The 72,089-nt window shown below is 38.9% G+C and overlaps 2 protein-coding genes and 1 long non-coding RNA gene across 4 annotated transcripts; all 3 read left to right on the top strand.

Annotated features, from left to right (window-relative positions):
• Positions 1-1,141: 1,141 nt before the first annotated feature.
• On the top strand, positions 1,142-29,785 carry LOC124263317 (S-adenosylmethionine decarboxylase proenzyme-like). Its single transcript, XM_046697901.1, has 12 exons — positions 1,142-1,328; positions 6,472-6,558; positions 7,796-7,922; positions 9,411-9,485; positions 10,696-10,723; positions 21,130-21,172; positions 21,665-21,719; positions 22,285-22,365; positions 24,878-24,970; positions 25,788-25,862; positions 26,381-26,461; positions 28,990-29,785. The coding sequence occupies exons 1-12, from the start codon at positions 1,225-1,227 to the stop codon at positions 29,125-29,127; spliced, it is 987 nt and encodes a 328-aa protein (XP_046553857.1). The 5' UTR covers positions 1,142-1,224; the 3' UTR covers positions 29,128-29,785.
• Positions 29,786-53,412: 23,627 nt separating this feature from the next.
• On the top strand, positions 53,413-54,145 carry LOC124263331. The gene is made up of 3 exons (XR_006894820.1): positions 53,413-53,517; positions 53,678-53,765; positions 53,980-54,145. It is a non-coding gene; the product is annotated as an uncharacterized LOC124263331 (long non-coding RNA).
• Positions 54,146-58,551: 4,406 nt separating this feature from the next.
• Positions 58,552-69,317, top strand: LOC124263337 (proton-transporting V-type ATPase complex assembly regulator TMEM9-like). Of its 2 annotated transcripts, none has more exons than XM_046697914.1 (5): positions 58,552-58,735; positions 59,640-59,743; positions 60,314-60,407; positions 60,975-61,097; positions 68,579-69,317. In XM_046697914.1, the coding sequence occupies exons 1-5, from the start codon at positions 58,652-58,654 to the stop codon at positions 68,747-68,749; spliced, it is 576 nt and encodes a 191-aa protein (XP_046553870.1). In that variant the 5' UTR covers positions 58,552-58,651; the 3' UTR covers positions 68,750-69,317. The 2 variants fall into 2 exon arrangements, with proteins under 2 accessions (XP_046553870.1, XP_046553869.1); XM_046697913.1 differs by having other exon boundaries at positions 60,975-61,106.
• Positions 69,318-72,089: the final 2,772 nt, after the last annotated feature.

The raw sequence follows: 72,089 nt of genomic DNA, 5'->3' as shown, positions 1-72,089 counted from the left end.
TCTGTAGATTAACAATAAGGATACACACGTACACAAACAGAAGAAATAATGTCTGCTGACGTGTCTGTAGATTAACGTCATTCAATATCCTGTGCAACTGAATCTACAGTTACTATTTCATGGGTTATTTTCGTTAATTTCTACTATCTTAAATACCAATGGTGAGACAATTGAGAGAAACGGGGCACTTTAAAACAAGATTCCGAAAAAGATACAAATTTCAAATTCAAGTTCCTACACAACGATGACGCCGTGTGTCACTTATAGTAGGTGAAGGAAAATGTCGCGATGCAGAAGAATCTAAATTACATTCTACCACAGTAGCCTACATGTAGTTCCATATACCGTGTCTATATCATTAAACAAACCCTTAGTCACTATAAATATCCACATGGGTACAATGTGTGAAGCCAATTACTGGTGTGCCCCGTCGTGATATTGCTGGAATATTGCTAAAAGCGGCGTAAAACTTCATTCACTCACTGACTCTATAAGTATCATTTTGATAGAAAGAAGGAAGGCCATTTAATCTGAAAAGGGGCCCTTATGAGCTGGGAGTTTATGGAAAAGGAACAAAAGAGTTAAATCAAATTTTACGAAAACGTCATATCTGTATACGCACCACTATGTTCGGCGCACCACTCCCGGTAACGTCAAAAGTTATCTTTTCAAGCTGTTGTTGAGCAATTGATAAATGAAATATAAAATATGTTGCTTTGAGGCATTTTCATGACTTTAGGATTGGTCAAATGCTAGCTATCGCTGAGGATTTTTGTTTTATTATAATGGTATAGATGGTTTATTAATTCTATACAATGTGTTTGATGGATACTTTGTATATATCACAATTTATTTTCTTTCTTTTTAAAAAAAGAAATTTGCCATTAAATATAATTATTAGCGTAACAGTTTCACATAAAAAACATTAATTTGTCGAGACAAATCCGCACATATGCCGCGTATGAAAAATAGGTCGACATATAAAACAGCTTTAACAAGCATACGCAGTATCATGTACTTAAAAGGTTATTATAAATCTGTATTACATTGATTAACGATGGTTAACGAATGGATATTTTCTGTGGGTGGTTATATTCATTCGCGCAAGAATCTTATCGGTTTGGGACTATTTTGACCCAGTTTCGGCACTTTCCGGCGCACGCTACGGAAAATTACGAGCCGGCAGTTAATCACATCTCGAAGCAGACCACAGACCTAGTGGACATGGCCGGGGCCGGCGATCATTTCTTCGAAGGAACAGAGAAACTGTTAGAGGTGTGGTTTGCATCTTCCAGTGATGAAAAGTGCGATCTACGGACCGTTCCAAGGTGAAACTATGTTTTTATTACCTTGCCACATCGATCACGTGTATTGCCTCTCGGTCGAACACCGGCAGAAGAGGTGTACTCGGGCGACAGCAGATGCTAAGGCTTAGTATATTCTGTCACAAGTATCCACTATAAAAGTCAATGTTCAAATTCTGATTGGTGCTTAAAAACATGGTCGGGGGAAACAGACACGTAGCTTAGTATGTTCATATCGATGCTAACCTGCTCTTCACTTTTGTTGTCATTGTGCCAGTTTTCTCAAAATAACCCAATTCCATTGCGCCAGGAACAGGGGTTGTCATGACAACGTACATGTTATAACCTACCTGCAGTTCCTTAATCTCTTGAGGATAGGATCATGTTGGTGTGTTTGTGCATATATATCGTAGGTGTGAATAACAGCTTAATGCCCTGTTATCTAGTTTATTCATTTTCATCATGATTTGCATTATTTATTGAAGCAGTTTCTCAACGTTTTTCTAACCCGTAATGACAGAGAAATACTGCATACAAATGTTTTCTAAAATGTTTAATAATAAACTGGATCTCAGCACAGTGGTTCAAGTGTAAAGATTCCTGTAAGAGCACATCTGAATACTAGGCCTTGTATACCCCTAATTTAACAAGCGCAGGTAGCCCTGTTTGTGTTAATTATGTATTTAGTGTGAAAGTAAACCCCACTGTTTTACAGAGTGTATACCATCTTGATTGTTATGTTACTATCAAACTGTGCTATGATTTAGACACAGCTTAACATTGCATTAAGCCAGGCTCATTCACTTCTTATTGAGTTTGTTGATAAGCTATTTCCATACCATAATCCAGTTGTTTTTATGCGCTGTTGAAATTACATGCAAACCGTTTATTTATGTCACATCCCAACGTAACTAAACTCACTCACTCTTGCCAGCTCCTTCATATTGCCCAGGAGCTGCCATGTTGATATGACAGAATCATTGTTAAAAGCAGTTCTGTAACTGTAAGCAAATATTTATACCAGGAATTATCTAATATCCCAAACGAAGTGCCCTTGTGAGCGAATCGGGAAAAGATCATTATCATATTCAAATTTGGGATTTGGGGATTTTTTCCCTTAATTCAGAAGTATTCATAATTTTGATTTGCAACTTTTGATTCAATTCAGTGATGATAGAAGAACCTTTTAAGCCTCTTCTATTTTAGTTGTTTGTTATCAGTATGTACAGTTCACCTGTACAAGCCTTGTTACATCTGCAACAGGAGGAAATCTGAAACATATTAATTCCAGTTTGGGATTTTTTACTGAATTTGCTGCTGACTCTGAATATAATGGCCTCTGTCTGTGAACAGGGCTAGATATGGAAACCTATCTGGAGTGTACTGCACTGAATACTGTGTGCACAAGATGGAGCTGTGATACAGATGTGCTGGCATGTGTCAATTCTCCCATCACACAAGTCACAAAACTGGAACAAATATGATTTATGCTCACAACACAAAACAAATCTAGGTCAAACCAAAATCATTTTGGTTACCTGTTTCAGCCAATTCTAAGCAGGGTGGTAGGTGCTGTCTGTTTAAGTATTTTTGAAAGTTATCATTACATTGTAATTTGCAGTATGTCAGTAAAATTCTGATTTCAAATGAAGCTAATTACTGGGTTGTATTTAGTGATTATGGAAGCCCTATATATTTACTCTGAGAGCATAGGAAATGAACAAGACAAGAAATACAGTTCGCTCGACTCTGTGTATAGTGCTATAAAGTACAGTTTTTTCCCTGAACTCTATAGATTTAGATTTTTAATAATGACAAAGCCTTTTTAGCTGAAACATGCATCAATTGAGTTCATGCATCTGTTCCTACTGTTGATCTACCACAACAGATACGTAGTTGTTTGGAATACGCTTGGATGCTCATGACTTGTCACAGATTGCTGTATTGGTGGCGGCTTTGTAAAGGTTGTATTTGTTTATAGTCTGACATTTTGTGACCTTGACCTCAGAAACTGGCTTTTCAAAGGTCAAGGTAACACTCTATTCAATGAGTGTGAATTCCATTCCAAACAAATAATCCTGACACAAGAGTCACTCATGCTCATCCAGTATTCTCATATTCCTCTGATCAGTGTTAAAAGTTGTGGAAAGGAAATATTTTTTTTTATGGGATGGACAATATTTTCTTACACGAAAGACATGTATGACCCATTTTAATTCTTTGGATTTGCCTTTTGTATAAATCATTTAAATACACAATACCTGGTTGCCAAGAGGATATAGTTTGTAAAATTTATTGGTTCCAGATATTTAAAAAATGTGAAAGATTTTTTCAGTATGATAATTTTGTGATATTTTATTTGTTTGTTTATATTTTGTTTAACGCCACACTCAGCAATATTCAAGCTCTGTGGTGGTGGTCAGTTAATGATCGAGTCTGGACCAGATAATCCAGTGATTGCGTTGAAAGGAACTGTAGAAAAAAGTATCTGAAGTTACATCTCCTGTATTTGATGGTTGACCAGACAATTCGGTGATCAACAGCATGAGCATCGATCTACGCAATTGGGATGTGTTGACATGTGTCAACCAAGTTAGCCAGCCTGACCACCTGATACTGTTAGTCACCTCTTACAACAGGCATGGCTTACTGAAGAACAGTTCTAAGCCAGATCATCGCGGGTCTGATATTTATAGAAGTTTTTGATTTTGCAAATAAATATGCAATACCAAGCTGTTAAGGGAAGGATACTTTTCAGTTACACGAATGGCCTTTTCTTCTAAGACTTTCTTTGACCCACTGTGTGAATATCTTAGGGAAAGGACTTGTTTTTATGCCACCCGCCATATATGGCTGGGGGCATATAGGATTACTCTCCGTGTCCTTCCATCCGTACGAAACAGGGAATGTACTCTATCCACTTCTCCACAAAAAACGCTCTGTGGAATTCAATGAACTTATATATGGGCTTTCTTGGGACTCTAATGGTGTGCATCTTATATTCTGTTTTTGTATTTTATTGGTTTTTTTGTAAGTTTAGAGACATTTGAACTTAGGTACATTTTGCTGAATTTCTCTATGATGATAGTGTAATATAGGATGAAATCTATCCACTTCTCCACAAAAACTGCTCTACAGAATTGAATTAACTTCTACATGTCTTTCGTAGGGACTCTAAAGGTGTGCATTTTCGTAATTTTTTATGCAGTTTCTTAATTTTGTCACTTTTACAGATTTTTGAATTTTGTTCTATTCAGCCTGTTCGTTCCATCCAACAGGGGGTGTACGTTATCCACTTCTCCTCAAAAACTACTTTATGGAATTCATTTAGATTACACATGTGCTTTATAGGGACTCTAAAGGCGTGCATCTCATATTTTGATTTTGTATTTTATTTATTTTTCCAATTTTAATTTTCCGTTTGAACTTACATAAACTTTGTTGAATTTCTCTCTGAATATAGTGTTATAGGGGATGAAGTCTATCCACTTCTCCACAAAAGCTACTCTACAGAATTGATTGAGCTTCTACATGTGTTTCATTGGGACTCTAAAGGTGTGCATCTCATACCTTGTTCATCCAAGTTCTTAATTTTGTCACTTCTCCAGATGTTTGAACTTAGTTGAATTTGGTTCTATTCGTCCTGTTCGTCCCATACAACAGGGGGTGTACTTTATCCACTTCTCCTCAAAAACCACTGCACAAAACTTGTATAGCTTACATATGTCTTTTATAGAGACTCTAAAGGTTTGCATCTCATATTTTATTTTTGTATTTTATAGGTTTTTTTTATGTTTAGAGACATTTGAACTCTCTGATGATAGTGAAATATGGGATTAAGTCTATCCACTTCTCCACAAAAACTGCTCAACAGAATTGATTAAGCTTATACATGTGTTTCATTGGGACTCGAATGGTGTGCATCTCATAGTTGCATAGATGTTTATTGAACGTGTTCATGAATTTTGTTCAATTATTGATCTTTATATGATAATAGGTTGTGTTATCTTAACCTGCCATATTGAATATGTTCCAGATTATGTCAAAACTTACCACTTTAGCTTCTACAGCAATCTATTGCTTTCATCTGCCTCCACAGTGATATTGCTAGTTTATTTACCCTTGTACCATGAACCTTCATGATATAGGATTAATTGTACTGTGGTAAGTTCATTGTGACATACATTTACAAATAAGTATTTACCTTGGGCACTTTGGATATATTTATGTTATGATCAACCATGATATTTATTTAGTAGAAATTAATCACCAGAGCACGCTCAGTGTAGGGAACTCTTCCTACAGCAGCGGGGACATCCGTGTCCCTGGACACAATTTTTTCTTGTTGTGAAATAAATATTCTGCTAAATTCATGCTCCTTCAAAGAAAATGCTGGCAGTTCAGTGATGAATACACCATTGCATGTTTGTTTTTAAGGAATCAAAAGGAAGATGTGTATAATGCCAGCTGTTACCATGATCGTATTCAGTTTGTTGCTCATGCTACTTACCCGACATCTAGTGTTACTGCTTTTGTTACGGTCAGAATATCATGCCACATGGCTAGTTTACTGCAAGGAATAATCTTCCAGCATGACAGGTGCTTCGACGGGTTTCAGTACCATTTAGTTTTACGCTGACTGTCACAGAAGAAACATTGAACTATGGAACTATGATATTTACTTCAGCAGGAAAAATGTCAGAAGACATTCTCTGTAAAACGTGTGCTTTGTCAAGTTTAGACTCAGTCTAATCATAGTGGTCCTGGAAATTACCAATAATCATTAATAATGATTCCCATCGAAGATATTTCTGTTTTATCAATTTTCTTTAGCCAGCCCTAATGCTTTGGACTCCCAAGAATTATTACTGTGAGTTCCAGAGAAGAGGCAGGGTAGCCTAGTGGTCAAAGCATTTGTTTGTCACGCCAAAGACCCGGGTTTGATTTCCCATGTGGGTACAATGTGTGAAGCCCCAACATGATATTGCTGAAATATTGCTAAGACGGCATAAAACGATACTCACTCAGTCCTTAAAAGATGGCCCCAGTAAACCACTCTGATGTTTACTACTTGTGTTGACATAGACACAAGAGATTAGACATTTGGACTTGACCCTATGTGGCTTTTTGACATGTCCACTAAAGTTGTTTCATTCTGGTTTGTCAGGAAAGAATGGGAAGGTCTACTCAAGCTTGTCCGATGCGAGATCATCAGCTGCATCTCGGGCGAAGACATGGATGCATACGTGCTCAGGTAAGACTGATTCATCCTATTTATACAGCAGCCCATACTTGCACCATTGTTGTCACCTGTGAAAAATAGTACGGGAAGTTTAGTACTGTCAGAGGTTATGCATCTGGCTGCTCCTAGCTGCAAATAGCTGCAAAATCACTCTCACTCACTCAGCGGGGCGGTGGGGTAGCCTAGTGGTTAAAGCGTTGGCTCGTCACGCCGAAGACCCGGGTTCGAATCCCCACATGGGCACAATGTGTTAAGCCCATTTCTGGTGTCCCCCGCCGTGATATTGCTGGAATATTGCTAAAAGCGGCGTAAAACTAAACTCAGTCAGCACTCACTCAGCCACCCACTCACTAACCCACCGACCCACCTTCTTCCACATTACAAGGGTACCTGCAATTATGGTTCCATAAATTAATTTCCTTGCTATACATGTTTGTTTTCTTGAGTATACACATTTATTGATGTTATTTTATTCAGTGCACAGAGAACAAATTGGGTACAAGTATTCTCTGAAACTAATGAAATTACATGAAGTTACCCATGACAGACTATGAAATATTTTTCTGATGATGTAAAGTGACCCCAGTACACAGCTCTTTATATGTCTCTCTTTTAAAGTAACATTTACTTCCATATCATTCATTACTATATGACGAAGGGTGGCAGGACAGAATTGTGGTTAAAGCATTCACTCACAACGCTGAAGACCCGGGTTTGCTTCCCCACATGGGCACAATATGTGAAGCCCTTTCTGGTGTCTACCACCATAATATTGCTGGAATATTGCTCAAAGCAGCATAAATCTCGCTTGCTCACTCACTCACTCTGCTCTTGTGCGATGGTCTTAGTTTTGTTCATGTTGATTCATTTTAATGTTGCTGTTCTTATCAGCATTTTAGTTTAATCTAACATCAGATTTAACCACGGTTGATTGACCAAAAGGAGAATCTCTAAACATAGTGTGTTATCATGGTGATGTTATAAAACATAAGGAAAACATTTTCTGCTGTTTACAACAAAGGTAAACAGGTGTAGCATAATTAATTCAACATCGAAAATACATTTAAATTACAAGCAATCTGTCTCCCAGACCTAAGGAACAAATTTAAAAAGCAGTCCAACTCACTCTAGACTGATCAGGCATTTCTAGATTGCATCACCTTTTTGTTTGTTTATGCTTAATTTTCTAATAATTGCCAATAGTCAGAGAGATGGTTTAACATGACTCTTTGTTTCTTCCTTACCGCAGCGAGAGCAGCATGTTTGTGACCAAGGACAGGTTTATTCTAAAGACCTGTGGACGAACCACTTTGCTGTTAGCCATGAACCCACTCATCAAGATAGTGAAGGATAACTGCGGATTTGACAAAGTCATGGTAAGTTCAGAATTTCACTGATATATTGTTTGCTGGGTTCTCTTCGTGACCAGAGTTCCAGCATAGTGTTTTGTTTTGTTATTTATAGGTACAGGGTCGTCGTGGTATGTGTGATATTTGTTTGGCAGATGTCAAACTTGTTAAAAATATTTTAGCAGCTACTTGCAACATGGTTTGGGTTTTGTGGGAAGTGTTCTGGGAACATAGTAAATGTAACATAGTAACACAGTGCTGGACCCTGTTTCATACAGCTATAGTACCGCTACAACTGTTGTTAGTCTGTGTTACAATATAGGAGGTACGACAGTCGTAGCGCTACCATAGCTTTGTGAGACGGGGGCTTGGCATTATCTGCTGGGAATTAGGTGGCAGAAAGTGCCTCCACTCAATCTGAGAGAGACATGCATTGTGTGCCTTTAATGAAAAATCAGTTGAGTTCTTACAAATGACTATAGTCTGTTTGCAATGAAAACGTACCGATGAATTTCACTTTAAACAAAAACGTAAATCAAATAAAGTGAAATTAGAAGAACGAATCCTCATGATTTTACCTTGCCAATTGAACATTTAAATCTCAGAATTTTATTCAACTTAGGATAAAAGTTGTTTAACAAATGATCATAGTTTCAAATCGCTATTGTTGGTTGTATTAAAAGGGGGTATGCACATTAAATGAAACACCGAGAAGAAGTAGGGTTGGTCTAAGTTAACGCTCATCACGTACTGCACGTGCATTTGTATCACTGTTCCAATTACTGCGTTTACTCCCTTGTAATACAAACCAAAAATGGCGATTTGAATCTATGATCACCTGTAAAACAGCTTTTATCCTAAGTTGAATAAAATTCTGAAATTTATATGTTTAATTGGCAAGGTAAAATTATGAGGATTCGCAATCTTAATTTCACTTTATTTGATTTACTTTTTTGTTTAAAGAGAAATTCATTGCTACGTTTTCACTGCAAACAGACTTTAGTGAGGATTGGATGGTTACACTGCTACCATGGATACCTGAAAATGTGTCCTCATGGCATGGGTTGTTGTTCATTCTATCAACCAACTCAAGCCACTCATATATGCTGCTCAAAATAAGTTCTGAAACCTGGTTTTGTAAGATAGTAGTTTATTTGTCATGTCACAACAGATTAACTATAGTAAAATAATTGGGAGTTCTGTGACATTTTTTAACTTATAATTGATGGGACTGTTTGTTATTTGTTGAATGCAGTTGATGACACCTGATGTTAGTATTGTGACATATTTATTTCATAAATCATAATATAAACACTGCAACAAAGTGATATACATTTTTTATAAATAATTCATAAAAAGAAGTTAAACGATTTGTTAAACATTTTTCTTGTTTCTGAATTTGTATGTATGTTTTTGCCCACTTACTCTGTTGATGGATGAGCATAGAGATGAAACGCATGAAAATATAGGGGTTGCCTTGTGGTTTACCTTGATTTGGGAATAATTCTCTTGCAGGATATCTTCTATTCTCGGAAGAATTTCTCTCGTCCAGAACTTCAGCATGGAGTTCATCGAAGTTTTGAAGATGAGGTAACTGCAATTACGTAGAGGGTAATGTCCGAGTAACTCTCCATTCCTTAAAAATAATGGAGCCGAGGCACATTGTTTTTAAGGAATGGAGAGTTACGAGGATATTACCCTACTTAAATTACATTCAAAGTATTGGGAATATTTCTGTTATCAAAGTTATATGTCAAAATGACAAAATGAAGTCTTTAATTTGAAGCTGGTACACATCGCTCCATCCCTGAAAAGTAATGGAGCGAGCAGACAATGGAATGACGTCACAAATGTAATTTAATATTTAGATACTAGGCCTGGGACAATGCACCAACTGTTTTATGTGATAGGTATCATGACACATTACTCACTGTGCCACTATTATATGTTATGACAGTGGTTAAAATTCTTTTCTTCATCATTCTCTGATTACTTAAAAAGTTTAAAGAAAATTTGTACATGGATGCAATGAAATCTCACATATTCTGTAAATTGCCATAACTTTTGCTTCTGCACATTATGAATGTGTGTAAATTAATCAACACACTAATTAAGTTATGAATGCATTATTTAGATAATTAGATAGATATAGATAGATATAAATCACATATATTTATATACAGTAGGATTAGACTTTTCAAATGATGACTGACATGTATTAGCAAAGATGTTTTACAGAATCAGGGGGTGGAAATAACTTTAAAATTGCTAGTGTACTCCGGTACAGTGGCACATGTAAATTCACTTGCCCTGATAATTTTTCCACTCTACTGGCCATTTTCTTGTTGATTTTTTAAATAAACAACATAATTAACATTGGAAAGTCAACTGGACACTGGTACAGTGTGATATACAAATTTGCTTGCCCGACAGAAAAACCCATTGGACTCAGGCAATGGGTTATTTCCACCCCTGAGAATGATAATGTCCTTGATAAATGTAGACTTCATATATCCCCCATCTCTGGGAAATTGACCTGGTGATAATCTATTCTACTTTGTGGAGCCATAAGTACATTATATACTCCCACATCGGTACAGTGTATGAAGCCAATTTCTGGTGTCCTCCGTCGTGATATTGCTAAAAGCGGCGTAAAACTAAAACTAAGTCACATTATATACTCACTAGACTATCAATAGAGAAGAAGCTGAAAATGTATCAACTAAAACTGGTAAATAGAATGGTGAATCAGTCTGTTGTAAACTTCTGAATGTATTTCAAATATGTGTTTGTCTTTCAGGTAACGCACCTGGATACGCTATTTCCAAGTAAGTATTCTAGCACGACATTGTGTGATACTCTATTCTGATTGGGTGAGAGCTCATCAAAACAGTACTTAAATGGCAGTTTAAGACCGCTTATTAAAGAGACCGATTCACCGCGTATGAATACAATGAACTCGTTGACCCTTTTGTTTGTAAACAAACATGTCGGACATTGGCGATTTCTACCTCGGCAGCATGTTTGATGTTTTTGAAGTAAAAAGCGACTGGTTTGTAGAAGAAGTTTTTGGCCCTAATACCAGTGAAGAAACTATGAAGCTGGAAAATCCGTCAGCCGCGCCAAAAGTGGCAGTATTCAAACCAGGACTAGATCTAGCGGGCTTGACGTCGACAACACACATCGGCCCACAAGTCCTAACCTGACCGCTTCCGTCCTGGCTGTAATGCCCAGTCGTTCCACTTCCACTGTCCATGTATCTCACATAAAACGTAGCATGTCAGGTCTTTTCTAAATTGAGAATAGTAGGGTGGTTATCAACAATTATTTATTTATTTTTAGAGGCTAAACTTAGCGAGTTCACGGCTTGAATTGGGGCGAGTTGATTGTCATACAGTAGGGGAGATCAATAGTTTGCTTGAGAAAAATCAAATAATTGTACTTACTCACAGTATATACAGTATTTTTTTTATTTATGTATGTTACTTGTTACAAATACAAGCATACTGGTCCTTGAAATAAGGCATTTATGTTGTTGAAAATGTCTTATTTTGTTCATTACACAACCTGTCCCTCAACGGGACGATTCCAAGCGATTTCCAGCAAAAAGGCCCCATCACGACTTGTGTTCTTGCGCGCCAAACAGTTCGTTCTAAAATGCTTATCAGTCGTGCTAGAATGAAGATAAAACTACTCTGTTTTCAATTTTGTGGTCTTTTATCATTGACTTAAGACCGCTAAATCTTAATTTTTTTATTTGTAAACCTCACGCTAACACGTTGGGTTTTTAAATTACATTTAGCGGTCTTAAATCAACGATAAAAGACCGCAAAATTGAAAACAGAGTAGCTTTATCTTCTAATTCTCAGAGAAATCCTGTGGTGATTCCATGCCAAACAAGGCCGAAGTTTCCAATTGTACCCAGATTTAGTCTGGCTAATTGTGTGTTATTGTGACATAGGAGTGTCGGCTCCTAATTGGTTAAAAAACGTTAGAAGGATTGGAGGTTTCAGGCAGCCATGACGTGGCTGAAATTTTGCGGGCTAAACCGTGAAACACAAATCACTCTTTGCCATAGTGGAAGTAGAGATTCTGTTCACGGTCCATCCTTGTAATGCTCAGAATACAACATACTTGTTACTCTATACAAATTGATTTTTCCTACTATGGGCAGCATCTGGTAGAGCTGTTTCGTCCATCTGTGAATTTATTGAGGAAACATGCACACATGGTAACAATAGAATTAATGGATAAGACATGAGCTGGAAACATTTCACAATGATTAGTTTGTGAAGTAATTTGGGATGTTTAGTGACATCTTGTATCAACACCTACCCCGCTGCTTGAGATTGAATATAGACTATTGTGACTGAATATTGCATTTCTCCAACACGGCCTAGTGAGCAGGCACACATGTGGAACCTTTGAATGTTGGTTCATTTTGAGAACCTGCTAGAATTTTTGAAGATTTTCTCTTCCTTTTTGTTATATATTAACAGACTTGCCTATCCAAACGATTTTGGCATAAGGCTTACTATTTTTGGTGCTAAATTACGACCTTACGATCATACTGAAATTCCTTACGACTTCTACACATAAATGGTAGAAAACTAGATCTAGACATGCCCATGCTATTTACAGAGTCATTTACGGTACATAAAGTACTGAAAAACAGAAGTCGCATCATAAACATTATAAATAAATTATCTTTGCATCTTACAGTGCTGGTAAAGTTTATTTCAAAGTTAGACTTTAAAAAACGTTAATTAGATTGGCACCACATTTGACTATTTGCACTATATTAAGATTTTAACCGGCTATGTTTTTCCTTTATTTCTTGACATTACCATGCCTTACTATCAAATGCACTTGCCTCACTACTTTTTTTAGCTGATCTAACTATTTTCTGTACAAGGGGTAGGCAAGTCTGTATTAACAATTCAGCAGTCCTGATGTTCATGCAAAGTTACTATACTTTAACTTTTTTCCTAACTATCATATCTGCCATGTATTAAGCAAAATGACCATGCTCTCAGATTTATCACAAGCTGCTCTCTTGTAAATAGTTCATGGTCATAGTATCTTGAAACCTGTCCATCCTAAATTACTATCCTAGTAAGCCAGTTGTATAATCTGATAAGGTGGTGCAGACACTCGTTGCTTGCATGAAACTATGCTGGCACAGATCTGCGTGTGACCTTCACCTTGGTGTCCAGCTGTGGCTAATCAGGGAGATACATACTGAACTGTTTTGAAGTAATTGGGACTGTCAGCTCTATTAGATAACTAACTACTTGTATTAAGTTGGGTAGTCTCTTGAGGGTAGTCTAGTGGTTTTTAGTCTTGTTGTTTAACACCACACAGCGGTCATCGAACTATATGATGGCGGCCTGTAAATATTCGAGTCTGGACCAGACAATCCAGTGATTGACATCATCAGCATTAATCTACGCAATTAGGATACAATGATATGTCAACAAAGTCAGTGAGTTTGACAACCCAATCACGTTAATCGCCTCTTAAAACAAGCATGGGTTGCTTAAGACCAATTCTGGCTGGGATCTTCACTGGTGTAGCCTAGTGAGCAAGGCATTAGTTCATCACACAAGGATGGGGTTCGACACAGTTGGGTGTGATGTGTGAATCCTGTTTCTGGTCTTTTGTGTTATATTGCAGGAATAGTTCAGAAATCAGTCCAATGACCCTGTTCCACTCAATGACCTTATCCCGCGTAAAACTTAACTCACTCACTCAAACTCAGTCAATGATCTTATCAGTCTTGCACTTTACTTTTGATTTCTCTTTGGCCTTCACTCATGTGGTCTGCATGGCTTTTGCGATTGGAATCTTGCATGGTAGAAATCGTGATGGCACAACTGAGATAATTGACCAATGTCATGATATGTGGGATAAAAATATTGTCACGGCAGATGAAAGGACATGTGAAATTAGCATATGGACAGGATGACTCACAAATAACCCTGGCAAGACAGAAATATGTTTTCCCAGTCTCCCGGTGAAAATAGAAGATTGAGACTTCAGTGTTACAATGTAACTCTTGGTGAAATTGTGTTCATTGTGATTAATGGTGGATCAAAAATATTATTCTTGTTGGCATGCTGGAATTGCTAAAGAGACACTTAAACACTTAAAGGGAAATATAGTTCTTCCCTGGACATGTTTGAAGAACATACTGTGGTTGAGTATGGCCTTTGAACCAGAGATAAATCGTGTCAGTCACACTCGGTCTCAGTCAGTTTCAGTCTCAGTTTCAGGCAGATTCAGCCTCAGTCAGTCAGTCAGTTTCAGGCAATATCAGCCTCAGTCAGTCAGTCACTTTCAGGCAACCTCGGCCTCAGTCAGTTTTAGGCAACCTCAGCCTCAGTCAGTCACTTTCAGGCAACCTCAGCCTCAGTCAGTCAGTCACTTTCAGGCAGCCTCAGCCTCAGTCAGGCAGCCTCAGCCTCAGTCAGTCAGTTTCAGGCAACCTCAGCCTCAGTCAGTCACTTTCAGGCAACCTCAGCCTCAGTCAGTCAGTTTCAGTCTCGGTCTCAGGCAGACTCAGCTTCAGCCTCAGTCAGTCAGTCAGTTAGTTTCAGGCAATCACAGCCTCAGTCAGTCAGTCACTTTCAGGCAACCTCAACCTCAGTCAGTCAGTCACTTTCAGGCAACCTCAGCCTCAGTCAGTCACTTTCAGGCATCCTCAGCCTCAGTCAGTCAGTTTCAGGCATCCTCAGAATCAGCCTCAGTCAGTCATTTTCAGGCAGCCTCAGCCTCAGTCAGTCAGTTAGTTTCAGGCAATCTCAGCCTCAGTCAGTCAGGTTCAGGCAATATCAGCCTCAGTCAGTTTTAGGCAACCTCAGCCTCAGTCAGTCACTTTCAGGCAGCCTCAGCCTCAGTCAGGCAGCCTCAGCCTCAGTCAGTCACTTTCAGGCAACCTCAGCCTCAGTCAGTCACTTTCAGGCAACCTCAGCCTCAGTCAGTCAGTTTCAATCTCAGTCAGTTACTTTCAGGCAGCCTCAGCATCAGCCTCAGTCAGTCACTTTCAGCCCTCAGTCAGTCAGTCTCATCCTCAGTCTCTTTCAGGCAGCCTCAGCCTCAGCCTCAGTCAGTCAGTCACTTTCACTTTCAGCCTCAGTCAGTCAGTTAGCAGCCTCAGCCAGTCAGTCAGTCACTTTCAGGCAGCCTCAGCCTCAGTCAGTCAGTCACTTCTCTCAGGCAGTTTCAGCCTCAGCCTCAGTCAGTCAGTTTCAGGCAGCCTCAGCAGTTTCAGGCAGCCTCAGTCAGTCAGTCACTTTCAGGCAGCCTCAGCCTCAGTCTCAGTCAGGCAGTCAGCCTCAGGCAGTCTCAGCCTCAGTCAGTCAGTCAGTTCTCAGGCAGCCTCAGCCTCAGGCAGTTTCAGTCAGTTTCAGGCAGCCTCAGCCTCAGTCAGTCAGTTTCAGGCAGCCTCAGCCTCAGTCAGTCAGTTTCAGGCAGCCTCAGTCAGTCAGTCAGTTTCAGGCAGCCTCAGTCCTCAGTCAGTCAGTTTCAGGCAGCCTCAGCCTCAGTCAGTCAGTCACTTTCAGGCAGCCTCAGCCTCAGTCAGTCAGTCAGTTTCAGGCAGCCTCAGCCTCAGTCAGTTTTTCAGGCAGCCTCAGCCTCAGTCAGTCAGTTTCAGGCAGCCAGCCAGCCTCAGTCAGCCTTTCAGGCAGCCTCAGCCCAGTCAGTCAGCTTTCAGGCAGCCTCAGTCAGTCAGTCAGCCAGGCAGCCTCAGTCAGTCAGTTTCAGGCAGCCTCAGCCTCAGTCAGTCACTTTCAGGCATCCTCAGCCTCAGGCAGCTCTCAGTCAGTCAGTCAGTTTCAGGCAGTTTCAGGCCTCAGCCTCAGTCAGTTTCAGGCAACCTCAGCCCAGTCAGTTTCAGGCAGCCTCAGTCAGTCAGTCAGTTTCAGGCAGCCTCAGTCAGTCAGTCAGTTTCAGGCAGCCTCAGCCCTCAGTCAGTCAGTCAGTTTCAGGCAGCCTCAGCCTCAGTCAGTCAGTTTCAGGCAGCCTCAGCCTCAGTCAGTCAGTCAGCCTCAGCCTCAGTCAGTCAGGCAGCCTCAGCCTCAGTCAGGCAGCCTCAGTTCAGGCAGCCTCAGTCTCAGTCAGTCAGTTTCAGGCAGCCAGTCTCAGTCAGTCAGTTTCAGGCAGCCTCAGCCTCAGTCAGTCAGTTTCAGGCAGCCTCAGCCTCAGGCAGTTTCAGTTTCAGTCTCAGTCAGGCAGTTTCAGTTTCAGTCTCAGTCAGTCAGTTTCAGGCAGCCTCAGCCTCAGTCAGTCAGTTTCAGGCAGCCTCAGTCTTTCAGTCAGTCAGTCAGTCAGTTTCAGGCAGCCTCAGCCTCAGGCAACCTCAGCCTCAGTCAGTCAGTTTCAGGCAGCCTCAGTCAGTCAGTTTCAGGCAGCCTCAGCCTCAGTCAGTCAGTTTCAGGCAACCTCAGCCTTAGTCAGTCAGTTTCAGGCAGCCTCAGTCAGTCAGTCAGTTTCAGGCAACCTCAGCCTCAGTCAGTCAGTTTCAGGCAGCCTCAGCCTCAGTTTCAGGCAGCCTCAGTCAGTCAGTCAGGCAGCCTCAGTCTCAGTCAGTCAGTCACTTTCAGGCAACCTCAGCCTCAGTCAGTCAGTTTCAGGCAGCCTCAGCCTCAGTCAGTTAGTTTCAGGCATCCTCAGCCTCAGTCAGTCAGTCAGTTTCAGGCAACCTCAGCCTCAGTCAGTCAGTCAGTTTCAGGCAACCTCAGTCAGTCAGTTTCAGTCTCAGTCACTGTCAGTCTTTCTCAGTCACAACACAGTCAGTCGCAACTAGATTAATGCATTTATCCCTTGGTTTCTATCATATGTTAGGTCTCAGGAAACAAGTGTCAGAACATGACAGACTGACTGACAGGAGATTCACTCCGATATTTAGCCACCTTCATTAAAAACTTATCAAAATATCAAACCAAATCAGTTAGCACTAGACATGAAACTGTGTTGTACCCTGCAGTGGGCAGTGCTCCAGCTGTATGCTGTGTCATGCCAGGTGGACAAAATATAATCTGGGCCAGACAAAACCGGGGTGGGGGTGGGGGATTAGGGAGTTGGGGTCAGAATTACAGCACACAGCCAGCCAGGTCAAAAACTGGGACCTACCAATCCTCACTTGAATCAGATCTGCTGACAAGGTTAGGACCTGTTTTGCCCCAGAATCCACACAGTGTTATAAAAGCGTTTGGTTTGTATATTTGTTGTATAATGCAGCACTCGGCAATATTCCACCTTCGTGACACCGGCCTGTACATAATCATGTCTGGACCAGACTCTCTACCTCATTGAAAACAGAAATACATTTACATGATGACTTTTCTATCCAACCATTCAGCATTATTGTTCAAAGTCATAAGATTTTTATCTAGAAATCTACAAAGATGTTATTTAGTATTATCCCCTGCCGAGGATATAGGAACAATGTTCATCCGTCAGTCTGTGACTTAATGGGGAAAACTTTTCTACAAAAATTGTTGAAGACCTCAAATTTTACATACTGATGTATCTGGTAATGATGTGAAATAATTTTGAAATTTGGAGTCTTGAATTAAATTTTTATCTTTTCTGAGATCTACTGAACTGTTTATATTTGCTGTAAATGCATAATTGTATGCAATTATGGCACTTAATTCATGTCATTTAATGTAATAATTACTCATAATGTCTGCAATTGGGACAAGTATTCTCAGAAATAACTGATTGAAGTTACACAAATATAACATAGCAAACCTATTCAAGAGATAATTGTCAAACCTGAGTTATGAGTGGTGCCATAAAGTTCTTTTCCAGAGTTACATGTTTGGTTATCTTGAGCATACACAAATATGGCCCTTTATTGAAGGTATTTTACTCAGGCCATAGTGTCTGAATGGGGACAAGTATTCTCACACACTACTGAAGTTACATGAAATTACCCATGACTGAGTTTTGACATTTGGTGGGGTAGCCTAGGGGTTAAAGCGTTCACTTGTCACACTGTAGATCCGGGTTCAATTCCCACAGGGGTACGATGTGTGAAGCCAATTTCTGGTGGCCCTGCTGTGATATTGTCTGAATATTGCTAGAAGCGGCATAAAACTACACTCACTCACTCCGAAACTCACTCACTCTGATAATCACTCTTAAATTCTGAACGAAGATAATTCTAATGTGTTCCATGGCAGGGGATAGTGATAACACTGTTTTTGAAAGCTATAGCAGCACTTAGGCATGGGTATTAGTGAGTCAGTTGAATAGCTTGATAATTATGTAAAATCCATTGTACGTTATTTTTCTATTCAAATTATATTAGTTTGTGAGTTAAAGGCACCCAAGTACAAGAGAGTGAGTGAGTGAGTATGGTTTTACACCGCTTTCAGCAATATTCCAGCAATATGATGGCAGGGGACATCAGAAATGGGCTTCACACGTTGTACTCACATGGGGAATTGAATCTGTGTCTTCAGCCTGACGAGCGAACACTTTAACCACTAGGCTACCCCACCGATGTTTAGGATGTTGTCTCATCATGCCATGGTGGTTACTGGTTCTCATGTTAACGACAGTGAGCTGTGACAATCACTGTTGATGTGGTGACTCAAGCTGACCCAGAAACTGTCATCAGCTGTACTGGATACAGCGCACGTTCACCTGGGAATTATCTCCCAGAGGCTTCCCATGATGTTGCCATGTTCTGCATAACCTCACCCACTTGTGAAATGTTGCAGCCACTGCATACATCTTCATCAGTTGCTGTGGTGATGCATCGTCTGTCTGTGGTTAACACAGTGTTGGGAGAAGGTCACTTAGAGAAAAACGTTTGAACATCTGTAGGCATTCCCACATATAAGACTTGTTAGGCCATTATTTTGTACATTTTAGATCAAGTCAGAAGTAACAAGTGGAACTTTATTTTAAATATGACCCATGAAGATCTGGGGTAGAATAGGTGTTCAGCAACCCATGTTTGCCACAAAAGGCGACTACGCTTTTAGTAAGGTGCGACAAACGGGATTGGGTGGTCAGGCTCGCTGACTTAGTTGACACATGTCAACGGTTCCCAATTGTGTAGATCGATGCTCATGCTGTAGATCACCGGATTGTCTGGTCCAGACACGATTATTTACAGACCGCCGCCATATAGCTGGAATATTGCTGAGTGCAGCGTAAAACTAAACTCACTCACTATTTGGGTCATGGATTGTTTTAGCACATTAGGGAGAGTTCGTAATTTATGGCCGGTGGGGTGTGTGTGTGTGTAATGATGATGATATTTATGGAGAAGCATGTACAATGTGAATGACACCCCACCCCCCCTCTAAAATTTATGTACAAAGTAAGTGACCCCCCTGCATGTCATGTACAAAATCAATGACCCTGCTCCCCCTTCCAATAATTTTTAAGCATGATTTTTGCATATTTTTATGTACAAAATTGATGACCCCCTACCTCCCCAGAACAAAATGGGTGACCCCCCCTTAAATCATCATTTCTCTCTCTTCTCTTTCTTTCCTTTCCCCCCCCAAGCCATAGATTATGAACGGTCCCTTATGCCACTAGGAAGGGGAGATAAAAATCAATAAGGTCACTGTCCTTACGCCATCATCTGCTGGAAGCCTTGGTCTATCCTCTCTATTTTTGGTCCCAGAAGACAAAGGAAGTTAGCGTCAGTGAAGTTTGTTTGTAAAGGACGGGGGACATAACTCTAGACTAATTATTTTGGGAATTTTTCTGTGGCTAAGTAGTTTAGTTATTTGTACGAATACTATTGTCAAGTTTTGTAGATGATTTGTTTTTTACAGCAACATTGAGATAATTGCATAGTTGCAAAATAATTTTAAATGTATGACATGTCACCAAAGTAAGGATGTAAATTTGGATTATTTATTGTTCCAATGGAAGAAAACAGGGTCAGCAGATTAGTGATTCAGTATAATAAAGAAAGAAAAAAAGCCAGAATAAAAAAATCTAAACTGTCCTTGAATCTGCCTCAGTAGTAGTTTTAACAATTTTTCATGGATTTTGGGATTTGTTGTTTTCCATAGCTCTCAACTGTACTTCAGGTTAATGATGAGGACAGGGGACTGGGAACCCTAGGGGTATTATTTTCTGATATTAACTGATTCTGAGAACTTAAGAGATAAGTGTACCTCTAAAGGATTCAATGACAGGGGGGCCCATTTCTGGTGTCCCTTGCCGTGATGTTGCTGGAATATTGCTAAAAGCGGCGTAAAACCAAACTCAGTCAGTCAGTCAATGACAGGGGAGGTCACAATTAACACATGCTTCACATAGGAGCTTGCCATAGATATCCATATTACCGTGTTCTTACTGATAGGTGGTGAAACGGTATGTTCTTACCAGGGTACGGTACGTATTGCAGTACAAGATCTTCAGTTCGGTCCGTTTCGTTTTGGTATGAGAACTTACTTCCCGGGAAAATAGCGTCCGTCTAGAAAAGAAATGCACACAGATTTTGGCAAAATGATTAGTTTTCTGGACATTTTAGAAAAAATTAAACAGATTAATTAAATGATGGTAGGAAAACCGAAATACTGAATTTTTGCATTGCATTACGGTATACCATACCGCGGTAAACTGTTTCACCGCTACTTACTGATTGTGCCATGACCCAGTGGATTGTTGTTCATGCTGTCAATCATCACTTTCTCTATGTACAAACAATGTGTGGAGATCCGGGTTCTAATTGGTCTTCAATAACCCATGCTTGTCATAAGAGGGATCGGGTGGTCAGGCTCGCTGACCTGGTTGACACATGGTATCGGCTCCCAACTGCGTTAGATGATGATGAAGATAACTGGATTGTCTGGTCCAGACTCGATTATTTACAGACCACCGTCATATAGCTGGAATATTGCTGAGTGCAGCGTTAAACAACCAACCAACTAGAGACAAACTTTATGGATAACAATATCTTTATTTGAGAGTGCGACGTTTCGAATCAATACAGGTTCTTGTCCCGTTGTCAAGCAAGAATTTGTATCGAAACAAAGAAGTTGTTATCCATAAAGTTTGTCTGTATTGTACTACCCAACTTATAATACTTGGCACCCAAAGAAGTTATCAGTTTCTCTGTCCTAGATATATACAGGTAACCATGTTTCAGCAGTATTGCGACAGCTTGTTGGAAACCTTGCCTTATAAATAAGGTTTGAAGTGATACATTGTCGAGTGTAATATGATGTGACATTGTCTCCTGTTGCAGATGGAGCTGCCTACAGCTTGGGGAGAATCAATCGTGACTGCTGGTATGTATTTTCTTGTCATCATATGAGAATATCATTGAGTCCCTGCTTGGGGTGATTTGGGTATGAACCATGTGGGATTAGTTATGAACCATGTCGGATAAGGTAGGAAACATGTGTTGGATTTAGTATGAACCATGTGGGTTTGGGTATGAACCTGGAGGGATAAGTATGAACCATGTGGGTTTGGGTATGAACCATATATTTTTACCCTGTTTTATGGGAAAAATGGATTGGGATGTCACAACCAATGGATGACATATTTCCATCAGTAATTGTGTTTTGTTTCAACTGATCAATCAGCTTAACAGATTCTGAAATATAAGGATTCCAAAAGTTATCACAAAAATAATTGAAATGTTTGCTCTCTTCATATCTTTGCTCTGTAAACAGGGAATTCCTTGTTTAGTGGAAATGCCTGTCAAAGAAAATGAGAGTAGTGTTACATCTGTTTGAGCCCCTCATTTTGATAACATGTATTTTGTTTGTTGGCAGGTATCTGTACACTCTGGATGAGGAAGGTGTTACTCGGCCTGATCAGACTTTTGAAATATCCTTTAAGCCATGGTAAACAAGGAACATGGACTATAAGCGAGGTTGTGGTATTGACGTGCAGTTTGCCAGGCAACGGTCTGCCCCAAATAGATAGGGAACCTGTTGTTATGACCGTGTTGTATACAGTTGTTTCTGGTCTGTTTGTTTCCTTCTCTCCTCCATACTTTAGTGTTAGTACATCGTACAGCATATAGCAATGGGACCCTGTTTCCATCCCAAAAGCAGTTGGGACTATTATTCCATCCTAAAAGCAGTTCAGACCTTCCATTCAAATAGCAAGTAGGACCGTGTTTCCATGCAAACATCAATTTGGACCTTGTTTCCATTCAAAGAACAAAATGGACCTTGTTTCCATTCAAATAACCAATCGGACCTTGTGTCCATCCAATTAGCAAATGGGACGATGTTTCCATTCAAATAGCATTTGGGACTTATCTTTCCTTTCAAATAGCAATTTTCAAATTCATTAATTATTAATAAGACAACATCTCCAGTATTCCTCTGACTTTCTCCTTGGTACCTGTATGACCCACCAAAGTTTATACCTTAACCACGACCACCTGCTCATGTGGGACATGTGCCAAGAGAAGATGAAGATATTTACCAAGGAGGTGTGCGTAGACGGACCCGAGGCTACAAAGGTAGGTGTGACCTTTCCTCAGTCGCACTAGACACTGGCAAGTTTAAGTCTGTACATAGCCAGAAACGTCTGAGTGTCCAAGGCCTAAATATCAAAACATCAGAAATCTGAAACTGCTGCAGTTAGCTGCCAGGATCCAATGATTTTTTGAACCCAGAATTCTGCCTGATTGTGATATTTGGTGGTTAACACGATGTTCAGTGGGTTCACCTGTGAATCATATACAGTTGATGCTGTGATCCTAAAAATATCAAAAGTGGACACTGAATATTTAAAAACATATTCAGATGACAGCTCTGAAACATGGTGTATGTATATTAATTATTTTTCAGCAAGATACTGACTTTGGCTCTTCAACCAGTCAAAACCTTAAATCCACTCTTACAGTTGTCCTACTCAGACATGTGGTACATTGCTGACAGAGAAAATATACTTGATGTAGTGTAGACTGGTGTGTTTTTTGGCAATTCTCTTACAGTGAATCGAAATGTATGCCTTATGAATTCAATTTGTTATTTGCAATCACTATAATTGAACCTACATGAACTTTTTTAAAACCAGAGTTTGAATATTGTGTTATTTATCAAAGTGAAGGTATGTGAAGTGGAAGATGTCTAAGCTAGGCAGGGTAACAGTCCACACTGTCATATTTGAATTGACAATAGTGTGGTCACTGGACATTTTTGTAGTAAATTGATACTAATAACATGCTAAAAACATGTCAAACAATATATTTTGTTGTTGTTTCACTTAATGAACTCAATAATACATCAGCTGTTGACTTGTTATTGTATGCATTACCCAATATTCATGATACATTATACATATCACATTCTCCTCATAATTGATTCATTCCAGCCCCAGTTAAGACACACATGCCCAGTACAAATATATCATAATTGTAAAAATCCTATATGTATCCACGGATTGCCTGAATTGTTATTTGATGAGATCCTGTAGTAGGAGCTTGAATCCCTCCATATAGACTGTTGATTGCTATGTGCATGTCAGAAATATACCTAGGATTTTAAAGTGACATTGCAGGCAAATTGGGGAAAATATATTTTGTTCATAATTTGGATCTTTGGATATGTTATATTCTTTTGTATTTGGATTTAGAGGTAACTTCTCTTAATATATTTGACATTGCAGTTAATTATAATGTTAGTATAGAACGAAGCATTACAAACTCTTTCTATGTGTTTGTCCTGTTATCAGTTAAATACAGGTTATATCAACAAAGACAATTAGGTATTAGTTTTTGTCACAAAAAGAGAAACCTTTCACTCCACTTTGGAAATTTTCTGTCACATTTGCTGCTGAATTTTCTGTCAGATTTCAGCTTCTGAGCAGGTCCAGATAGGTCCTTGCAATGTAATTACATGTCAAGCTGTCACGAGTGAAAGATGTATACACCACTCTATCATATCTTTGATTAGGATTCCAACATATGTCACTATTAACCTGGGCATCCACTTGTCATTCTGCCAAGTCTATTCCACGTATCACTGAAGTCATAATACTGGAATATTGCAAAAAGGAAATAAACATGAATGTAACCACTCACAGTAATTATGTATATTATTAATTCTTTGATATGTTATTAAACCATGGGAACATCTGTACAAGGAAAGAAGTAATTGTATAGGAGATATGGTTGTGATGTGGAAAGTGATGTGAGTCATGACATGGTGTGTAGAATTATTGCATGTATATGAAAATTGTTATAATTTTTATGGAATATGAAATTAATTATTTTCTCAACAGTCTGAATACTGATCATATAGTGTCTTTGACACTGTCAGTGTGTCAAATGGGGAGGTACCATGTCTGTCAATGTGTCAAATGGGGAGGTACCATGTCTGTCAATGTGTCAAATGGGGAGGCACCATGTCTGTCAATGTGTCAAATGGGGAGGCACCATGTCTGTCAATGTGTCAAATGGGGAGGTAACATGTCTGTCAATGTGTCAAATGGGGAGGTACCATGTCTGTCAATGTGTCAAATGGGGAGGTCAATGTGTCAAATGGGGAGGTACCATGTCTGTCAATGTGTCAAATGGGGAGGTACCATGTCTGTCAATGTGTCAAACGGGGAGGTACCATGTCTGTCAAACGGGGAGGTACCATGTCTGTCAATGTGTCAAATGGGGAGGTACCATGTCTGTCAAATGGGGAGGCACCATGTCAGTCAATGTGTCAAACAGGGAGGTACCATGTCTGTCAAATGGGGAGGTACCATGTCTGTCAATGTGTCAAATGGGGAGGCACCATGTCTGTCAATGTGTCAAACGGGAGGTACAATGTCTTCAAAATGGGTCAAATAACGAAGTGTCATGTCTGTTTCTGCCCCTTACTCAGTGTGTCAAATACGGAGGTACCATGTCTGCTTCAGTCCACCTCCCAATGTGTTAAATAGGGAGGTATTATGCCAGTCAATGCATCAATAGGGAAAGTTTATACATTGACTTGTGTTCAAAGCAGTAATAATGGGTTTTTTCTCTTTTGTTTCAGAAATCTGGAATCTTTGATATAATCCCCGGAGCCAAGATTGATGACTTCCTGTTCGAACCATGTGGCTACTCAATGAATGGCCTTGTCAAAGGAGTAAGTACTACTGACTTGACCTAGTCTTAGAAGAGGCAGGGCGGTGGGGTAGCCTAGTGATTAAAGCCTCAGCTTATCACCCTGAAGACATGGGTTCGATTCCCCACATGGGTACAATTTGTTAAGCCCATTTCTGGTGTCCCCCGCCATGATATTGCTGGAATATTGCTAAAAACGGTGTATAACCATTCCCACTCACTTGGAAGAGGCAGGATAGTACTTACCCAAAGTTGTTGTGCAGAGTTATCTTTCTTGGGCATGCCAGAAAACAGTTAGTTTGGGTTCAGCATTATGCCCATTCTTGAGGGTTTCACCAAAATGTTGAATCTTTGAGACTTCGGCCTTTTCTTCAACATTAAGCTGAAAAGCCATGCTATAAATGGAATACTGGTGAAAGGGCATGAAACCCAGCCCATTCATTCGCTCACTCTTATCAAACCACAAAAAGTTCAATTTTCTTTCAGACATTGCATGTAATTTCTAAGTTGGAGTTATAAAACAAATAGATATCCTTAACATAATTGGAATCTGGAATTTAAGCAACAACCAGTTGATCTTCTTGTATTTCTTCAAAAGTCATTGGGTGGTGGGGGTAGCCTAGTGGTTAAAGCGTTCGCCTGTCATGCCACAAAGGCCCAGGTTCAATTCCCCTCAAGGGTACAATGTGTGAAGCCTGCCGTGCTATTGATGGAATATTGCTAAAACAGTGTAAAACCATACTCACTCACACACACAAAAGACATTGACTGCAATTCACTATCAAATATTAAAAAGTTGTTCACCATGTTGTGAATTGTTTGACCTTTGCTCCTGACAGGGTTATTACATCACCATTCACGTGACCCCAGAGCCTCACTGCAGCTACGTCAGCTTCGAGAGTAATGTGCCACAGGTAGGACATACCTTTCATATATCCCAGGAATTACTAAGTGCAGTGCACTTAGAAACTGGCACTCTGAAACTGTGATTTTGCTGTATAGCAACTAAAGAAACTACTCTTTTGATCAATATTTTAATGAAGTTTATCTTCAGTTGCTGAGGTTCTTTACAGTATTAGCCAAGGGGAATTATTTTCCCACTGACTGGTGCAGTCATGTTAACAATTTCCATTATAAAACGACCAGGATAGCATTAGATCATGTATTTTCAAATGCCAATAACTCTTTTAGAAATTTTCAGATACTGATGAGTACAAATTTGGTGATTTAGAAGTTTTAGAAGTTACCTGGATATTGATACAAATATAGATGTGTTCATACATGTCATGATCAAGGAGTTTCATTTGACATCATTAATTAGAAAACATAAGTTACTTCTGAAATATGGCGACTATAGAAGTATATAGATTATATGGATATAAGGGTTGATTGAAGACGGTTTCTGAGAACTACGTCATGGATGTACTTGCAGGAAACTTACCAAGACCTGATAGAGAAGGTTCTCAGTGTTTTCAACCCTGGCAAGTTTCTTATGACCATCTTTGCTAATAAGGTAAGTTACTGGACATGATCATCATGTCATACTGAACATATGTTTATAAATTACAAAGGAACTACATTATTATGGGCAGCATGATCTCTCATCAGAAGCTTGATCACGTCATCATTTGTTTTGTTTTAAATGTAGAAAAGTCATTGGCAACTAGAACATCATAGTTCAGGCAAAGAAAAATGATTTAAGTTCTCATAAAACTTGGAACATGATAGCATTAATGGAAATTAATGTTGGTCCCAGTATGCAGATGGATAAGTTCAGTAATTGATCGATAATCCAGAGCTCCAGATAAGATTTAGCTCATGTGGGTACTGTACCCACTGTATTATTTTGGAGTGGGTATTATGAATGTTGAGTGGGTGTTTCATTTTTCGTTACCCACTGCTTTCAAATATGTGCATATTCCAGTCATTTTACTCACCTAAGTATTACGTCATTGAGTAAGTTTACTAAGCAGGTATGTTCTGCCTTATGCCATACCTAATCAAAACCAACTTAAATATAATGGAAATGATTTCATAAAAAGTCACTCATCCTATACTGACAGTACAACACTAGTCCTATACTAACAGTACAACTTGATAGCAATCGATGTCTTTTTCATTACGCAAGCGATTTTTATAAATATATTTCATACACATTTGTTTTAAACTTTTTGTGTATTTAACATTTTAAATGCTTAATTGGTACGCAACAATTATTTTTCAATGCGTAAATGGAAATTTTCTATGCGTATTTTACCCGGATACGCAGCTTATCTGGGCCTCTGAATAATCAATTGTAATCGTCGTAAAACCCACCTCAAAACTGATGTGGGCATTGATGGGACACAATCATAACATCGTGCGAATGAAACAGGCACTCATTACTACTATAATCAAGACAATTGAAGATACTTCTTGTTGAGACAAGCACGCGAGTATGTTGTTTACATTGCAGTTTTAAGTGTTAGGAAACAGCATCAGTTGTTTATGTCTTGATTGAACAAACATTCTTTCTGAAACTTAACTTGAGTATCGATTAGTCTCCCAAACCCATTGATAATTGCTGACGCAAGTGAGATTGATCAATTTACATACAAGAAACACACTTTCTAAAGTTATTATTTGATGTTTCATTTTTTTATGAATATGATTAGTCTCCCTTAAAAATGGCTAACTCAAGCGACATTGATTGATTGACCGATTATTTTTTAATCACTCCAACACTAATATAAACAAGAAGACAAAGTCATCAATATCAGTGCTTCAGCCAGGATTTTTTTTGAGTGTTACCAATTGGCACTTTAACTACTAAAATGTGTGCCAATGCAGTTGAGACTTTTGCCATTCAAGGTAACCATGGTATAGAAGACCTGTGGATTATATTCAATGTTACGCCAATGGGCGCTCTAGCATTGAAAAAGAGTGCCACTGCATATTTTTTAGTGTCAATGGCGCAATGGCGCTTGCCTGGCTGAAGCACTGCAATATCCCCCTCAACGGCAAAATACTCTTTATGAATATGTCTACTAGTTACGATTATGTCAAATGTTTTGGAGTGTATACAGCAAAGTGGAAGGAGAATGGTGAAAGGTTTTTAAGATCTGCTCCAGAAGGGAGCGCTACCACCAAATTCAGTTGAAGCCTAACTTGTTGCCATGGAAATGCAAGAAGACGGCATCCTCATAGTCACTCATAGTCACATTTCCATGGAAACCTCAAAAAAAAAAAAATTCATATCTGGATCTAACCCCCAAAAGGCACATCTAGGGATCATGCTTGATATGTGTACCAAGTTTGATGAAGCTAGCATGTATAGTTTAGGAGATCTGCTCCGGACAAGATGACATCCTCATAGCCACAGGCTAAGTCACTTTTCCATGGAAACCACAAAAAAAAAACATTCATATCTGGGTCTAACCCCAAAAGGCACATCTAGAGATCATGCTTGACATATGTACCAAGTTTGGTGAAGCTAGTATGTATAGTTTGGGAGATCTGCTCCGGACAAGATGACATCCTCATAGTCACAGGCTAAGTCATGTTTCCATGGAAACCGCAAAAAATATAATTCGCACCTGTGTCTAACCCCCAAAAGGCACATCTAGGGATAATGGTTGACATGTGTACCAAGTTTGGTTAAGCTATCACGAATAGTTTAGGAGATATGCTTCGGACAAAGTGTGACGGACGCACGGATGGACGGACAGAACTTGTTTCTAAATCCCCCGCAACTTCGTTGTCCCAGGGGATAATAAAACAAAACCTCTAGTTATCTGGGGCAGTGTGGTAGCCTAGTGGTTAAGGTGTTTGCTCGTCATGCCGTTGACCCGGGTTCGATTCCCTCATAGGCACAATGTGTGAAGCCCATTTCTGGTGTCCCCCGCCGTCATATTCCTGGAATGTTGCTAAAAGCGGTGTAAAACTAAACTCACTCATTCACTCTAGTTATCTTGATCAGTTGTGATGAATATAAACCTTTTGATTTGAATGACCTATGCGATGTTTAGAAACAGTGTTAGACTTGTATGTGTTTTGTTTCAGGCCTCTCTGGCACGAGACTCCCACCGAGAACTGGAGAAGAAGGAGCAGATGAAGGGCTACGTGGTCCAGGACCATCAGTACTGCCGCTTCAAGAACTACAACCTCACCTACTCCTTCTTCTCACGCCCTGTCATTTAGGAGAGAACGTGCAGGGGTCCCACCAGGCGGAGCGTCGTTGCTGACACTGCACCTGGAACCTTGGTTTGCATTTGCAAGCCCACGGGACCTGACTGCACACGTCGTAGTTTCCTTCCCTTTGTAGACTTTTGCCTTGCTATTGCTTTTGTACATGTTGTGTTTGTAGTGTGTGTGTTTGTGTGGAACTCTCGGAAGAACAGGAAGAAGCACAAGGTTTTGTGCGGGTACATCACACGTACACCTAGATAAAGTTTTCATGCAGATTCTGACTGAGATAATCCAGGTCACCCCGTGATCATGCATGCATGCGCTAGTCGTCCTACGGGATGATGCAAGGCGGTCGCATGTCAGAAGTGTACGAACCAGCCTTTTAAACCGAAAACATGCTCTTAGACACCCTCAGCACAAACTCAGGGAACCTGGTCAGAGGTACCATTGTATTTATTAGAAAATGCAAAGAAATTATCCTGGTTCATCCAGGAACTGCATAGTTTTCTGTTTTGGTTACATAGCATGAGATGCAAATTGTGCAACATATTACAACAAATTGAATAGATGTATATGCATTTTTCTTCAAAAAGCATTTTTTTAATTATCACAATTTGTCAGTTTCTTGTGGTTCTGAATTCTGATTATTTTGGTTAAATATTTAGTGTGGGAATTTATAGAAATTGGTTCCACAGATGTGGTTGCATACAGAGGTTATCCTCATACATGACGTCATTTCTTATGACCAGGTCTCCCAAGAGTACAAGCACACTCCTTTCTTCCGAAGGATTGCTTTTCGCTTTCCTCCGAAGGCGTCACCTGACATCTGTCTGCTTGGTGTAGGGTTTTATTGGAAACTTTGAATGTTGCTTCTGAGATGGAATACAATGAGAAAACCAAACCTTTCTTCCACATTATAATGAGCAGGAGCAAAATGTTGCTTTTTTGATTGACTCATAAATAATGAAGTGTTGCTTTTTGGAATGCTTCCTTATGGAAGACTTGCCTTTCTTGCAGTAATGGATCAGAAGGGATGGGTTTTTGTTTCCGAAAACGCGAAACTTCTTAATATCTTTCAGAATAAAATGTTGCTATTTTGATTGACTCATCAATAATAACGGCTGCTTTTTGGAAGGTTTGACTTTCTGGCAGTAAAACAACAGGATAAAATGTTGCTCTTTATTTGGCTCTTTCATGATGAGATCTGGATCAGGAAGTTGATACCAGTGCATTCACTCAGACAGAGTGGATCAGCTGGACACAACATTGACATCACTGATGACCTTTGTTTATAGATCTGTCATAGTTGACTGACCAGCTGCTCTTTATTCTGGATGATGTACTTAAAAACTAGCGTGTCCTTATTGATTGTACAGATTTCCCCCTGTAAGAGTTGCAACAAGGGAGACAACTGTTATTGATCAGTCCCAGTCTGGACTGAAGTCGGTTCAAGACACATCAGTGCCAGAGAGCTTCAAGTGAATGTTCACATTTTGTTCATCTCATTAGTGATAATGTTAGTCGTACAGAGAGTTACTGTGTCGGTATGACCAATGTTTTGTAGGACTATTATATTTGACATTACCGCTGATTTCATACAAAGGTTTTTCGTCTGTTTAATTCTTAAATGAATGACTTGATGACATTGAGTGTTGAATTACTCTGAGCTGGTCTAATTATCTAATTAATTGAAGTTGCGAAAAAATGCTTCAAAATGTTTGGGTGTTTTTTTCAGCTTAACTGGTTTACCAACAATACTGCTTTGCAGTTCACCAATTTTTGTTGCTTCTATATTTAGCCCTAATGGTCTGCTATACATGTTGATTGGAACAGACAGGACCAACTGCAGGAGCTACTAGGTCAGACTTGGCAAGGACAGGAGCAAATTCGATAGGCAGTGAATGATTCTTCCTCAGTTGTTCAAAAGATACTACTAAATATTTGGTGAGCAGCACCTTTGACAAAGGAGGATTTATTTGGGCCTCAGCAAATGTTGAATGGTAAATCAGTGTTATGCCATGTTCCAGTTTGGTGATGTCTGGCATACATTTTGTATGGATATCTGTTTGGTTTATTTTTTGTAATTCAGCAACTTTTGCAAGATGATAATCTGGCAAAGTGATGAAGAATTTATAGAGTGATATCATATAGTAAACTATTAGATGATGGTTGGTGATAGGCTGAACACTGATGAAGAATTGCTTCAGGTACTTGGTAAAGCAATGATAAAAAGATGGAATGGGATTTATCATCCACATGGAAATAGCTTGAATGAGATCAAAAGATGGCTCCTATGAGATTTTGCTGCAATGAAACTGAATCATAGTGTTTGGTAGACTCTTGTGACATCAAGATCAAGCGCTGTCGCAAATCTTCTGCCATTAGAGATAGTATTTTTCATACTCAACTCACTGGAGATTACTATTTAAAACTAGAAATATTTGGAAAATTATAATGGATGATAAAGATCATTTCATCCTCATGATATTTGATATTAAGTATATCTTAAGTTGTTGATAAAAGTTTCAAACTTGTGGCAAGTCTTGATGAACTTTTGTTGGCTTGTGATGATAAACTAAATGACACTCTACTGAGATTCTTTATATAACGATTCCAGTTGCCATTGACGGTATAAAAATAAGGTTCTCTTTTAGATATATCCAGACAGTGTTTTCTTTTACTGATAGCATGAGGTATTTTCACACAGAAAGTATTTCATAAACCCAATGATTTGGTTTCTGTTATGGTCTCTCTAGACATTATAATTATAAAATAGAGACTTGTGTCCATATTAGACATGGAGGGGAATTACTTTATCATCAATGACTTAACTCACACACTGTATAAAATTTTGGATTTGAATGGTTCAATCAAGTCAGTTTGTATTACCAATAACCCAGAGCCTAGTCTCCTTCTTAATGCTTTTGTAATTGTAGTTATTTATTAGTATGGAATTCCTTTGAGCAGTGATTGTACTGACATAGTTGCAAGTCTGATCTACTAAAATCTATATCAGACACCAAACAATGAGGGTGTCAAGACATACACCGTCATTTTCAAAACGTGATGTACATTTTGAAGTTTTGAAGAGAAACTGTTGTAGCTGCGATTCCCCACATGATTACAATGTGTGAAACCCATTTCTGGTGTCCCTTGCCGTGATATTGCTAGAATATTGCTAAAAGCGGCGTAAAACTAAACTCACTCACTGCAGCTGATGTTTAGTTGCTGTTACCTAAAGGGAAATTCTCCCTGTTTTCTTTAGTGTTGTAACATTGTTGTTTAGTTCCAATATTTCTATGGCGAAATAATTACTGTTAGAGACTTGCATTATGCAGAAATATTAGAACACATAATTATGATATACATAATTAATAGACAACAGATTATTAGTGTGATCAGTTTTATTATGTTTATCCTTAACGAGAAAGAAATGAAGCTACTTATCCATATTTAGGGCCTTTGTTAATAATGCATCTTATCAGAAATAATTTTTGTGATTTTTCACAGGAATATGAATTAAGGTTGTATGCATGTGAAGCTATTGGGCTAGCATGTAAAGTTTATCTCTTTGTTTACTTCAAAAATGTTTGCCTTGCAAGACATCATTTGCATTGAAACAGCATTTGATCATCCTGCCCCTGACTTCTTATGACCAGACATTTCTGTCTCAAAATTCTTTTCTTTCATGTCTTTATTTAGTCTCTTTCATAAACCACATGGCCCAGGAAAACCTCAAGTAGTTTCAGGTTTCATTGTTAATAAATAAAAAGTTAACTTCTAAAGTTTTAGTGAGCAAACTTAAACCTTGCATTTATGATTACAGTAATTATGGAGACCAAACATTTTGTCACTCTGGTTACCTACATGTATTTACATTCGCACATTTGGAACTGATCTGTCTTGGAAACAAGAAAAGGTTATGGCAGAATTGACGAGTTGAACTGCTTATGTGGAAGATCTATTAACAGGGATGGCAACAGGAAAATCTATTTTCAGCTGAAAACTATATAGTGTGTCATTGAATGGGGCGGGGCGCTCACACATTCACAGAATTGATCAATTTGAAATAAAACCGTCGGAAATCCACAGATTAGTGGAAAATCGCCATAACTGTATTTATCAGGAACCCTATCCACAAAGTGTTTGTAATATTACATCATTCGTAAGCCAGTGATGTAGTATATTGTTAAAAATAGGCCGTAATGTTGTAAATGTTCTGTGGATCGGGACGCAGAACTGTATTAACAGTTCTTATTCAAGGCCACAACAAACTGATTGCTTCTAATTACTACAGGTTGTCACCATGGAAACAACATTACTGATTGGGAGAATGAACTTATACTTTTGTCAATTACTTTGACACCGTTTGTTTCTTGCAAGGACATGCAAGCACTGTTATGTATCTTTTTGGGGGGCAGTACATCATTAATGTCTTGGTAAAGAGAACTAGCTGGCTATAGTTTTTTGTTTAGTTCAGTGCATTGTCCACAAATACATTGCAGAATCTAGTCCTTATTCAGAATATTGTCATGCTTATTTCAACAAAAAGTAATCAGTGTGTCTTCAAAAAGGAAAGGACAGGAAAATATAGCACTCTATCTAGACCACATACTGTTTCCCCCGAAATTGTTTATTGTTCAAAACTGCGCGCATTTGTGGCCACCCAAAACTAATCCGACTGTTTAAATCTGTATTTTCAATGCTTATTGTGTAAAACTGGACAGTTTATGGAATACCATTCGTTAAAACAAGGCTTGTTGAAGCAAGAACCTTTCCTGGGTTTCATGTTTTAAGAAATATATTCTTGGTTCTAATGCCTTCAGTGACAAGTGTAGTATTCCTTTTGAAACAAGGCCTAAACTCTTTTAAGTTAAAGTAATAAAAAAGCATTTAATTATTACATAGTTTACTGTTGTATTTTGAATAATGAAATAAAAGTAAAATTGAAAAAGGTTTTAAGTGATTTTTAAGCCTTTCAGGCTAGAATCAGAAAAACATGTCTCCCTGTTATGAACTGTGTTGTATTTTAGTCCTGATTTATGACATTTTGGGTCAATGGCTCTGTAAACCTGGTTGAAGCAAGTGTCTGATGAGATTGTTACATAGTTCAGCCTAATGTGTAGATATGTTATTGCATCTAAGATGTTATGTATTTTCAACACTGTATTTGGATTTGGAAACATTAACAGTAACATCCTCTGTTTGAAGGTTGTGTTTCATTCAACCTATATCCAATTTTCAAACATATCCTATCTCACAGTTTGCACATCTGTGTAGTGATAATCTAATACCGGGTAATTCATTGTTACAGTGCGAATATTTCTCACCCTTTTTTTTCAATAGATACAGGGTGTAACCCTCACACAATCTCCTCATAGTTTCACAAGGGTTGAGAATATGGAGAAAATACTCTCTTAATGAAACACACCTCCACACAGGTGATTAGAAAGACATTTCAGAGAAGTCACATGACCATAGCAGTCAAGCTGACCCATCTGGATGGGCAGTTGTAGTTGTGTGAAAGTGATAATAACTGCTTGGTGTTCTGAAACTGGAAACATTCTGAGAGTAAAAAGCATGTTTCCCATAAGGATCCATAGACTGGAGAGATCAAATTGTGAGATAGGATTATTATACACATATACAATTTATTCTTATGTTGTAAATCTGCTATTGGATACAATGATACAGATCTAACAGAATGTAATCTGATGTATATTTTAGGCTAACCCACTTGTTGATTCTTTGAGCTAATTTTAGTATGCCACTATTCTATATGATATAACAAAATTAGAGATACATTTACTCAAGAATTTGGTGGGTTTTTTTAACTGACTTAATTGTGAGATTGTGTACATGTGTATATTTGTTTGTTAATCTGAGTCAAGTTTCTCTTGATAACATGTGTGGCCTTCAATACATTCTTGCCATGCTGAAGAGCTGATAGGAACCCGTGAGAAAAGTATTTTGTTTGCTTTTTGACAATATGTCCCATCTTTTGACATTGTTTTCATCAAACCTATGTATAGTCTTGTTAACACTTGAAATATTTCTGTAATTTAAATATCTTAGAAGAGACATGGAAATGTTACCATGGTTTCCATCTGGTTTTGAAGGAGATACGCACACACATCCATGAAGATATACATCTTGTTATATTTATCCAGGTTTGTTAGTGTAGAAGTCTTCCAAATGAATATGACTCATTATTAACGTTAGTTGATATTCAAATCAGTTGATATTCAAATCATCGATAAGGCAGTTTACTCAAGATGTTACGTGTTTCCCTGTTACATGAAATTAGTTGATATTCAATAAAGATATTTCTGATCATAAAAGCTGTTTTAGTCTTTTTGTCACGAGTGAATGTTGTATGGTACGACTACATACCTGTAGATGTTTGATTGACATTTTAGAAGATGCTATTTGATGAACATAGAGACTTTTCTGTGTTTCATCAATAAAACAATAAAAAGAGTAATCTTGGTTACCTAAACCAGCTTATAGATGGCATGCACATCCACTTTGACAGGTACAGTGACACTGGTGGGCAAAGTCACATATTGTGGGATTCAAGGTCACACAGCCAGGTCACACCTTTAGTAATCAAGGTCACATGGAAATGGACACATTGTGGGCTTCAATGTCACACAATTGTGGGGTTCAAGGCCACACAGACTAGTCACACATTGCAGCTCAAATCAAAAACGAACAAGAAGACAAAGTCATCAATATCCCCTGCAACGGCAAAATACTCCTTATGAATATGTCTACTAGTTGTGATTATGTCAAATGTTTTGGAGTGTATATAGCAAAGTGGAAGGAGAGTATTGAAAGTTTTTTAAGATCTGCTCCAGAAAGGAGCACTACCACCAAATTCAGTTGAAGCCTAACTTGTTGCCATGGAAATGCAACAAGATGTGATTGACATTCTCATAGTCACAGCCTAAGTCACGTTTCCATGGAAATCGCAAAAAGTAAAATTCATATCCGGGTCTAACCATCAAATGGCACATCTATGGATCATGCTTGATATGTGTACCAAGTTTGATGAAGCTAGCATGTAGAGTTTGGAAAATCTGCTCCGGACAAGATGACATCCTCATAGTCACAGCCCAAGTCATGTTTCCATGGAAACAGCAAAAAGTAAAATTCATATCCGGGTCTAACCATCAAATGGCACATCTATGGATCATGCTTGACGTGTGTACCAAGTTTGATGAAGCTAGCATGTATAGTTTAGGAGATCTGCTCCGGACAAGATGACATCCTCGCAGCCACAGGCTAAGTCATGTTTCCATGAAAACAGCAAAAAAATAAAATTTATATCTTAGTATACCCCCAAAAGGCACATCTAGAGATCATGGTTGACATGTGTACCAAGTTTGATGATGCTAGCACTTATAGTTTGGAAGATCTGCTCCGGACAAGATGACATCCTCATAGTCACAGCCTAAGTCATGTTTCCATGAAAACAGCAAAAAATAAAATTCATGTCTGGGTCTAACCATCAAATGGCAAATCTATGAATCATGCTTGATATGTGTACCAAGTTTGGTTAAGCTATCACGAATAGGTTAAGAGATCTGCTTCGGACAAAGTGTGACGGACGCACGGACGGACGGACGGAACTCGTTTCTATATCCCCCGCAAATTCGTTGTTGCGGGGAATAAAAAATGTATGGGGCTCAAAGCATACAATTATATGTGTAATATACCATGTTGACTAACACACTCAGCGACCGAACAGACACCTATCTGTGTAGATATAAGCTCCGTTCGCAGATGAATTTTAATACTGCAGGCTAGGGCTGTAAGAAAACAACCTATGGTTGGTTGGTTTGTTGTTTAAAACGCAGCACTCAGCAATATTACAGGTATATGGCGGAGATCTGTAAATAATGGACTCTGGACCAAACAATCCAGTGATCAACAGCATGATCATCGATCTATGCAATTGGGTTGCGATGACATGTGTCAACCAAATCAGCGAACCTGATCCCATTAGTCGACTTTTACGACAAGCATGGGCTGCTGAAGACCAATTCTAACCAGGATCTTCACAGGTGTATGTGAAAGGAAGGTTGTTCACGTTCGTATTGAACGCCGCAGCCGCAAGGGAGACAATTCTAAACTGACTTGATTTTCAAGCATTTCTGTATTAAACAAAAGTGTTTCGGCTTATCTGACTCGAGAAAAAGTGCAGATGCTGTATAATGCCAAATAAAGTTATTTGTTTTTCACCGACATGTTTCTAATCGGTAAGGCAGGAGGCAATTTACTCAAAATGTTTTAAACAAATTGTCGAATTGTCATGTGATTCACAACGAGAGTGACTGTTTGGTAGGATGAATATGTTTGTCTTCAAGAGCAATGCAACCCAAGGGGCGATCTTCTGATTTTCTTCGTATGTTGGTATTTGGCGACAGTAGACATAATGTTTGGGCGTTCGCCTTTCTAGTGCGGCGGGCGGGGATGTATAGTATGACCAGAAATTATTGAGAATTTTAGGAATATGTTTAATTGGATTTCTAGTATAAACAACCTTGACCAGCTATCAAGTGCTTGGTTTCATTCAAGAGAGACAACTCCGTTAATCCTTTTTCATTAGTTTCTGAAGAGTTATCCCCCTTTGTTTACTTGCTAGCAGACGACATTTTCAGTGATCCTGAGTATGGATGATTTAGAGAAGAGGAAGTTGATTTTAGAGTATTAAAACAAGGACATCAGATCAGCTAAAGTGATTTCAAATAGAACAGGCATCCCTTTGTCCACTGTTGATCGTGTTTTGAAAAATATTGCAAATGGATATGGCATTGAGCACCAGGGAGGCGCAGGTAGGCCCAGAAAATTGGCTGTCGGTGACAGGAGGCGGCTTGGTATTCTTGTTTCTAAAAACAAACGAAGGAGTTTAGAAATTTTAACTGGGACAATATGATTTTCTCAGATGAAAGTTCTGTGTGGCTGTTTCCTAATACACTGACATTCTGGACCAAACAAACTGAAAAACTTTGTATCAGCGCCCAGAGTACAGTCCGAAATTTAACGTGTGGGGTGGCATATCTGTGTTAGGGGCAACGCCCCTCTGTGTATTTGAAGGGAATATGAACAGTGAGCAGTACACAGATCTTCTCGAGGGACATTTACTTCCATCTGCTCTCGTGTTCTATGGAAATTTTTGGATTTTCCAGCAGGACAACGACCCGACACATCGTTCAAAGCATTCACAGGCCTGATTTCGGACCCCAAATATGACATTATTAGATTGGCCAAGCTATAGCCCTGATCTAAATCCAATAGAAAATGTTTGGGGACTCATGGGGACTCTGACAAATATTGCTGAAATGAAAGAAGAGGTGATCCGCTATTGGGACAGCGTGGACCACGACTTTCTAGTAGTATGCCCCGCCGCATTGAAGCCTGCATTGCTGCCCATGGTGACTTGACAAAATACTAACTGTTCCCCTGTCTTTGAATCTGGAGTTATGTTCTGCTAATATTCACATTTAATACATGAGTAATGAGTGAAAAAAAAATAAAAATTACAATCTTGAATTCTCAATAATTTCTGGTTGTACTGTAAATATAGAAATATAGGCGTACATTAGATAGTCAGCTGCTACAGCCTGATTTATGTGTTAGGCCACACCGTTCAATTTTTGGCTCCTGCATCCTTTCTTATTGATGTTTCAGTTCACGTAGTATTTACTGTTACGATAACAAAATTATTATTTTTTAAATCGAAAAAAAACCGGAATATTTTCTTGTTCGCCTTAACTGATTAACAGATGAATTAGTTTTAAGCCTCAAACACAGTGATCTAGGCACTAAGGCTGTTGGAACTCCAGTAATAGTACAATCATTGGTTATTATTATGGTCGCAGATTTACGTGGGTCCTGACCCGCGTGCCTATATCTTGTATCGGTCGTGTACCGATCCGGATGAGCACTCTGATCTTAGCTATTAATTAAACTTATCAAAACATTGGATCATACCCAAAAAAAAGACGCAAGGGCTGTTGGATGGTTTGACTCTCTTTATTGTTGTACTTTTGTTCTTATCTTTGCCTACTCATATGATACAATGAGAAATGGATGCATTAAATACATGTTATTTTCTCTTATATTTGTACTTTTGTACAAAATTGAAATTGATGCATTGTACTTTTGTACAAAATTGAAATTGATGCATTAAAGGAGAAATATATACAAGGATATTATATCTATATCTACATTCAACAAAATTTCATCCACACATTTTCAGTTTGTAGGAATGTTACACACGATCACCATACTCCGAGCAAGTGTCCAACACAGGCAATGATATTGTCTGTTTTCAATTGCTATGTTGGAAGTGTTTTGTGCTATGCGTCTAAAGTATAGGGGCTCTCGTAAGGCTGAAAAAATTGAAAGATTACTTTTGGATTATTGTAAGCGGTTATTGGGTGTCAAACAATCAACTTGTAATTGTATGGTTTATGACGAACTTGGTCGTTATCCTTTGCGCTACGAACGGATGTTCAATATTGTCAAGTACTGGAGTAAGCTGCTAGGAACTGATAACTATATTCTACGTGGGGGTTATGAATATCTATATGATATGGTATAAGCAAGAATTGAATGTCTCTTATCTGCCTGTCATTACACAAAGACTTATTGGTCATGCTTTCCAGTGTATTGGAAGTCAGTTGTCCAGTTTTACTAAGTGTAGATTGTATAAACATATTATTGACACTTTTAATTTGCAATATTATTTTAAAAAATCAATTCATATACAAAATATTTGTCGAAATTTCGACTATATTTTCATGTCCACAACCCATTAGCTGTACAGCTAAAGGTAAATAAAGAATTGAACTTAAATTGAGTTAAAACTATTTAAGAAAACATGTAGTCTAATCCAATATAGTTCGGTTCATAATTATTGAGAATTTTTCATGTCAGTTTGAACTCCTAGGTTTTTTCATGAGCTCCACTGATGATGAAATTCTGCTATCAGTCCAAGGGAGGCAACTCTTCTTGTCTTTCTAGACATGTCAGATTAGAGTTACCTCCCCTGAAATTTAAGCCGAAGACATTTTCCAAAACAATGTCCAAAATGGCTGCTGATGAGAAAAGAAGGTTGATTTTAGATTTGTACAATGGAGGTATCACTGATGCCCATACACTGTCAGAAAGAGCTGACACTCCTCTATCAACTGTGTACAGGGTTAAGAAGAATATTGAGACTGGAGTTGGAATTGAGCACAAGAAAGGAGCAGGGAGGCCCAGAAAATTGGATCGGGTCTGACTTGGTATTTTGGCTTCAACTAAGAAAAGAGCAAGTATATCCAACATCAGGTATGAGATGCTAAATAGAGGCTCACCTAGTGTTTCTAAATCCACTATCAGACGAAATTTAATTGATCTTGGATGGGAGAAAAAGAGGGGAACGCCGACTCCAGACATGAAAGACAGACATAAGGAAAACCGTGTTTTGTGGTGTCAGGACCATGAAAACTTTGACTGGAGCAACACAATTTTCACTGATGAAAGTTCAGTCTGGGTGTATCCTAACAATGTTAAGATGTGGACAAAATCTGATTCAGCACCGGCGTACCACAGGCCGAAATACAGTCCCAAGTTTCATGTGTGGGGTGGAGTGTCATTACTGGGAACAACTCCTTTGTGCGTGTTTGAGGGAAATTTGACTAGTGAACGGTACACAGACATTCTTGAGAACTTTCTTCTTCCAAATGCAGGAGTCTTTTATGGGAATGACTGGATTTTGCAAAAGGACAATGACCTAAAACACACAGCAAAGCACTCTAAACAGTGGTTCCAAGAGAAAAACGTGACACTGCTCCCATTTCCCAGCTACAGTCCGGATCTGAATCCCATTGAGAACATTTGGGGGATGATGAAGGGGGTGTCAACCAAAAGGGACTCACCAAACTTGAAGACATGAAGAGAGAGGTAGTGCGATATTGGGACAGTTTCCCCATTGAAACTCTAACCTCTCTGATAGAGAGTATGCCTACCCGCATTAGACTGTGCATGGAAAGTAACGGGGATCTGATAAAATATTAATTTCATACCTGCAGAAATCTACAGGGTATGTACAAGTATTGAATACTGAGTAATTTCAGATTTCACTCATTATTTGCATTTTAGTAACATTCATGGGATTCTCAATAATTATGAACCGAACTGTACAAGCCGATCCCTTAATTTATGAACTTAGACTCTCCCATGCAGTGTGTTAACACGGTCTGAAATTCGACCGATTAGCACAGAACCACTCAAGCATGATTCGACGGATCGGCACTGCTGACTGTTCAAAATTCGACGGATTAGGCCGTAATCATTGTATCTTAAGTGTCTGTTAGAGTATTGGGGTTAGCGTTAAGAGCGCTTTTTATACGAATGGGCCCGGTTATATACCTAGGGGCAACATACCCAAAGTAATCATAGTTTCCATAATTTGACGTTGTCTTACGACCTTCGTAGCGCTAATATGAAAGTGAGGCCTGACATATACCACATGCACAGTCATTACAGGATTGGTTTAAATCCAAGTGATTAAACATTATAGCTTTTAGAAATGCAGTTATGACACTGCTGCTATAATTTTCCAATCAAATGAACTATACCATTATAGTTCCATGTTCCGCGAAGCGCTCTCCACCGTAACATAATGTGTACATATCTTTGCTCGTTTTTTTCGATATGCTTCGAATGTATGTATAGACGCATGTTTTGTGTAAATATATATTAACTCAAAACACTGTGTAATTAATTTAATATGTTTTAAGTAGTGGTCTGATGCAAACGACGATCTTTTTCCTTTAGATTTTCGTGGGCTAAAACTACATTTCTGACTGACGCGACTACGCATAAAAATGACATGAGTTTTAAGGCTTATTAGTCCTAATTTATTAAGCCACTACAATACAGATTTAACTTAAAACAGTTTTAAAACAATGTGACATCCAAGAAGCTAACAATGTCGTCTGTCGTAACTGTAGGGAGACAGAAGGACATCTTATCCATGTCGTCCTCCACCTCTTCCCCTGTGTCTTCCTATGGATGCAGTCCTCGAAAAGCAGAGCAGCCATCTGGAGTGAAGACCTGCTCAGACACGCGGCAACGCAGTGATGCGTCACGTAATGACAGCATAATTAATTCCGAGGACTACCAGTACATCATGTCGACCTCGGTATCTGACCTAGGGTCCTCCCAATCGTCATCCAACATTAGTCCTCAGAGAGGACCTAAAGCATCTTCTAAGACGCCGGTCCGGGTTGATATCTCCATCAATCCAGAGGACAACAAAGCCATCAACGAGGCATCTTCTTCAGACCTATCGTCATCTCTATCTCACAAGTGTCCTCGTGAATCTGTTAGAGCGTCTGCTTCATCCTCAAGGAGTCATCACAGCAGTCTTCGTGAATCTGCAAGAGCATCTGATAAAGCAGATGACTGCTGCTACACTTCAACTCCGCCATCTCTATCGCCAGTTCCGAGATCTTCTTCCGAGTCCGGTCATTCTGTCTGGTCGTCTGAGATCCTGGACAGCTTCTCCTCCTCTGACTCAGAGAGTGTATTCGACCCATTCGCGGAGGACGACCTTCAGCCCAGACCTTCCCCCAGGGAGCCATCTGTAGATGCCCAATTCCCTGTAGCTGAAACAATCTCTGAGATCTCCCTTGCCAATAATAGTGAAGAGTCGTGGTTCACAGGATCCAGGGAGTCGGACAGTTTCCACCAGGAGGAGCTCCGTGTGCGCAAAATGATGTTGGATCAGGGCTGGGTCAATCACAGACAGCAGTCCATGTCTGACTGGTTGTCCTCTGTTCACGTCTGGGAGGATGATGGTAAGTGTCTACATCAGTAATGGGAACGAGACTGAGAGTGAGTGGGTGAGAGTGTGTGGGTGAGTATATGTTTTAGCAATATTCCGCGTACATAACTTGGTATCACACAGTGAAGGAGAAAAAAATGGATTGAGTTGAAACAGAAAACTACACAAATGAATCCTGACAGTTGTCTTCACACAAAGAGTATTAGCTTTCCTCATATACCTTTTCTTTGTTACTGATAACGACATAATATTCATGGTATTTTTTAATGCTGTGTTTCTGTCTCAAAAGTTGCAAGCAATTTGGGGACGGAGTCGCTCCTGACCAGACTCAAGACCCAGTTACAGGTGAGAACACTGATATTTAGTCCTTTTGTCCACTTCGGAGTCTGGGGAGAGTCATGAAATATGACAATCTCTCGAGAAGGGGAATAAACATGGGAAAATAGGAAATACTGGACTTCAGAAACGATACATATAATCTCGAAAGAACAAATGATTTACCCTATTTAGTGACTGACCTTGTAGTGTCCTTACAATGAATTCCGCTGAAATATAATTTTCTGAATTAGAGCACGTGGTGGTGCCTGACAAGGGGAAGAGGGACTCGGGTCCAGACCATTAAGAAATCCAGCCACGGATATGGAGGCGGCACGAGCGGTGGGTACAGGAGTAGTAGTCATGTTCAGTTTTTTCCCCAAGTTAAGCACATATTCCTATTTCCTCTAAAGGGAGACAATTCTAACTGATGAACTGAGAGAGCTTTGGGTTTAATGATAAACGTTTCACAGTTGATTTTAAACACAAGAAGCTAGTATCTGTGACAAAATGTGTTGTTTTAACGCCTTGTTTCCTGACTGTAGGTGGGGACGAGGACAAGACACCACGCAGGGAGAAGCTGCAGAAGAGAGTGCAGAGATTCATCTTCCGGGTGTTCATTTGTGGAGGACTATCACAGGCCTAGACACCATCGGTGTCAGGCCCAGACACAGTGTTTGTGTCTCTGTCAGGCCCAGACACAGTGTTGGTGTCCTAAGGGTTTGCCTGTCTCAACATTAGCTCTCATATAGTGTAAATATCTTGCGTGCCTCATCATTTAGCTGTATTTTGTGCAACTTTAGTGTGCCTACTTCACTGTGTACCTACATATTAGATGGTCGTGTTTCATCATGTGTATTCCGAATAGGCGTAAGAGTCGTTTCATGTAGACTGTGGATTTGTAATAGTCAGGCATTTATCATGTAGCTACAGCTAGAGTGTGGATATCTAATGGTCTAGTTTTGCCATGTAGCTATATCTAAATAGGCATGCCTTATAACGAAGCTTCAGAATATGGATATTTAGTGGTCATGCTTTATCATGTAGCTACATAATGTGGACATGTAATGGTCACGCCTCATCATGTAGCTATATCTTGTGTATATCAAATAAGCATGCTTTATCATGTAGCTTCAGAATATTGGTATTTAATGGTCATGCTTTATCATGTAGCTACATAATGTGGATATTTAATGGCCACGCCTCATCATGTTAAGCTATATCTTGTGTATATCAAATAAGCATGCTTTATCATGTAGCTTCAGAATATTGGTATTTAATGGTCATGCTTTATCATGTAGCTACATAATGTGGATATTTAATGGCCATGCTTTGTCATGAAGCTATATCTTGTCCATTTTAAATAAGCATGCCTCATCTTGAAGCTACAGAATATGGATATTTAATGGTCATGCTTTATCATGTAGCTACATCTTGTCCATTTTAAATAAGCATGCCTTATCTCAGTTTATCATGTAGCTACATCTTGTCCATTTTAAATAAGCATGCCTTATCTCAGTGTATTAAATAAGCCAAAAATACAGCCAGACATCAGGGCTGGTAACTTCAAAATGCTACCAGTCCAAAATAGATTGAACCTGACCAAATATGGTGAATTTACTCAGATGTATGGAACATCTAAAAAATTTACCAGACCATCGGGCTGGCTAGCTGTAAATGTAGACCGTCCGTCAGAAATCTAGACCGTCTCGGGCGGTCAGACGGGCCTTATTTCAGACACTGCTTATCTTGAAGCTATAGAATATGGATATTTCATGATCATGTTTTGTCATGAAGCTACTGACTGTGGATATTAAATGGCCGTGCCTAATGGTTATGCTTTAAGATGTAACTATATCTTGTGTATATTAAATTGGCACGCTTTATCATGTAGCTCTATCTTTTGTATATTAAATGGTCATGCCTTATCATATAGCTACAGTATGAGGATATTTAATGGTCCAGCTTTATCATGAAGCTATATCTTGTGTATATTAAATGGCCATGCCTTATCATATAGCTACAGTATGAGGATATTTAATGGTCCAGCTTTATCATGAAGCTATATCTTGTGTATATTAAATGGTCATGCCTTATCATATAGCTACAGTATGAGGATATTTAATGGTCCAGCTTTATCATGAAGCTATATCTTGTGTATATTAAATGGCCATGCCTTATCATATAGCTACAGTATGAGGATATTTAATGGTCCAGCTTTATCATGAAGCCATATCTTGTGTATATTAAATGGTCATGCCTTATCATATAGCTACAGTATGAAGATATTTAATGGTCCAGCTATATCATGAAGCTATTTCTTGTGTATATTAAATGGCCATACCTTATCATATAGCAACAGAATGTGGATATCTAATGGTCATTCTTTAACATGCAGCTCTATCTTGTGTATATTAAATAGTCATGTCTCATTATCTTCCTACAGAGCTGTTATCTGGAGTCATGTAGCTGTATCTTGTGTATATGAAATAGGCATGCCTTATCATACAGCTACAGTATGAGGATATTTAATGGTCACGCTTCATCATGTAGTTATATATTGTGTATATTGAATAGGCATGCCATATCATGTAGCTAACTCTGTGCATCAAACTGTTACGTTTATACCTTACCATTTAGTTACTACCAGAGTATATGAAATGGTGGTGTCCTACCATGTAGTTACATCTGGTGTATATGAAATGGTGGTGTCCTACCATGTAGTTACATCCAGAGTATATTAAGTGGTTGTGCGTGATATATGTGTGTATCTTGTGAAATTTAAATAAACGTTGACTCTTTTGTAGTTAAAACATATACACAATCAATGATTTTACAGACAATATACTGAATTGGGGACAATATTAAATGGACGTGCCTTTTCGTGGAGCTAAATATTGTATATGTTACAGTGTATATCGAAGTTTAATGTTTTACAGAGAAAATACGTAAGTGTCAAATGAACAGCAAGTTACTGAAACCAGGGAGGAATTGCATGGTAAAAATCAAATCAAGTTTAGTAAAGACCAGGAACATTCTTAACAATGGCGGAAGCACTCATTTTGAATAATAAAAATAATATATTTAGATATAGCTTTGTAGTACTAGGAGCCCGTTATTGAGTCATTGTACATGGATTGTGAGATCAATGAACTACTGAACCATTGCTACCTAAGATTGTTTCGGGAAATAAGGAATTATCTGCTTTGTAGTTACTGCCATCACGTCCTTGTTGTGATATAATCCCTTATAATTAGTTGTGAGTCTGTTTCTGCGTGTCAGCATATTGCAATAAAAGAGTGAATACGAGGCTGCCATTAGTGTATGATGTGTCTACTTGTTGCTGCCAGTCGTGCTCCGAATTCACGTCCATGAAAGCAGGCATTGTTGTACACAGCCAAGAGGGAGTTACCCATGGACGATACGTGGCTTGTGGAATCTGATACTGCCACTAAAGCACCTAGAACAACACGTCTGTAAGAAAGCGGATGAAGTACCAGTCCTGCTACTGTATGTGTCAAGCACTTGTACCTGGAGTACCTGTGGAATCTGATGCTGTCAGCAGAACATCTGGTACAACACGTGTCTGTAAGCAAGCAGATGGTACTGTTCTACACATCCAACGAGGGATGTAACATCTGGGTGCCGTTGTAGAAAGCGATCTTAGCGCTCAGGTGACCGTAACTCCCATACCTTAACATAGACTTGCGACTGGCGTAGCGCTATTGTTGTTTTGTACAACGGCACCCAGGTCTGTAGAACCTCATGCTGACACTAAAGCACCTAGAACAACACGTGTCTGTAAGAAAGCGGATGAAGTGCAAGGCCTTCTACAAATATTCCAGCAATATCACGGCCTTCTACTTGTGCCCATGTCTCATTGGCGTGACGAGCCAACGCTTTAACCACTAGGCTACCCCACCGCCCCGAAAGCGGATGAAGTACAAGGCGCAAGGCCTTCTACTGTATGTCTCGAGCACTTGTGCCTTGAGTATTATATATTTTGTTGTACACATCAGACCCATGAAGATAGTGTCACACAATTAGTCAGGCCATACATTGTTGAACTCAGTGTCACACAATTAGCCAGGGCATACATTGTTGAGCTCAGTGTCACACAATTAGCCAGGTCACACATTGTTGATCTCAGTGTCACACAATTAGCCAGGTCATACATTGTTGAACTCAGTGTCACACAATTAGCCAGGGCATACATTGTTGAGCTCAGTGTCACACAATTAGCCAGGTCACACATTGTTGAGCTCAGTGTCACACAATTAGCCAGGTCATACATTGTTGAGCTCAGTGTCACACAATTAGCCAGGTCACACATTGTTGAGCTCAGTGTCACACAATTAGCCAGGGCATACATTGTTGAGCTTAGTGTCACACAATTAGCCAGGTCACACATTGTTGAGCTCAGTGTCACACAATTAGCCAGGTCATACATTGTTGAGCTCAGTATCACACAGTTAGCCAGATGACACAATGTTGAGCTCAGAGTCACAAAATTAGCCAGGTCACACTTTTAGTTACACGGTGTTTTGAAAGGACTGTAAAACCCTTGTAAATTCCTAATGCAGAACAAACAGTTGATCCCTTCGAAATTTTAGAGTTGGCGTATCCATTTATGAGTATTAACAGAGTAATACAACTGTTGCCATAATTTCGTATTTGTTTGTGTCAATACAAATATACAGAACATTATAATATTTCTGTATTTCACTTGTCGTTTAACAAAAATTCGATCTTTTTATTATAAACTAAGCCATCACGAAGTATCCCCCTTCATGCCCGTTCAGGAAATATCATGGCGAAACGTTTTGCGCCTCAATCTGCCGAAGAAATTACAGAAAAACACATAAAATCATGTGTACATTATAATACACAAAAGGCAAACAGACAAGGTGCAAATACCTTCCGGGTGTATCTGGAAGAAAAGAAGCAGGTTCATGACTTCGAAGAATATTAGTCACCTAGAATTGCTGAGGTTTTGAGTCAATTCTATTTGGACGCTAGGGAACGCAATGGTGAATTACAAGACGAGCATTTCAGAGCATTTCAGACACAGCCTCAACAGATATTTCAATCCCCTCCGTTCAACAAAACCATTGACATTATCAAACATAGTGACTTTCAGGACGCTAATATGAGTTTCACGACAGCAATGCGGGAACTCAAAGCTGCAGGAAGGGGTTCTACTGACAACTTTCCCTGTATTTCAGAAGACATGAAAATGATGTATTCTCTACACATGCGCCCCGATACCCCTCACGGCCTTTTCAGTAAGGTACAGTTTGAAATACGGCTGTATTTCTGTCCCCGCGGTGGAGAAAACATTGCAAAAGGACTAAACATACATTTCCCATGTCTGTAGACCAAAATGGAATAAAGTATGTGGTGAAAACAAGAGATGAACTGACAAAAAATCGCCGAGAAAAAGAAAAGGAAGGTTATACCGGACTAATGCCTGAAAATCAGAACTCACCTTTTTGTCCTTTTGCGTCCTTCGTGAAGTACGTATCCAAGCTTGAACCAAGTCTAGACAGGCTGTGGCAACGTCCGAAGGATTCGTATTGCGATACAGAATCAGTCTGGTAGTGCAAACGTCAAACAGGCAAAGATACTCTCGCCAAGTTCATGACGAATATAAGCAAATCATGTGGATTGTCTCAGATGTACACAAACCACTCCATCAGAACCACAAATGTGACAATCCAAGATCAACTTCTCACCGGCTCAGATCACGGCTCTCACAGGTCATAAATCAATTAGTTCTCTGGCGATATACCACAAAGTTACAGATGAAGAAAAGTTACATATGGGACAAACAATCACAAATGCAGTCCATGGAAATTCCGGATCCGTGCCAGCCTTTTGTGCAGCAGTAACGTTGAAACAACTCGCCATTACAAACGCCGAAGAGCCAAATGAGAGTGATGCCCCTTTGCTAAGGGAGAAAATCCGATTATTGGGCTTCGAAGACTTGTTTACAGACTTTGATGATGGTTTAAATACCGTATGTAAGATCGGTTCAGTGCATATTATATTTCAACAGAAATGAACAGAAAAGAGATTTTGAGAATTCAGTTAGTAAAATAGATTCTGATTACGGTATATTATAAGGAACGTCCCTTGCTTCTACAACAGTATCGCTGCAGTCATCTCCCTTATATTAGCGTCAGCGCGCGCACGGCGTCAGGCTTTCAACACCCAACCCTCCCGCTCAGTAGTAATTATTGGTTTGAGGAACTATTTGGGGGCATCACTTAAGTGTCCGTAGTCTTATCTGCCTCGCAGAGTTTCCATATTCACGACACTTAAGTGTGTATGCTATGCTTCATTGTATTAAAGTTCTAAAGTTTCTCTTTTATATAATCGCCTTTGTCGTTTATAGTTCGAGTTTAGGTGAGTAGGTTAAAAGTAAGTTCATGACTTTTCTCTTTTCACATTTTGCAGTTGTGCCTGCGTTTCATCTTCACTTGTGTAAAGGACATGTTGTGTACTACGCTAAATGTGTCAATTTCTTATGTAAAACCTGTTCTAGCAAAGCAAAACGTTCAAAGGATAAAAAATAACTTATAGGTATCATGCACGTATCATGATATGATTAAGAAATACAGTTTGCTCTACCACAATGTATAGTGTAATAAATCACAATTTTGCCCTGAACTATTATAGTTAAAGCACGAGGACGCTTTCAGGGTGTTATCTAAAAGATAGCAAAACATACATCATAATATTGAGACTGTAAGCAGCAGGATATGATTATCGTGTTTACTCCTACACAACCAACCTTCACTGCAAGAAATCACCAAATATGTACAACAGACGTATGACATCACAACCGGTGATCGAATTTTCACGAAATGGCGTGTTTTCTGGCGCCGATAATGAACGTTGTCGTTCTGCATGATGGACGGAAATTTTTACAATTTCGTTGAAATTCACCAAACCATTGTAATGTATCTATTTTTAATTTTCAAAATTCATGCTTAAAAACTCTTCCCATGCATATTCTTAAAATATTGGGCCAATGTATGCAACGAATAGACGAACAGATTTCTTGAAATTTGAGAAAATGCGACACCGTGTAAGATCTGAATTTTTCTTTGTTTACATTTCAAACAAGCGCTGCCTCACAAGCACAGCGTCCGTTTTCAAACCCAATATGTTTCGTTTGATTTGTCACTTGGTGACAAAGACCATTTGTTATTTATTCTAAAATGCATGAGGAAATCAGTGATGTATTTGTCGCAGCTGAATGTGAAATATACGTCATGTAATGGGTGTCTCATGACCGGCCTTCGCGAAACGTGATTTTGTAAACAATATGGCAGAAAGCTCACTTCGGCGTTCGATTTCGTGTATTTTCGATAAAAACATCCCAACCGATTCTTGGTTTATCGGCAACGTTACAGAATTGTCATTGGTGATTAGATGAAAATCTCGTCGGTGATCATGAAAGTGCTATTTTTGAAATTCGGTACTCCGATTAATTCTTCGGTTTTTACATTTTAAAACATACACGAAATAACTCCGTGAATCGCGATTTCGTAATGTATGAAAAATGGCGACATTTAGAGCGGCTTCGGGTATTACCGAACAAGTCTACGGAACAGAATATAATTCCCGTATTGTTTTCTCAAGTCGCCAATCGTGACAGCAACGTTTTCTCGCATGCCTTGAAAGAGAAACTTCCTCTGCCGGAAGAGTTATCGTCTGCTTCTAAATCAAAAGACGCAGAGGAAACAAATAACAAAAGACAAGCGACGGGCATTGCATCCTTAACGTGGTGGGAAAAGCCAAAAACTCAATAAACAATAACTCCAATTGTCACACGAAACATATAAAATATTACTGATGGCCTGATATATAGATACACACTGCGTGATATATTTAGAATAATATGGTACTTCAAAGTGAGGGTTGAAGAGGAAGGACATATATATCTCCCTCTGGCATCCAAGGGGTTACACCCTATACATTTAGTTTGACTTCTTGTAGATACTTGGTATTGGTGACAAAAATGTATTTTTTATGTTAAAATAAAATGTATAAGGAATTTCATGACGTATTTCCGCTGATCTACGTGATTTAACTGTAACGGGCGTCTCATGGCCGTCCTTTATGAAACGTGATTTTGTAAACGTTGTCCAGTATTGCGGAAAGCTCACTTCGGCGATTCGAACTTGGTCTACCGAAGACTTTGCAGAGTTAACATTAGTGTTTTAAACAAAAGCAAATATCACTTATATATGCTAGCTTTAAGATTCAATCCTCCGAGTAATTATCCGATTTTCACATTTCAAATCACTCACGAAATAACGCCGTGAATCGCAACTTCGGTAATGTGTCCAAAAGGGCGACTGTAACCATCTTTCAGAGATCATATTCATCACTTTCGCTTTGCATAAGATGTTAATGGACAGCAAATGTTAATGGATAGTCAAGAAACAGCAAATGTTCCGCAGAAAGAAAAACTTTGATGTGTGTGCATGATACATTTGGAATGTTATTCGACTTCAAAGTGAAGGTTGAACAAGAGGAGCATCAATGTCTAAAGCTCCTCACAGGCATACATCCTTCTCTTATTTAGGTAAAGGAAGGTTGCATTTCGCGTTACTATGGAGCTGCACTTTTATTTTACAATGACGCATAGGTCGGAGTTCAGTGGTGTATTGTTCAACACTGAGTTAATTTGATTTTGAAACATTTCTAATACTAATAAAATACTATTTCAATTCAAAATTTGGCATGTTAACGTCCGCCTTTCGTTGGAAAAAAACTTTCGAATTTACGTCAGCTGCACTTTTATGTGTTACAATGACGTCATAATATAATGACGTCATAGGTCAGAGTTCACAATGTGGTGTATTGTTCTGCTCGCCCGCTGGGACAAAGATCGCGCTTGTGTTTTCAGACAGTTTATGAGATAATTACTCCACACAGGCATTACATATTCTCCAGGTGAGCACTAGGAAATACTGGGATGTTTTGTAGAGGTTTGTATATACGTGTGTGACATCCAGGAAGCTAACAATGTCGTCTGTCGTACCTGTTGGGAGACAGAAGGACATTTTATCCATGTCGCCACCTGCCTGTCCCCCTGTGTCTTCCTATGGATGCAGTCCTCGAAAAGCAGAGCAGCCATCTGGACTGAAGACCTGCTCAGACACGCGGCAACGCAGTGATGCGTCACGTAGTGACAGCGTAATTAATTCCGAGGACTACCAGTACATCATGTCGACCTCGGTATCTGACCTAGGGTCCTCCCAATCGTCATCCAACACTAGTCTTCGGAGAGGACCTAGAACGTCTTCCAAGACACGAGATGACATTTCCGTCAATTCAGAAGACAACAAATCCATCACTGAGACATCTGCTTCTCTATCTCACATGCGTCCTCGTGAATCTGTTAAAGCGTCTGCTTCATCCTCTAGGAGTCATCACAGCAGTCCTCATGAATCTGCAAGAGCATCTGATAAAGCAGATGACTGCTGCTACACTTCAACTCCGCCAGTTCCGAGATCTGATTCTGGTTCCGGTCATTCTGTCTGGTCATCTGAGATCCTGGACAGCTTCTCTTCCTCTGACTCTGAGAGTGTATTCGACCCATTCGCGGAGGACCACCTTCAGCCCAGACCTTTCCCCAGGGAGCCATCTGTAGATGCCCAGTTCCCGGTGGCTGAGACAATCTCCGAGATCTCCCTGGCCAACCGAAGCGACGAGTCGTGGTTCACAGGATCCAGGGAGTCGAACACTTTCCACCAGGAGGAGCTCCGTGTGCGCAAAATGATGTTGGATCAGGGCTGGGTCAGTCAGAGACAGCAGTCCATGTCTGACTGGTTGTCCTCTGTTCACGTCTGGGAGGATGATGGTAAGTGTTTACATCAGTAAGGGTAACGCCATCAGATTGGTGAGTGACAGGTGAGTGGATGGGCGAGTGAGTATATGTTTGGGTAAAATTCCTCGTACATCCGAGGGGACGCCATAAATGGGTATCACACCGGGAAAGAGCATTACTTGGATTGAGTTGAAACAGGAAACTACACAAATGAATCCTGACAGTTGTCTTCACACAAAGAGTATTTGCTTTCCTGCTGTCCTCATATATATTTTCTTTGATGCTGATAACGACATAATATTTATGGTATTTTTAATGTTGTGTTTCTGTCTCAAAAGTTGCAAGCAATTTGGGGACGGAGTCGCTTCTGACCAGACTCAAGACCCGGTTCCAGGTGAGAACACTGATATGCCTTCCTGTTGTCAACTTGGGAGTCTGGGGAGAGTAATATAATATGACAATCTCTCAAAAAGGGTAATAAAAGTGGGAAATAGGAATAACTGGACTTAAGTTTCCTTATAATGAAATCCGCTGAAATATAATTTTCTGATTAGACCACGTGGTGGCGCCTGACAAGGGGAAGGGAGACTCGGGTCCAGACCATGAAGAAATCCAGCTCAGGATATGGAGGCGGCACGTGCGGTGGGTAGAGGAGTATTAGTCCTGTTTAGTTTTTACAACAAGCAAAGAACATATTTCTATTTTCTTTAAAGGGAGATAATTCTTCTAACTGTTGAACTGATGAATCTAGAGAAACATGGGTTAAACGATAAACGTTTCACAGTTGAATTTAAACAGAAGAAGCTTGTGTCTGTGACAAAATGTTTTGTTCTGACGCCTTGTTTCCTGACTGTAGGTGGGGACGAGGACAAGACACCACGCAGGGAGAAGCTGCAGAAGAGAGTGCAGAGATTCATCTCCCGGGTGTTCATTTGTGGAGGACTATCACAGGCCTAGACACCATCGGTGTCAGGCCCAGACACAGTGCATGTGTCTGTCAGGCCCAGACACAGTGTTTGTGTCTCTCTACCCAGACACAGTGCATGTGTCTCTGTCAGTCCAAGACACAGTGCTTGTGTCTCCCTCAACCAAGACACAGTGCATGTGTTACTGTCAGGCCAAGACACAGTGCTTGTGTCTCCCTCAACCCAGACACAGTGCATGTGTCTCTGTCAGGCCAAGACACAGTGCTTGTGTCTCCCTCAACCCAGACACAGTGCATGTGTCTCTGTCAGCCACACAGTGCATGTGTCTCTGGACACAGTGCAGGTGTCTCTCTCAGGCCAGACACAGTGCTTGTGTCTCTGTCAGTCCCAGACACAGTGCATGTGTCTCTGTCAGGCCAAGAGGCACACAGTGCTTGTGTCTCCCTCACCCAGACACAGTGCATGTGTCTCTGTCAGACCAAGACACAGTGCTTGTGTCTCCCTCAACCCAGACACAGTGCATGTGTCTCTGTCAGGCCAAGACACAGTGCTTGTGTCTCCCTCAACCCAGACACAGTGCATGTGTCTCTGTCAGACCAAGACACAGTGCTTGTGTCTCCCTCAACCCAGACACAGTGCATGTGTCTCTGTCAGGCCAAGACACAGTGCTTGTGTCTCCCTCAACCCAGACACAGTGCATGTGTCTCTGTCAGGCCAAGACACAGTGCTTGTGTCTCTCAACACAGACACAGTGCTTTGTCTCTTGTCTCTCAACCTCTGACACAGACACAGTGCATGTGTCTCTGTCAGACCAAGACACAGTGCTTGTGTCTCTCAACCCAGACACAGTGCATGTGTCTCTGTCAGACCAAGACACAGTGCTTGTGTCTCCCTCAACCCAGACACAGTGCATGTGTCTCTGTCAGGCCCAGACACAGTGCTTGTGTCTCTGTCAACCCAGACACAGTGCATGTGTCTCTGTCAGACCAAGACACAGTGCTGGTGTCCCAAGGGTTTGCCTGTCAGAACATGTAGCTCTCATATAGTGTATCATTTAGCTGTATTTTGTACATTTTTAATGTGCCTACTTCACTGTGTATATTAAATAGGCATGCCTTATAATGTAGCTATACCTTGTGTATATTAAATAGGCATTGCCTTATCATGAAGCTACAGAATGTGTATATTTAATGGTCATGCCTCATCATGTTGCTACATCTTGTGTATATTTAATAGGCATACCACATCGTGAAGCTAGAGAATGTGAATATTTATGGTCATACTTTATCGTGCAGCTATATCTTGTGTGTATCAAATAGGCATGCCTTATCATGTGGCTACACGATGTATCTATTTAATGGTCGTTTCGTATCTTGAAGCTACAGAATATGGATATTTCATTTTCATATTAAACAAGCATGTATTATCAAGAAGCTACATCTTGTGTATATTAAATGGTAATGCCTTATCATATAGCTATATTTGTGTATATTAAATAGGCATGCCTTATCATGTAGCTAACTCTGTGTATCTTACCATTTAGTTACATCTGGTGTATATGAAATGGTGGTGTCCTACCATTCAGTTACAGCTGGTGTATATGAAATGGTGGTGTCCTACCATGCAGTTACAGCTGGTGTATATGAAATGGTGGTGTCCTACCATGCAGTTACAGCTGGTGTATGGTGGTGTCCTACCATGTAGTTACAGCTGGTGTATATGAAATGGTGGTGTCCTACCATGTAGTTACAGCTGGTGTATATGAAATGGTGGTGTCCTACCATGTAGTTACAGCTGGTGTATATGAAATGGTGGTGTCCTACCATGTAGTTACATCTGGTGTATATGAAATGGTGGTGTCCTACCATGTAGTTACATCTGGTGTATATGAAATGGTGGTGTCCTACCATGTAGTTACATCTGGTGTATATGAAATGGTGGTGTCCTACCATGTAGTTACAGCTGGTGTATATGAAATGGTGGTGTCCTACCATGTAGTTACAGCTGGTGTATATGAAATGGTGGTGTCCTACCATGTAGTTACAGCTGGTGTATATGAAATGGTGGTGTCCTACCATGCAGTTACAGCTGCTGTATATGAAATGGTGGTGTCCTACCATGTAGTTGCAGCTGGTGTATATGAAATGATGGTGTCCTACCATGTAGTTACATCCAGAGTATATTAGGTGGTTGTGCGTGATATATGTGTGTATCTTGTGTAATATAAATGGACGTTGCCTCTCGTGTAGTTAAAAATATAAACAATCAATGGTTTTACAGAGAATATACTGAATTGGGGACAATGTTAAATGGACGTGCCCTTTCATGGAGCTATTTATATATTGTTTATATGTTACAGTGTATATTGAACTTCACTGTTTTACAGAGAAAATATGTAAGTGTCAAATTAAACAGCAAATTACTGAAACCAGGAAGGAATTGCATGGCTAAAAAGCCAAATCAAGTTTAATAATGACCAGGAACATTCTTTAAGATGACGAAATGGTGAAAATAAAATATACTATATTTAGATAGAGCCATGCAGTATTAGAAGCACGTTGTTGAGTCATTGTACCTGAGATGAATGAACTACTGAACCATGGCTGCCTATGGTGAGTGTTTAGAGAAATAGGGAATTGTCATGTAGTTATTGCCATCACGCCCTTGTGATATAATCACCTATAATTAGTTGTGAGTCTGTTTCTGTGTGTCAGCATATTGCAATAAAAGAGTGAATATGAGGCTGCCTTTAGTTTATGATGTGTCTAACTGAAGCTGGCAGTAGTGTGTCCAGTACAACACGTGTCTGTACTCTGTAAGCAAGCATTGTTGTACACAACCCATGTACGATACGTGGCTTGTACAATCTGATGCTACCAGAAGTGCGCCCTGTACAACATGTGTCTATAAGCAAGCAGATGACACTGTTCTGTACATGTTCTTCGAGGGAGGTAAGACACGTGGCCTGTAGAACCTCCTGCTGCCACTAAAGCACCTAGAACAACACGTGTCTGTAAGCAAGCAGATGACACTGTTCTACACACCCGACGAGGGAGTAAAGACAGGTGTTGTACCAGATGTTCTGGCAGCGTGAGGGTCTCATATACCAGGTGTCTTTACTCCCTCGTCGGAAGTGTACAACAATGTCATCTGCTTATTTACAGACAGGTGTTGTTCTAGGTGCTTTAGTGGCAGCGTGAGGTTCTACGGACTAAATTTGTCCTTATCTGACTCTTCAACTTCTGAAAATGCCACTCAGGGAAGTTAATCCACAGTGTTTGATATTGCAGGAATATTGCTAAAATACATACCCATTCACTCTCAATATCCCATTCCATTATGCGTATTACATAATTCCTTAAAGAATTCCTTTATAGTGCCACAGCTGCAAAGGCAACCTGTTTTACATGGTTTATGCAATTTCGTTCCTCGAAAACACAGTTGCTGGTTTGTTGTTTAACGCCGCACTCAGTAATATTCAAGCTTTATGGCGGCGATCTGTAAATAATGGAGTCTGGACCAGACAACCGGGTGATCAACAGCATGAGCATCGATCTACGCAACTGGGATACGATGACATGTGTCAACCAAGTTAAGCGAGCCTGACAAGCCGATCCCGTTAGTCGCCCCTTACGACAAGCATGGGTTAATGAAGAAAAATTCTAACCCGGGTCTGAAAAAAAAGAGAAACACAGTGCCAATGGTCGTTATATGATTATTTTGTACACTCCAAAATAAGAAGTGATATCTAAATAGTATAGTCAGAGGGTACACAAAACACCTGAATGGTTTTACAACAATTAGGGCAGAAGTATTCAAGAACTAGTCACTAACGACAACAGAGCCTACAGACATACATTTTTAACACCTTATTACGGCCTCGAAAATGTCTCCTCTCCACTATTTTCGTTTATTGATTCTAGCAGACTCGGCACACAAAACACCTAAATGGCTTTACAATAATTAGGGCAGCTGTATTCAGGAACTAGTCACTAACAATAACAGGACGTACAGACATACTTTTTAATACCTTTTACGAGCCTAGATAATGGGCCAATGCCCGCTCCACTATTTTCGTTTATTGATTCTAGCAGACTCGGCATGACTGTCCAAATAATTCAAATTTGGGAATAATTACAATAATGACAAATCATCGATAACAACTTTATATTGTCGGTGCGACATTTCGATACAGGTTCTTGTATCATTGTCTAGCAGAATCTGTACCAAAACGTCGCACACACAAATTAAAACAGAAGAAGTTGAGCTTATCGATTAATTTATTCATTATTATACTTCCCCATCTTCTAAAATACCACTCAAAGAAGTAATTATATTAAATTTATGTGTATGTATGGTTTAACTTAAGTTCCAATAGGTCCAATAAGAAGCAAAAAACATTTTGTTACAATAACTCTCAGATCTGATGACTCGAACCCATCTCTCATCTCATACAGGTAAGGATCTAACTGAGAGTTATTTCCCTTTGAGAACTCTTTTAACAATTAAGTTGCGAAATCCATACTTCCGATTTGATTATTACGATGAGGAAAAACAAATTATAATTGGAAATATTTACCGTAGTAGGACAACACAGCAGGCATGGCGACCTTTCCAACAGTTACAGGCTTTCTTCAATTTACTGTTGCCATCATCATCGTCCTTCAGTGTGTTTCACAAACAAACGTATGTAGTTCAATGGCGTACACCCTGAAAGTCCCCTGTAGGCTGTACTGTCATGTGATCGTAAAGTGGATCACATTCTGGTACAGATACAAATTATGTGTGGTTTATTATTAGCCGTAATAAATGTGTATTTACTGTCAAGGTGCCCTTTGCTTTGCAATTCACTCTGACAACCGAAAAGATAAAAAATATGCATAAAAAGAAAACATGAGAAAGGCACCTTCGACGACAGTTCGTCTGTTCATCGTGTTTACATGGGAAGAAATAGTAAGAAAATCACTCAGCCTACTAAGAGTTTTAAAGGGATTGCTGAACTTCACCAGGGACACTTTTTTTCAAAAAGGGGTCCATTACCCCAATTATCCTGATGGAGTCCTTAAGTGGAAGGGGCTCCAAGGGCCAAGGAAACTACCCTATCTTTAGCACATCTAGTTCATAAGAATAAATTCGTACACCTTGGTATAGTGCAAAGTCGTCTAGTTATATGCTGGACTATAGCACATCCACCCCTAAGGATTGTGAGATCAGTGAAGTGAGAGCCACAGCGTACAATTGCAGCAATTAGCATTATGAATACCCTTTTGAAAAATCAAACTTCATTTGTTTGGGTGGTTTAATTGTTTGTTTTAATTGTTCAGAGGTTTTTACTTTTGTACCACATGGTCAACAAGATCGGCAATATTTTCTGGTAAATGTGGGCATTCTTTTATAAGATGAAAATGTCCATTAATTATTTTCCAAACAAATCATGTATGTCTAAACATGATAAGAAAGCAAGCTGTAAATTGCTACCTGATTACATTTATCATGATAAGGCAATGTAAAAAAACATTTGCTCTTGGAAATATTCCTATGGGTTTAACAATCATTTCTGTCTAACAATGATAATATTGTTATGTTGCAGGCTAGTTATGAAGATGCACGATGCAAATGTGTTTGTGATTTAGAAAGAAATGGAACAAAACCAGAACGGACAGTTTATGTACAAACAGTAGGAAATCAGGAATGGTAAGTTCAACTTTCAAAATAGTTTGTTATATATTTTTGGTTGATTATGTTTAGACCATGTAAACAGCTAGGGAATTAGCTCATGCAAGTTACTTTTCAAGACCTTTATATTGAGAATGTGGAGATTGGTGATTTAAGCATATTAGAAATTGGAATCTCATCAGTATTTCTGCCATGTTTTGATCAAAACTGAATGGGCAATGACAAGGGAAGGAGTGTCGAAATTGGTCACACAGGCACAAGTGAACTGAAGTGACAAAATACAGGGCATAGTTCAGCTTACAGAAATAAAGTTTATAACCAACAAGACTCCCCACAAAAAGGCCTATCAATGATCATTATTATTATTTTCAGTTTGTAATTTGTGAATAATAATTCATATATGACATGTATCATTGTAAAGTAGACCTGTTTTTTCTTTTAGTAAATTTGGGGTCGACTGCATTCAAGAATTGCCTTTTGACTGGCTATATCAGCAGATAATCAATTTGAGTGTCCAGATCTATCATTGTACAAATTATTTGATCAATTGCGTCACAACTAGTGACAAAGCAATGCTTATGTTTGCAGCAAGTGTGACACTGTGGCACTCCCAAAGAACCCTGAAATCTTTTGTCCACGATGTGAATGTTCCAAGGAGAGTAGAAACACCACAACTATCAAGGTTGGTTGATCATGTAATTGAGTTTGCTTCACGTTATTCAAACAAGTGTTGTTCCTTAACATAGGGGCAGTGGGGTAGCCTAGTGGTTAATGCATTCACTCATCACGCGGAAGACTCGGGTTCGATTCCCGACATGGGTGCAATGTGTGAAGCCCATTTATGGTGTCCCCGGTGTGATATTGCTGGAATATTGCCTATGTGACGTGAAACTAAACTCACTCACTCCTAAACATATACATGATAAAGAAAGTAAACAAAAACATCTGTTGATCATAAGCACAATCAATTCTGTTGACAATGAGTATAAAATGTTTTGAAAAAAGCATGTTATATACTTTGAAATGTCACTTCTCATAAGTAAGACTTTTAACATTTAGAATAATAAACCAAGATTTACAAGTATGAGCCTTCATTGTACAGTGAATGAAATCTATTCCTGTTGCCCTTGCTAAATTGCATAACATATCATAAGGATGAATAGAAATTTGCAGTTTTCAAGGCTTTTGCTTAACAATCACTGAACAAAACCTATTCCTACACATCAACACTCTCATCACTGTGTTCCAGGTGGTGGTGATCTTCATCATCTGCGTGGTGTCGCTGCTGATGGTGTACATGCTGTTCCTGATGTGTCTGGACCCTCTGATTGCACGTCGACCCGCACACTATCAGGAACATGCAGACGAGGAGGTGAATTTGGTAACAAGTTTTGGCTGCGGCTCTGTTCCTTGCTTCTTTAACACACTAACATTCAGCCTCAAGCATCAAACAGCATCTCACCTGTTGTGTCTACATCTATGGCAACAATGCCTTATGTGCTCTCAAGTGTATTCTCTCTGTATGCTCATAGTGATTTTCAGGTATTTGGGGTTTTGGGGTGGGAATACCAGTATCTGACAATTATAAAAAATATTTTTATAAATGCTGAAATTTGAGCCACATGCTTGTTAATCATAAAAATTATCATGGAAAAAGCCTTGTTTGAAAATTACAGCTTATCGAACAACAGATAAAGAGGAATATTTGAAGATTCAGTCATGTCAAATTTGAACCAGTCTGTTAAGAGTAACCTCCCTTCGTTGCATCATCACTAATTTGTTTTATGGGAATTATTATATGGGTTTTAAAGTTTTAGGTGTTAGGGATGCTGTTTGATGCTTAGGTTGAACAGAACATGTGTTCAGAATTAAATTGTTTGGTGTTGTTTTATAAGAGCGTTTTCCTGTGCTCTCAGCACCTGTTTGAGATGTGTTGAACTTGAATAACCTTCCTAATCTAGCATAATTAATTCAAGTTAATATCAAGGGTATATATTTCTTAATTTATGAAGGGTATTCATACCAGTCCAAAAGAAAATCTTGATTCTGGCCAGTAATGTTTAACTATAATAAAATGAAGACAGTCCTCATTTACTTGTATCCAGTGCTTTGTATCTTCCTTTTGTCCTGATCAGTTCCATGGACCAATTTGCAACCAAAGTTTCATTTAGGAAGTGACATCATTGCCTCATTAAGGAAACAATTTCTCTCCTTTATGAGGGCGGTGGGGTAGCCTAGTGGTTAAAGCGTTCGCTCGTCACGCCGAAGACCCGGGTTCAATTCCCCACATGGATACAATGTGTGAAGCCCATTTCTGGTGTCCTCCGCCGTGATATTGATGGAATATTGCTAAAAGTGGCATAAAACCATACTCACTCACTCACTCACTCTCTCCCTTATGAGTGGATTTGATTGGTTATATTTAGCAGGATATAGTTTGGGAATGGGTCACAGGTATTCATCATTAATGCATTGAAGTGGTATAACCTGGATTGTCAAGAATGAAACAACACACAATTGTGATATAGTATTTCAGAGTCATGGAGTTTCTAACTTATGATATTGATTTGGAAGCCTTCAGGGTATATCTTAATCCTTCCAGATTCATTTCTTGTGGATTACTTTCAAGCATTGAAAAAAGACTTTGCTTCCCTATGTCAGAGCATATAATATTTACTGATTTTGTTATTGTTTTATGAAGTTCAACATGTCTGAAATAGGCTATCACTTTGAAACATAAAGTACAATATTTCCTTAATCAAGTCAAGGTGTTTTATAAAGATGTCTTAAAGATATCAATTGATGATAAACACCTGATCACATGTTCTAATGCATTCTCTGTGCATGATGTTTATCAGTGTATTTCTAGTGTAGTGAGTCACTATGTCCTCATCTCACACTAGTCTGCATATCACTCTAATGAAGCTAACTGTTAGATGTGTAGCTCTCCCTTCAGCCGCACTGTTGACAGACCAGCAATAGTCTGTGTCTGTGTTTGGTGTTGGTCATGTATTGAGGTCAAAGGTTGAGGTGAAGGTCATTCATTGCATGTTATGCCAGACAGACCAGGAATAGTCTGTGTTGGTGTTGTCATGGATTGAGGTCAAGGGTGGAGGTCAAGGTCATTCACTGCATGTTATGACAGACAGACCTGGAATAGTCATGGTGTGTCTGTGTTTGGTGTTTGTCATGTATTGAGGTCAAGGTCATTCATTGCATGTTATGCCAGACAGACCAGGAATAGTCTGTGTTTGGTGTTGGTCATGCATTGAGGTCAAAGGTTGAGGTCAAGGTCATTTATTGCATGTTATGCAAGATGGAAGAGTATCTGACTTGTTTTATATGCTTCATTAGAATGAAGCCTTGTCCTAGAATCTGTTCTATGCCATTTATCATTTTATAGTAGATAAATACTCTTTGTAATGTCAAGTATTATTAACTATTACAGTTCAGGGCAAACATATACGTTTCTACAGGGGTACTGTATTTCTCAATATAATGGGTATAACTCTTATGACTCATTCTCGATACAGGTTCATTATTATGCTTTTAGTATTGATTCACAACACACAATATGGTTATTATAGTTATCAGGACGGGTTAATTTAGAAACTTAGTCAATATTACTTTTTGAAAATCAGTACAGAAGTTATGCATGAATGTAGATGTGGGTAGCGATATATTTAGTCTGTCTCCCAGACCCTGTAGAATAATTCAATTAGACTCAAATTTTTTGATATATTTAGATATATTTGAAGATATATATTTTTAGATAACTTATTTCTATGACATTCGTGACCAAATCGTGTTATTCCAGGACAAGCCGAATAGCAACTTGTGCCCCTCTGGAAGGATTTCATATTGGCGCATGAATATCAGATTACTTAAAACAAGAACGATAACTCTATTCCTGTTTGATTCCAGTGGTACTTAATATCACCGAAGCCCTTGTACATTATATTGCTGTCATTGTTTTTGCTTATTTTAAATAATTAAACCTAGAAGTAGAAAAACATATTTGTTAAAGACATATTCTAACATAATTATTACCAGCTGTTCACCTTATATTTCTAATTATATTTTTAAATAGGGTTTAATAATCACAAATGGGATTTGTCTTATTGAATATACAAATAAAATATTAAAAATTCAGCTACATTAAATCCCAAAGCAGATACTGTAAATCAACAAACTAATGCGTGTATTAAATAATGCGAGTGCAAACCTCAAAACGAAAATGCGTGTATTTATTAATGCGAGGAGGCAAATCAGGAAATGGTTGACCAGAATGACTATACTCACTAATGACTACACTCACAACTTTGGGAAATACTATTCTAGTATTTAATCCGACTCTAGTGTAAACATCTTAATTCCCCGAACACATGGGCGTTTGGATCAAAGACGGCTTTCCTTTCAACTGTTAGTACTAGTAATTGACAGTAGACAGGATGATCTCAGTTTGTAATCTCAACACAAAAGACGATGACAAACCTGTTGATTTGAGGATTAGCGTCACAAAACCTGTTCATGCTCGCTGGATGCAATTAAAAAGGTAGGCAGAAATCGTGAGTTAATCTTACGTGGATGGCAGTTGGCATGTCTGCTGGACGTGGTCCAGTGAGTTCAAACCATGTAAACTAGACTGTTTATTCAAAGACTGTAATACAACTTAAATGATTAGTGCTCAATTTTTCTTCTCCAGAATGTCTTTTACTTGTTGATATAATATAATGTCTATGTTATTGTGTCAATAAAGGAATTTTTGTGAATCAATCATTCGTCTTTGTTCACTGGGTTATCGTGACCCAAATACTAGTAATAACGATATCGAGTGCAAAAGACAATATAATAATGCAAGATTTATTAATGCGATTCAGATATAGTCGCATTTTTCGCATTCATAAGTAGCTCGCATTATTTTATTGATTTACAGTACTCAAAAATTACTTTTAAATATTTCTCAAACTGAACATTCGTGTAACCTTGCTGTTCAAATTGCATGTGGTCAGTGATCGAAGTTGTGTATTGAATATTGTCATTAGCAGACAGGCAGGCAGACACATAGGCATCAATAAAACAGACATTGAGTTTTGTCTGTGACAAAGGCATATCTATATCACAGTTCGAAATTCTGACAATGCTAAATAATGACATTGATGTTAAGTATCGAACTGAGAAAGTGACTCTGTAAGAAGAGCGTGTGGTGAAATAGTCAAATGAAATTGAATAAACAGTTAAATTGGTAATCTCCTGTCATAACATAAAAAACTGTAAATATCAACAAAACATTCGTAGGATTTCCGTCTTGAAATGTCGAACGCCTCACTGGTTGACACATAGCTAAGTAGATCTAGATCCTTAACAAGGTTCTTTTATGTAATGAGTAGATTATTTACTATTAATCCGGACATCCCGCTTCCAAGTTGCACGAACCTATTCACTGCGCATGCGACACGAGCGCAGTGCAGCACAGCTGTTGAAACCACTTTTCACCACTTTGAACTCTGATTTCGCACGCCGGGGGTGGGGGTGGGGGGTTAAGTTGATTAGTTACATATAGATATAATATTAACCTCACGTAATCAATATTCGGCACGGTATGCGGTATTAACAAGGTACGTGAAAATCAACAATTATACAAACCTGCATCAATATAAAATGTTTATAAAAACATAAGATTCAGCCTTTGACTCATCGCTATCGTAGCGGGACGAAGCCATCATCCACACCGCAGTATCTAGGTCAGTTGCGCGCAAAGTCATAAATATTCGTGATAGCTAAAATCTGGACAAACAGTATTGTGAATAGTTTACGCCAAAATCTGATACCGATGTAATATTGAAGTTCACGTCTCACATTGCTGATAAGAAGGTTTTTGTCAGGAAATGTTCAGAATTTGTCTAATTTTGCGTATTTTTATAAAAAAGACGCACTTAAACAAGAATAAATTCGAGTAATCTTGAATGAAAATTTAAAAAATATTCAACATCACTTTGGAGACTTTTACTGAATAAACACAAGCATATTTTCATAATTCAATAATTAAAACTATTTGATTTGATCATATAAAGTCATTATAATTGCTTTTACTTAGTAACTTTTCATGAAAATGTGTTGTAAAGTTATAAGGATTGTGTCTTAAATGGGCTTCCATAATTATTTTTCCCAGGCAACACCCCTACTTCTGGGGTCATGACCTTTCAGCTTTACCATTCACCAATGCAGACGACCGGTAGATCGGTGCTGTCATGAATAAAAACTATTTTTTAGGGCTCATTTTTCTCGATGTTTTCACATTAGTGCAGAAGCATAAAAATATGTTTGCTAGAAAACTTGGGATAATAAACTCTCCTTTGAAACTTGTGATTTCAAAATTGTGACTAGTCTGATACATGTTGGTGGAGGCTCTTAACTGGTGGTGTTACAGATGGATGGATTCAGCTGTTTATGTCGGGTTGGAGATATATCCCATGAGTTAACAAAAACCTGTCTGATGAGGCTTTGAGTCAGGATATTGTCAGTATTTCACTGTTGCATTTGTCTCCGCATGGTTTGTGTCATGGTTAGTAAATTTTCTCCTGTCAGTGCTTGTTCAACGACTTAGTAGGTCTCTTGTAGATAAGAAAATCATTCAACTTTGTGGATATCAACCTCTGGTTTATTGGATACAGAGACTGTTCGAGACTGTAGATTCTTACACTGTTACCAAGTCAACCAGTCTGCTCAATGCCAGCTGATTGAGTCAAATTCATAGCAGCGAAAGAATCTTGATTGAAATGTCTAAACACAAAAAACAGAAGTTGCTATCTGTAAAGTTGTATGTTTTCTTCTTTACTCTGCCAGTTCTAGAATACCTGTCAAACACTTGCTGTTTTAGTAATCTAAGGCGGCAGCTCTGCTTCTCTCTATACTTCAGGATTGTTGACCTCCTGGTAAAACTCTGAGTGATAACTGCTGAAATAGGAAGGAAGCAACAACAACAACAAATATATTAATGGTTGTTCTTATTAACATTGTGTTTTGTTGGCCATGTCCTTGACCATACCCAGGTGAACTGGAGTGCCATGGCTATAGTTTTAGGTTAGTCAGTGAAAAAAGTTCAAAGGACACATGAAATAATTTGTCTGACATCTTTATAGTTGTCTGCTTTTAAGATCAATGAAGAGAGTAAGATGACAATGTCACCATGGTGTTTCATAGCAGAACTATAGTTTTAATGTGGGTGTTGACACTGTTGGTGTTGGTCTCCCAATTGTATCACTGCCGATGGTATTTGGACCACACCACATTTGTTACCGCATATAGTCTATTTTGGCAGCTGAAGATTAAATTATCAGTAGGATGAGAGGTTTGCGACTCGATCATGCTGATGAATCTGAAATATATATTGTAGGCAGAAATGTCAAAATGAGATAAAGTCAGATGTACACTGTACTGGATAGTTTGAAATTGTCCGTCAAAAGGAGAACATGGTAGCATTTGCTTCAAAAGGAGACAGTCGGAAATTTAATCAATTTGAAGAGGCACGAATGGCCATGTTTTCTTGTGCATGCAATTTTCAGTGTGAAGTTGTATCTTAGCTGTTTGGATTTACCATGATTACTGATAAACAAGGGTACACACCACATATTTGGACAGTTTGTGACCTATGTAAAACGGGAGAATCCATCTTCATTGGAGGGGAACTGAGTGAGTGTGGAAATCATAATCTGTAATCATGCACAATATAATTTGACTTGACACATGCACTGTACCCCACAAGCAAACCTTCCACCCCGTTGCTGTTATCTGCTGCACAGATTACATACATCTTTAGTTTCAGGACTCAAATATTCTTTTATCCATGAAGTTCTGAGTTAGAATTGGTCTTCAGTATCAGATGCTTGTCATAGGAGGCGAGTAACAGGATAGGGGAGTCAATCTTGCTGTCGTGTTTGACACGTCATCGGTTCCCAATTGCGTAGATCGATGGTCATGATGTTGATCACTGGTTTGTCAGCTCCAGACTCAATTATTTACAGACCGCTGCCATATAGCTGGAATATTGCTGAGTGTGGCGTAAAACTAAACTCACTCACTCAAATATTCTTTAGTATATGTTGCAATAAGATCCTTCTGTGTGTCTATTTTAGCATCTTAGGCTGTGAAATGATTATGAAGTATAAATCTGTCGATTAGTTAGTGGGTTTTCCAACTTCAAAGGTTGTAAATGACTAGGACCTTACTTTGGGCATTTCTCCCACATTAAGCTCAGAATGATATGATGCTATGATATTGTTTGATGCAGTTGTAAGTCCAGAGTGTCGTTTTGAGTGGTCGATATATGTATATTATTGTTGTCTTTATTGTAACAGCATTATTATTGTTATCATTGTCATTACTGAGTAGATCTTTGATGGGCATTTAGAAGTGGAATGCATAGGAAAAGCAAGATTTATGGATGTCAACTTCTTTATTGTGAATAACATGATTTTCGGAGTGTATGCTTGCTTCTTCATCAAGCAATAATTCACAATAAAAAAGCTGACATCCATAAATCTTGCTTTTCGAATTATTGAATAGGCCTTTTATGTTCATGGCATTCACTATTTCCAAGCACATTACAGGGTACAACAGCCCACATATGTTTTGCATACAAGACACAGCAGGCTGACTCTTGTCGATGTTATGTCTTCGGCTGATTATTGTTCCAGCTTTATTTATGTCCACAACCACCTACTCATTTCTTGGAACCACCTATAATTTGTAGACCATTATGTTTCTTGAAACAATCATTCTCTTATTCCCCTGCATGTGTTGTCGGCCATGTTGTGTGTTCCCTATTTCTGATGGAAGGCTGTATATTTCCAGGATGACCTGAGCATGCCCCGGATGTCGCCGCTCGAGACGGCAGCAGCAGCGTCAGCATCCACGCGGCAGAGGTCAATCCTCAATCGCGTGTCCGATGAGCAGAAGAAGTGGAAGGGGACTGTGAAGGAACAGAGGAAACACATTTACGACCGCCATTCCATGCTGAACTGAAGCCGGCAAGGAAATAATGATCCAGAGCAGATTATTGGCTGAATCTCAACAAGCACTACATCACTTACCATCAACCCAGGTGTAGCTTAAAGTACCTTCAGTATTTCTGGAAGTTGAATAAATTGTTACTGTTAGTTATCATTGAGGAAAACATGGTGACGAGTCCAAGATCTTTCACAGTTAGAGATGTCTGAGGGTTAAAATTCCTATATTATGTCAGGGAGTTGAATACGTTACTTTTAATTCAAACTGCTGAGGATAATATGAAGGGGATCCAGGACTTTTCAGTGTTATTGGTATACCTGTGTGTAGCTTCAGATACTTCCCTCCGTGAAGCTATCAGACTTATTTAACCTTGTTATGGCTGTATGACTGTTATACTCAACATCTTCTAATGAACATGATGAAACCACTGAACATGTTCAATATTATGCATATATTCAAACACAGGTACAGCTTTTCTTCAGAAGGGTGTCCACAATGTTTTTCAACATGCTTTTAAAAGTGTTTAATGATCTTATATCATTCATTTGACAAACAAATTGTGCTTGTGAGCCGCAAATGATTCAAATAATTCTTAGGTTTGCTGAAAACGTCATTAAATGTTTCAGCAATGTGTTTTTTATACATCACATGATTAGCATGCTTCAAAGCGGGATGAGTGGAGTGATATGATATTCGAGAAAGCTGTTCTTCAGTAAGACACTTTGTGATATGTGACTTTAGTGTGTCATGAAACATATACATGAACATAAAAGCACAAGCTTATTCTCTTATGTTATGGGTCTGATGTACTCTGTGTTTATGGATACAGTTCCTTTATCAATTTTATATGTATCCCTTTCATAAAATTCCAAATGAGTACATGTTAATCAAAATACATTTGTGAGACTGAATGAGGCATGATATAGTGCCGTTATCTAGTTACCTCCCTTCACATGTCTGTATGTAACCACAAAGATAGTAACTCTCAGGGATAGATATTCCATCCCACTGTACTAAGCCAGTCTCAATAATATTAAAGGTATCTTAAGGGCTTGTAGAATGTCTAACCCTTTGGGAGATGTTCCTACATCTTACCTTTTGTCTTGAGAGTTACTTCTCAGGTTAATTTTCTATCCCTGAACAAAGGATCATTAGCTGATAAAACCATTAAGACATTTACTCTGAAACACAATTCCTGGTAGAAGTGTAGATATTGGTGGCACCGGCGGCGCTGTGATATTGTCTGTAACTAGCATTCTTGTTGTTCTGCAGACGTTATGCTTGCAAGGGAATGTTTGTTTAGACAGTTAGCCCAGACGTTATGCTTGCAAGGGAATGTTTGTTTAGACAGTTAGCCCAGACGTTATGCTTGCAAGGGAATGTTTGTTTAGACAGTTAGCCCAGACGTTATGCTTGCAAGGGAATGTTTGTTTAGACAGTTAGCCCAGACGTTATGCTTGCAAGGGAATGTTTGTTTAGACAGTTAGCCCAGACGTTATGCTTGCAAGGGAATGTTTGTTTAGACAGTTAGCCCAGACGTTTTAAAGGTTGAATTATGAATCCACAAACTCAAAAACACTTTAAATGAAAAATGAAAAGCAGTGTATTTATAGTCTGCCAACCAGAATTAAGTAAATGTTTATAAAAACAAGCACACTTACTGCTGCGTTTAGCATGTGTAAATCATCTACAATGCTATTATTATGCAATGTTTTATAATCTTAAAACTTCAAAATACCACTGTGATGAAATCCAGTTCCTCAAACCCTCAACAATATTTGAAATTGAATATTAGTATATAGTATTACTAATTTATTTGACCTACGAACCAGAATGTGCAGGCCAAAGTTTATGCCATCTGTGGCTTGTGTAAATCTGAGAAATAAGTTGGACTGTACTTGCCAAATTCTTTAACAAGCAGAGATAACTACCATTTATTCTGCATATATTGTCTTGTTACGTCAGAAACCTTTCTAAAATGAAGGTTTACCAGTCACATACAAATATACATTACTTTGATCAACTTTGGATACATGGCTCTGTAACGATGTCTCAGTGCTCATGGCCACTTGCATCAAATCCAAACAGCTGAACGTACGTATTTACATTTTTAGTATCTGCCTAGTCATGTATGGTAGTTATGCTTAATGTATTGTGACGTTATCTGACTAGTCTGAAGGATGACAAAAGCAAGATAATGTATATCTGCTACATAGACTGTCCATAGTACAACTAGAACTGTTTGTCTAGGTGTAGATCTGCGCATCACTATCCAAGTTTGTACTGTGAATCTGCATTGTCTTTATATAGTACAATTAATAATGTCCTTATCACTCAACAGTAGGGCTGCAACATATCTCGTATTACTATTTAGGAGATTTTGATACTTATTATTAATATCATGAATACTGGGTAACAAATACAGATATTTGGTAATGAATACTATAGGAAGTTGGCAGTTGATGTATTATTCATTATATTAAGTGAAACAATAACAATATATACTCTTTGACCATGTGGACAGTGTTAATTTATCACGACACCGACCATTGACCACATTACTGTCAAATATATGAGTGTCTGCCTGGATTGGATATATTTCAGTTTGCATATCTCATTTGATAAATAATACCCAAATCAAAGTCAAACCACTCGAGTTTAAACAATTTATGAATATTTGATAGTGATCGCAAATAACAAATTCAATTCATAACAGGACACAGTTTGAATCCAAGAAATGTGAGTGACTCATTACAGCCCTACTGAACAGTATGACAGCATTAGATATGATCACATTAGATATGATCATAAGTCCACTAGTCTATGATTAGCAACAGTAAGGCAGACTGGTACATAAATGTTCAGTGTAGCGTGTAACCGTTATCACTTAGTGACATATGAAGCTGTATTACCCTGGTTGAAAATCTGAGTTGTTTTCCTGACTAGGCTAAAATCATGTTTTATGATATTGAACATAATTTCCATCGATGTACTATTCTTGGATATGTAACTATATGATGTAGTGAGTAATATGTGGAGAGGTACTAAAAACATTATTTTTCCTGATTTGTACATTGATCGTGCTGGTTGTGACATTCCAAAGGGAAAATATATAATCTTTTTCTACTTTCCTTCTGTCAAATGCCTATTTTTCCATATGGTTTGTAACTGGTATGTAGAGTAACAAGAAATGGTAAACAAATAGACTTAAGTGTGCAAGTGCTGTTTATAGTGCAGGGCATAGAGATGTAAATAATGGATTCAGTTAAAATATTTTATAGCAGTAAGGGTTTTTCTTAACATTTAACATCCAAGAATTGATATCCACTTAACAAATTGTGATTTAAATATTTGA

Source organism: Haliotis rubra, unplaced genomic scaffold, assembly GCF_003918875.1.
Source record: "Haliotis rubra isolate DU_JTF1 unplaced genomic scaffold, ASM391887v1 Scf88, whole genome shotgun sequence".
NCBI lineage: Eukaryota > Metazoa > Mollusca > Gastropoda > Lepetellida > Haliotidae > Haliotis > Haliotis rubra.
This window is presented reverse-complemented; position numbering and strand designations above follow the sequence as displayed.

Excerpts from the sequence above, each read along its gene's own strand:
- LOC124263317 (XM_046697901.1), top strand. The coding sequence starts at position 1,225 with ATGGCCGGGGCCGGCGATCATTTCTTCGAAGGAACAGAGAAACTGTTA. Across the intron at positions 22,366-24,877 it reads ACGGACCCGAGGCTACAAAG|AAATCTGGAATCTTTGATAT; the intron begins GTAGGTGTGACC and ends CTTTTGTTTCAG. Across the intron at positions 26,462-28,989 it reads TGACCATCTTTGCTAATAAG|GCCTCTCTGGCACGAGACTC; the intron begins GTAAGTTACTGG and ends GTTTTGTTTCAG.
- LOC124263337 (XM_046697913.1), top strand. The coding sequence starts at position 58,652 with ATGGCGACCTTTCCAACAGTTACAGGCTTTCTTCAATTTACTGTTGCC. Across the intron at positions 60,408-60,974 it reads GAAACACCACAACTATCAAG|GTGGTGGTGATCTTCATCAT; the intron begins GTTGGTTGATCA and ends ACTGTGTTCCAG. Across the intron at positions 61,107-68,578 it reads CAGACGAGGAGGTGAATTTG|GATGACCTGAGCATGCCCCG; the intron begins GTAACAAGTTTT and ends GTATATTTCCAG.